The sequence below is a fragment of the Euprymna scolopes genome, chromosome 27, assembly GCF_053919585.1.
Source record: "Euprymna scolopes isolate OS-2025 chromosome 27, ASM5391958v1, whole genome shotgun sequence".
NCBI lineage: Eukaryota > Metazoa > Mollusca > Cephalopoda > Sepiida > Sepiolidae > Euprymna > Euprymna scolopes.
This window is the reverse complement of record NC_136508.1, coordinates 58,880,794-58,952,882: the sequence shown is the minus strand read 5'-3', so window position 1 is coordinate 58,952,882 and position 72,089 is coordinate 58,880,794.

Below are 72,089 nucleotides of genomic sequence, written 5' to 3'. Positions count from 1 at the left end.
CTTAAGTACGCACAATATATATACAGAGTTAGCAAAAAGTAAGTAAAATGGCTAGGGTTATGGGTATAACAAAGAATTGCATTCGTATAACTGATACAGAAACCTATTCAAAATTGTGTCCACCTTCTTTTGGCTATATATATATATATATATATATATACATATATATATATATATATATATATATATATATAAGCGAGATAATACACTGATAGAATTCAGATGAACAATCCTGGTACATATTACTTAAAGTAATAATTTCAAGGAGATCCTAGCCAAGAAGGAAAAGCTCAACATTGTAGAATAGAGCAATATATAAATTTCGTGGTTCAATTTTCGATTCTGAAAAAACACATATAGAGACATATATTCAATTTAAGATTTTATTGTTCGACAAAGGAATATATAGAAAGGGTTATTATAATTTACTTAATCCATGGACTTTCAACAATGGCACGTATCATCAGAGGAAATGAAATGCAGTTAGAAAAATGTTCAGCTGCGAATAGACGCTATTTTGCTTTTCAGCACAAATATTGAAAATAGTTTTTGGAGTGGTTGTGGATAATTATATGGAGAAAATTATACGAAAAGAGAAGTTGATACAACCTGTATAGTCCATTGTCGGAAGGAGTCCAATGTCATTCGGGGTTATAAATCCGGGTGGGCAGAAAATAGGCCCATGGGAGAAAGTGATATTCCCATATAGCGAAAGCGTACTGCTCCTTCTTGATATTTTGAAAAGTATACCGGGCAGCCTTACTCGTTGTTGCGTTGATTGTGTTATTTGCTGTGGTCCAAATGCTTTCTCGGTGTTGACAATGTATATTCGAAATTTGATGGATATATCATTCAATTGTAATTATCCCCATGTGTAATAGTTATTTGAGCATTGAATTAAGTGTGCAATGGACCTCTGAATCAATAGTGTAGATATCAAAATACCAAAGATGGTAAAATAATCCTGGTGATGATAGTCGGAAGAGTACGCTGGAACGGCTTGCTTGAGGTATGAGTCTATTATAAAGATAGTTCGTTTATATTGGACGAAGGAAGCTTTTTAGATGGCGGAAAGAGGAAGTGATGTGAAGTAGAGAGGGTAAAGACAGAGGGGGAGGGTTAAAGTTGGGCGAGCATACAGGTTCTTAATGGAGTATTTTCGGCGGGTGAAGGAGTAATTGCGCTTTAGTATTCTTTAATAGGGTTGACCTCTTGATTTTAAGTTTTAGTGGGAAATGGATATTCTTGTGATTTTCAATGTGGGGTGTGCGTGAGAGGGGGTGGCTGTGTTGTTTTTGCTGAGGGGATGGGTGAGCTGATGAGGTGGAGATAGAGACGCGTCATGGTGTAAAAATCTAGAATGTTTCGAGGGTTACTTAAATAAGTGAGTTTACGGTTGGCTTATTTTAATTTTGAGTGTATATTTTAAAGGTGACTTGGTTAGTTTAGATAAGTCAGTTAAATAGGTTGTTTGTCGTAGTTTGATCTAGTTTAAATGTTTGTTTAAATTTTATTTAAAATACATATATATATATCTGTTTGGATGCGATCTATGGATGAGTTTGGTTAGTTGTTCGTTGAGTTGGAATTGATGTTTAAGTGAGTGCTTTATACGCTGTGGTTAACTATATATATTTTTTTTATAAAGGCGAGAATAGATTTAAGTGTGGGGCTGGGTATGTGGTCGCCCATGCGTGGTTAATTTTGACTATTTGTATATTGATTACTTGTATATCCATTTATCAAACTAAAATATACGTGTAAATATAAGCACATATATATCCACAGATATTCATACATACGTACATATACACATACAGATATACAAACATACATACAGATAGCATACACTTACGTACAAACACTGATACATACCATGCTTACATAAATACATACCTATATATATATATATATATATATATATATATATATATATATATATACGCACCGCTATACTAATGTATATGTGCACCCAATTACATATATATATATATATATATATATATATTTATATATCAAAGAGAAAGAGAACTGAACTTCTCCTCTTTCGCATGTGATATATGACCGTCTTCCTGTACATCCTCGCCTAGAAATCCATATGATGTTCCCTGAAATAGGGACGAAACGTTGATTTTATTCTTGTTTTTACTCTTTTAGGTTTTTCCTTTTTATTCACATAACGTCTAAAGCATCGTTTATATCTTGCTTTATTTTATTCATATATGTATCATAACACAAACACGCATATTAGAGAAGGGAACTACTTATACAGCCGGGCGAATATGAATCAACGCGTACTCAGTGTACGACTGAACATCGATATAATCAAGTGCAAGGATGCAATTCATACTCCTAACAGCAAATATACAACAACATAGAGGTTATGTCTTGAAAGAGATAAAGGTGCGCACACTGATGCATAACATACGAATACAGAGAGCGTGCACGTAAGTTTAAAGATATATATAATCACCAAATGATCGGGTTTATTTAGTGATTCTATTTTAGAGAAGAGTGTATTGACCAATTGCCAACAACATTTTCATGGTCTTGGGAGATATAAGTACTTAGAGTGTACTTATATACGGCTAAAGTGTGTAACTCTGTTAAATTCCCATGCTCACATAAACACGCGCATATATATATATATATATATATATATATATATATATACACACACAAAACGAACGTCTACAAGCTCACATATATATACATACTCATATATAAGGAAATGAAGTTAATGGAAACAGGAACAAGCACATATATATATATATATATATATACATACATGCACACATATACACTTATATATACATATACACACATACACACATATATACACATATATATACAGCCCAGCATTTATAGACACGTACAAACATATACTTACTCAAGCATGTATATGTATAAGAAACACATAGACATATTAACATTGTTACAGCGCATACAACATCCATCCTCTCATGCATGCATACATATACACTCAGACAAGCTTGAACCCATGCTTATAGGGCAGTGTTCCAAAACTAGTTCACGTATGGTGACTTAAGTGGCTTTGAGCTGGCTATATTTGAATTTTTTCCTGTGTTTGCATAACGAAATAAGCTCATTTTTGGTGTTTATCGTGGCTTTAGGATATGTTATTATTATTACTACTGCTTCTGAAGTTCAAAGGTTGAAGAGTTTTGATTTAGGCGTGTATGAATTGAATTTTTTCAATAAATCCCATTTTAGCGAGTACGGAATATTCCCATATTGGAGGTCTTTAACCAGAGTTGTTAGGGAGGTGCCTCTATTAATATTTGGATTTTCATTGTTAAAAAAGCTTATATGGTTGGAAATTCTCAATGTAATTAGATTTGCAGTTGCGTGTAGCATTAATGGTGTTTAAGCTGTCGGAGGTTCTACTACGGGTGTGGGATGAATTGATAGAGGGGGACGGGAGTATTAGGTTCGAATCGTTTTCATGATGTGGTTCCTGAGTGATTATGTGTTATCATGTGTCTTATTTATAAGGTTGGCATAGTTGGAGTTAGTGGAGCTCTCTAATGCTGTTGGTTCAGTAGTTAATGTGTTTTAAGAACGATATTTTAGTGTTCCATCCGTTGCACTTGCTTTTGTGGTTGGGAGTTCAGTGACTGTACATGAATAGATTACGTCCTTGTGGATGCACTCGTTTCCTAAGGGGCAAGATTGTTTGTTTCGGCAATTACAATTCTGTGTGGGTGGACTCTGTGGGGGATGGGCTTGGGATTTTCTTATTTTAGTGTTGTTTGATGTTATTATCGTTTGTGCTATGTTTGGCATTGTGGAGTAAGAGCTTTTTTTATTGAATTTTTATTTAATATAATGCTGTATCTATGAGGTTGTTGAAAGCATTGTTCAATAATTTTTAAAAATTCCTTAGGTATATTAGTTTTTACGTTGGAGCTGTATGGCGGGTTGGACCATATGGATTTCTTCGCCTTAATTTATTGTTATTCTTTTTGTTTTGTTTGCTATTGGATTTAGTCTTAGACTTTGTGTGCTCTGGATTAGGCTTATGCTTGTTCGAGGAGTTACGGATGGGATTATTATCATGTTATGTTATGTTATGTTATGTTAGGTCATGTTATGCGTAATTATTGATTTATTTTTTATTGCTTTCCAATTTTTTACCTATGTATTATATCTTATCCGTATACCCTGAATTGCGTAAGTCATTATTGTAAAAGGTTGCTGCTTTGCTAACTGTTTTCTTATCGGCTGATAGGCTTGATATTTTTTGAGACGAAATGCATTATAGAGTTGATAAGAGATCTGGGATGATTCGATTGTTTATGCACATAGAACTGGTTCAAATTAGGCTTATGGTAGGGGGAGTGTGTTTCCGAATTTAGATTTAAGAATATGTCCAAGAAATTAGATGTCTTCTTATTGGGATCTACTTCAATAAAAAGGCCATAGTTTCTAAAGAACTCATGTAATTTCTTTATGGTATTATTGTATTGCCTGGGCCTGTCTTTTGTGATGAGAATGGCATCATCTCTATATAGGCCTCCCTGCAAGTTTTTGAATTATAAACTGAGCTTCTTTAACAGGTAGAGATCGACTAAATAAATAACTTGTGCGGAGTTGGTCTATCCCATTAAAATGTCAAAATTAGATGGGACATCTTTCCTGGTCCAGTACTTCCCGTCAAATTAAATCAGAGAACCTCTAGCCAGGAGGATAAGTTTCCTTTCTAGATCTGTTATATTGGAATTGTTCTTAGCGAAAATCAGGGCTTTATTAAGAAGTATTGGATATATAGATTGGTAATAATTACATATATCGAAAGTGTTAAAGTTAAGTATTTTTTCTCTTGGAGTTGAATAAACCAATTGAGGACAGTTTGGGAGCATTGCCAGAGGGGGAATTTTATTTTCTCTTTTATCAGCAGTATAATTCTGTCTAAGATTTTCTTACTAACTAGTTCTAAATGTGAGCTAGAGTGGCAGATTAATCTTAACGAGGGGTTGTCCTGGAAATTTTCTTTATGGTCCTTCATTGTAAATCTTGGGGTTTCTGAGGTAACGATTTCGGTGAAATTGTGAAGCGCATATCAAGATGATATGCCTTCCCTCTAATATTAATGAGGAATTTATTGATAGCCTGTGTAAGCTTGTGGATGAAGGATCAATTAGAGGGAATGTGGATATTTTTAGGTATATGGGAATATCACTTTCTCCCATGAGCCTATTTTCTGCCTACCCGGATTTACAACCCCGAATAAATTTGGGCTCTTTCCGAGAATGGACTACCCAGGTTGGATCAACTGCTCTTTTTGTATAATTTTCTCCATATAATTATCCACAACCACTCAAAAAACTATTTTCAATAATTGTGCTGTAAAGCAAAATAGCGTCCATTTGCAGCTGAACATTTTGCTAACTGCATTTCATTTCCTCTGATGAAATGGGCCATTGTGGAAAATCCATGGATTAAGGAAATTATAATAACCCCTTTTATATATTCCTTTGTCAAACAATAAATTCTTAAATCGAATATATGTCTCAATATGTTGTTTTTTTTTCATAATTTCAAATTGGACCACGAAACTTATATATGTTATATTTTGTTTCATTGAGAGAGTCTTATTATAAGAGAGTCTTAGAAGGAGTCTTATTAGAGTGTTTGTCGTTGAGAGAGAAAGTCTTATTACAAGTGATGCTGTTGAGAGAGATGTTGTTGTAGAGAGATTCACAGAGGGATGTTGTGAGAGAGATTGTCCGTTTTATGATGATTCATATATATTAAAATATGTTCATTCTTAGGTTAATAGATGTGTTGCTATGTGAAGCTCTTAGAGTAAGGAGATAGTGTTCAGACAGTCTTAATGTAGATATGTTATGTAGATTTACATTGTGGATATGAGATGTGTATGTCACGACATTTTATAACACAGACATATAATAACAATTCAATTTACCTTTTTGTAAGAACACAAACACAAATACGAGCTTTATCAGTTGCACATGATGGTTTTATTTCTTCACGACCGGCCGTGGTTTTCATCATCAAGAATTCAAAGCTTCACATTTTAGTTTCAAAGTGATCGTCTCGCTTCCTAGACGTTCGAATTCCCAGACCCTCTCTGAGTTTCTCAGTGACTGTCTCTCTAACTAACTAACTCTCACTTCCTACATTGAGAAATCCATGCATGTCGGGCCACGTGAGCAAAATTCACGTGTTTCAACATGCGCGACTTTGCACGTTTCCGACATTATGATTTCCTTATAACCTATTTTTTCTTTGATGTTTTTACAAAGGATTTCAGCCTACATATCTAATTTATGTAACCCATGTTTTATTATCCACATTCTTTCTAACAATTGAATAGTTTAATTATTATTTATTTCATCAGAATTAACAATTTACTGGACATTTCATTAAAACCTATTGTTCTTTAAAACTTATATCCAAGGTTCGATTTTTGCTTTCTCACATTTTATTTTCATTTTAAGTAATCTCTCTATTTTTATACTTGCATGAAAAGGGGACAACCCTTATCATGTAACATATATATATATATGTATATATATATATATATATATATATATATATATATATATATATATATAATTTTCAGAATGTGATAGATTATATAATTCCAAAGCAAACACGTCCCAGCTCACAAAAATTATGACAGTCAACAAACCGGAAGTCCGAGACTAAAGTTTCGCCCTCATTTGGGTTCATCAGTTTTACATATTCGAACTCGGGAATAGAAAATCGAGCCTCTTGCATGCGAGGTAAGCACTCAGCCAACTGCTCGACCGCCCCGCGCACAAGAAAGTCTATTAATTAACACAGATCAAGAAAACAGTGGCGAAATCCGACTGCGGAATGAACCTATTTCGTCTAAGACAAGGAACGCGGAATCTAACCAGCTATAACTCAAGCCGATGTCTCACAAGTAGGGATTTAAAATTCCCTATGACGATACCATCCAACAATGCTAACCTAGTGAGAAATTGATAATAGAATTTTCAAAACGTGAAAGAAAACATAATGATTTCCCCCTCCAAACAGTTGCGACGTTGTTTAGTTGTGGATATATATATATATATATATATATATATATATATATATATATATATATATATATATATATATATATATATACTAGAAAAGTACCCGTCGATGACTGGGTTCAAAAACAGCCTACAGAAAATGGACTCTGATTTATGAAAGTATGATAGGTTATTAAAAGGAAGGGTTGAAAAGAGATAGCTTCGAATTTGGGGGTATCAAAACCAAAGCAAAATATGATGAAAGTAAAAATAAAATAGATAAACCACATAATTTATTATACCATACCTGTTCACACTGAAACACTTATCACACTATACTGTGGATCTATATTAAAAAAACCTTGTTAAACTTTGTGACACATTTCCATTCTATGGAGGTCAGGTTCGAACGAACACCCCATAATTTTATTATAGTATATTTCTTCAAACAGAAACATAATTATCAAAGTATATTTACGCAGATAGATATGAAAAGTTTTTATTAAAGTTTGTGCCTATTTCCATTCTATGGAGGCCAGGCGCGAACGCACACCCTACAATTTTATTATACCATCCCTATTTAAGTTAAACCATATTTATAAAATATTATTATGCACATCTATATCAAAAACACTTGTAAACATTTTTTTATTTTTTTATTTCCATACTTTGTGGACCAGGCGCGAACACAGGCCCCACAATTTTAATGAATCATCAATATGACAGATATAACATACACATTCCTGTGTCTCGATAAATCTTCTATCATTATATGTGATCAGTTTTATATAATAGTCAACCATATAGGAGCCTGTTCGTGACAAGACACACACATAGTCGTTCAGCTTTATATTATATATATAATACATTTTGTTTGTGTGTGAGTGTTCGTTTCTTATGGAATCGAAAACTGGTCGCCCGATTTTCATGAGAATTTACGCGAAAGTACATTATCTTCCTAGCAGTGTTCTTAGATAGTTTTTTTTTTATCGGAATGTCTTTAATATGTATCAATAATCGATATACGAAATAAGTTGATCAATAAAGAAACGGGCGATTTTGACAAAAGTTAACGCCTTACACAGCCTTACATCCCAAATGAATTTGAGAAGTTTTATTATCACACGAGCAGAAACGCGCAGCATAAAAATCTATAATAGGTTTCTTTAAAATAACAGGGTGGCGTTCGAAATAGATACTTCTGTCTAGAGGTATGACACCTGACTTTGCATTTTAAACTTTTATTCAAGCCATTACACATAAAAACGAATTTATAAAATCAACAGAAGGTTCTCTACAGTGCAATGTAAACTACAATGTATTGTGAACTATATGTCTGCGAAGGACATGCGAGCTTCCTCCCGGTGCCCCGTGATGGGTCCCCAACTAGAACAGGTTTGACTGAAATATGAGCGATTTTATTGATCACGGTGACAATAAAAATATGAAAGTATTGAACGTTCGTTAAGCATTATTCAATTCCAGGAAACATCGGGTCACCTTGCTTATATATATATATATATATATATATATATATATATATATATATATATATATATACTAGCATTTAAGCCCGACGTTGCCCGGGTGTTTGGAGGTGTATGTTAAGGAAAAAAAAGTGGTAGTAGGAAGACAGGCTCGAACCCGTACCGCGAAGAAGGAAAAGAACGGGGGAAAATCCTGACGTCTATGCTGTTACGACCATCGCGACACCGGAAGTGAAATTTTTTAAAATGAAGGCTAGACAATCGAAAGGAGAGATGACTTTCAAAGATATTGGCGAAAAAAGCGACCCTCACCCTGTAGAATGGTTCTCAGTTGAAGGTGAAGATATTAATGTTTTTAGCCAATTTTTCGATATTTGTCGTATGAAAGGTCGGACTTTAAAACGATACTGATCTTGGTAAAATCCGTCGCCTCTGTCTAAAGTTTTAGGCAGACATGCAACATACATACATACATGCATACATACATACATACATACAATTCTATATTGGCAACTAAAAATTTTCTACCCAAACTGATAAAAAGCTTTCCCTATCTCTGAATACCCTTTATGTCAAATTTCAAATGTTTAGACCAGAAATTGTTTGAGTAATTTGGTAGAGATCGCAAAAGTCAATTTTTTAAAACTTTGCCCCCTATTATGACCCCTTAACATTTATTGTTTTGGGCTCCAATCAAGTTATTTAGTGAGATTAATGTCCAAGGAACCTATATCTAAAATTTCAAGTGTTTAGATCCAAAATTGTCGGAGGAGTTTGGTAGATTCTCATAGGTAAAATCGTTGAACTTTGGTCCCTTAGCAGCCACATTTCTGGCCGAAAACTGATTACAAAGATTTTCCCAAATCTCAGTACCCTATATATCAAATTTCGAGTCTGTAGACTTAAAATTGAGAGACTTATTGCGTAGGGAAATGTACACAGACACACACACACATATACACAGACACGTTCATATATATATATATATATATATATATGTATGTATTTATATATATATATGTATGTATCTATATATATATATATATATATGTATGTATCTATATATATATATATATATATATATATATATATATATATATATATATATATATATATAAATTAGTTTTTTATTTTCTTTAGTGCCGTAATAGTCATATTAAAAAAGCCTTTTTGCTATTCATATTGAAAACAAAACGTTGTTATATATGGGTCGGGGAATTGCATTCCGCTGCAAAAAAATCTAATTCGTATAATCTTTTAGACATTCATCTTAATTAATTCCCTGTTAGTTTTTTTTTCGGTTTTATTTATGCGATACTCATCTTTAGTTTACTATTACGTGTAATTATATTCATGGAGATATTCTACATGATTTATACTTACGCAATGTATGCGTAAAAAGATGATAGTAAAAAACAAACATCTGTCTATATATATTTCTGTATGCGTATATTTGTCTACAATTTGTTTAACAACATTTGCCTACCAAACTCCTCTCTCAATTTTTGGTCTACACATATGTAACTTAATATATAGGGTAATCCACTCCATGCGAAACTTTATATATGTGTTTTATCCCAGAAATATCGGTGCAAGAGTGTGAACATTAAAACAATGGAATGTACGTTATGATGAATGCATATTTTTGAGATGAGGATTTATAATCATTTATTGTATTATTTGGACTATAATTCTCATCTTGGTTGTTTTTTTTTTTTACATTTTTTTAAATTTTTGTATTCCCCCAACCAGTATAAATAAAGAGAGAATACTTTCTGCCTTTGAAGTTTTTTTCTCCCAACTTAGACACAATTATCCAAATTCCCTGGAAAATATTTCTGGGATGAAATCTAGTTCAATTGCCTTAGTTTACCGATATAGTAACACTCCTATTGATCATAGCGACTTTGTCCGGAATATAACGCAATTTAAATCTATGAAAGCGTTAAAGTCCAATGCCGATATTTACATGTGCAAACCAAAAGTGCAGGAGTGGTAATTTAGGATACATTGGACCACGTTGAGAAAATGGCAGTTATTATCAACGATGTTTCGAAATTCCGGAAACGCGGTCCTGTTGAGTTGACGAATACTACTTGTAAGAACGAGGCCAAAATGCAAAGGCGTCTACTTGCACTATTTAAAAATGATATTTTTGCAAGGACATCTATGACAGGATTAGATCCTCTGTTGGATTAGATATAAGTATATGTACCGACGCGCTCTATGCTGGTCGCCTGGCCGCTCATCGGTTTTCTAAAGAGATTTTATTGAACTTGTTTTAATGTGTACAAAATGTGTGGAGTTTAGTTTTTGTGACATCATGTATTGTCAGGTCGACGGGGTTTCAATGTGGATATTTTTGTCGGATACTATGAATCTGTTCTGTTTAACTTGACAACAAAACCTACTACATATTTCAGATATGTTGAGGACACTTTTGCTATTTTTCTAAAGCGTCAACATTTTTTAATAGGTTGAATTCTTTGCACGGGGCTCTAAAGTAATTGTCTGTATTTTTTAGATGAGGTGTTTTCATTGATTGAAATTGTCGGACTGACTTCCTCATCTTGGTTGTTATAGTCACAACCTTTCGGCCGTTTTGCCCTCCGGCCTTCATCAGGTATTTTGTATCGAACTGGAAAACCGTTTGTTAGGAGTCTCGAACCCAACCCTTTATTATTATTACGGGGGTACCGTGTTCGGACTCCAGCGAGGCTTGGGACATAGTTGCCGATTCTCTGTTTTGAATCACGATTGAACTCAGCACCTTTGGGCAACTGTAAACTTTGATACAACGTCTAGAACCACTCGGCCATATGTTACTGGGGCAATTCTTAGTTGGTTTTTTGTTAATGTTAAACCTATGTTGTTATTCAAGGTTTTCTCTCTCTATCAGAGGTGTCCAAATTGCATTCAGCTCTATGCTTGGTTTGCTCAGTAGGTTGTTATGTCCGAGCATGTGAGCTGTTTCTTCAAGTTTTCTCACTTTCCAGTGGGTCTCTCTGTTTATTATTTTTACTTCATCCCATAGGGGCGATGATCCCCCCTCTCCATCCAGACATGGTTGGCTATACCCGATTTTTCCGTCTCCCCTTTAGTTACCGCTTTTCGGTGTTCTTCCCCCTTACATTAAGGGGCGGCAGGTTTCACCCTTGTAAACCTTTCTGCAACTGCATGGGATGGAATATATGCAGTTCTTGGTCATGTTCTCCTCCATGAGGGGCTTCACTCGTACCAGGTGTCGTCTGAGTGTTGACTCGCTCTTGAATACCGTCCTGATGTTGTAGGGGGCACATATTCTCTGAATCTTTTTGGAGATGCCTCGTATGTATGGTAGGCAGACCGTTGGAGGTTTTTGGGTTTCATTCCCCTCTCTTATACTATTAACACGTCTGGTGGATAGTATGCTATCGGGGTAGTTGTTACGACGGAGGGTATTCTTCAACCTGACCATTTCGTGGTGGTATGTAATGGTGTCTACTTATTGTCTCTGCTCGATGTTGTAAGCAGCGTGCGATTCCATGTTTGATACTGTATGGGTGATGGGAGTTGAAGTTAAGGTATTGCCCGGTGAAGGTAGGTTTGCGAAATACGGATGTTTTAAACCCTTGCTCTGTGCGTAATATGAGTATATCAAGGAAGGCCAGTTGGTTAGCTCTTTCTTTCTCCATTGTGAATTATATCGATGGTCTTATTGAGTTCACATGGTCTAGGAGAGCCTGGATGTCTTTCTGATGGGGCCAGAGTATGAACGTGTCATCAACGTATCTTAGCCACGTGGTTGGCTTTAAGGGAGCTGGACCTAAGGCCATGTTTTCGAAGTATTCCATGTATATGTTCGCCATCACTGGTGATAATGGCGAGCCCATAGCCAGTCTCTCCTCTTGTCCATATAAGTGATGAAGGCCGGAGGGCAAAACGACCCAAACGTTGTGACTATAACAACCAAGATGAGGAAGTCAGTCCGACAATCTCAATCAATGGGCCTCAAAAGTTCAATATGGAGAGTGAGAAGGACAATTCACTTCCCTTCTTGTATGTTTTTGTCGAACATTCAAGGGGTGGTTTCCTCACTACAATTTATAGGAAGCCGACATTTACTGGTCTATATGTGAACTGGTTGTCTTTTGTACCAAAATCACGCAAGGTCGGCTTAATTAATACTTTGGTACATAGATCCCTCATTATTTGTTCACCTAATAGATTAGATGCCGAACTCGATAAGATCAGGGAAATATTCATCAATAATGGTTATCCTGTTGACCTTACTGCTGACTGTATTTTCCAAAAAGGTTGCGGATTTTAAATCCCCTAAAAAGTTTGGATCCTTAAAATGCCCGGTTTATTTACAACTACCGTGGATTAGGGATAAGAGAAATAGACTTTCCAAACAGATTCGCACAAGTATTTATGACTGCTTCTATTCTGTGTCCTTGCGTTTGGTATATACTACGAGACCTGATTTTCCTTCTTTTCGGAAGGATAGTTTGGCTTACATCCAAAATAGTAATATTGTGTATAAATTTAAATGCCAGTGCAATGCTGGTTATGTTCGGCGAACATCCTTGCATCTTTTGACTCGTATAAACCAGCACGTTCCATCTAAAATCAGACAAGGGAGGATGGGATCTAGTAGTCTTCCTCCTTCTGCAGCTTAGACTCTGCTATTAGTCAGCATTTATTTGACAATCCATGCTGTGCCGATAGATATAAAATAGAATGGTTCGAGGTGCTGCATAGAGCGGACTCCAGAAACGATTTAAAGATTTTGGAGTCTGTCTTTATCGCGGTGCGTAAACCTTCTTTGTGCCGACAAAAAGAAACAGCGAACGCATTGTCTCTCTTTGGGGAACTTTGAATCTTTTCACCCGCTTTTTTTTCTCCCCTCGTTGTGCCTATATTTTAATTGTTTTAAAATTTAATTTTAATTTGCCCTCGTCCTTTTGACACATTAAATAGTTCTCTAATAGAACTCTTTAAACTTTCGAGATAATATTATTTTGTAACGCTATCGATTTTCCTCCTGACGAGATGATAGCCAAAAGAGCTCTAGAGAAACTTCCGCGTATTTTATTTAAAGCTTTATACAAATTTTGTACCTCCAAACATTTATATATATATATATATATATATATATATGTGTGTGTGTGTGTGTGTGTGTGTGTGTGTGTGTGCTAGGTGGATATTTGGATTTGCTATCGTTTCGAAAAATTCGCTGCTGTAGATAATTAAACCATTAATAAAAATAAAACATTTCATTCCTCCAAATCGAACCATTTCCATTTTCTCAAATAGATGAATTTTCGGTAGACGTTTGCGGTAATTTCGACACAACCATATTTATTATAGAAATGTGTTCGAAAAGAAAATAGCAGAAAAAAGTCAATTACCATTTTAACTTAAAATTTAAATAAATCGGCAAACATTGATAATCAAGTCGATCTATCGAAAGAAAGGAACATTAGAACACAAATACTAAATGGATAATAAAATGAGTGGCGTCCTGTACCAGGATAGTTGAACATTATATTATTGGCCTGCCGTGAATACATTTATATTTACATAATTGGTTTTGTGTACCAAAGTAATTTCACATTACATAACTGGTTTTCCAGAACTAGCTTTATATTGGTACCAGCAGTTCAGCCCGACTTTGCTCGAACCTATGTTCTGTTCATAACTTTATGTGCATATATATATATATATATATATATATATATATATATATATATATAAATATATATATATGTATATATATATATATATATTAAATAGTTTGACTCATATCAGGGTGAGTTGCATCTAAAATTTCAAGTGTTAAGACCCAAAATTGGCGAAGGAGTTTGGTAGAGTCTGCAAATGTTATCTCTTTCATCTTTGACTTCTTGGCAGCCAAATTCTTTCCCCAAAACTGATCCAAAAGCATGTCCGAATACCCTTAATGTAAAATTTCAAATGTTTAGACACAGTATTAGCTGAATAGTTTGTTAGAGACCTCAAACGTAAAATCTTTTGAACTTGGACCCTTTGGGACACAAATCTGCGGTCAAAAACCTATGTCTGATTACACTTTATGTAAAATTTCAAATGTGAAGTGATGGCCACATCATGCCACCTCACATCTTCAAAGTCGGCCTGAAAGTACGTACCAAAGCGTATCTGGATGTGCTGAAGAGTGGGTGTGGCAGTACGCTTCGACACCGGCACACCCTCCAAAAGACTCAGGTCTGGCTTCAGAAGCAGCGCTACGATAGTGTACACTTCTCTAACTTTCCGTCTCCTTCCTTGACCTGAACAGGCTGGACTAGTCCGTTTGGTCATACATCGAGAATATCCCACAACACTAAAGCCAGTATGATCGCCGCTATCTGCCAAGTATTCGCCGAGCTTCCGCCGGAGCTTGTAAAAAAAAGCATACTTCCAATTCCAAATCCGTATCGAGGCAGTCATTGAGGTTGAAGGCGGCTACATTGAATAGATTTCATCTCTACTACGTACCCAAGTTACCTGACGATGTTTTCAATAAAAGTTTAAAAATAAATTTGTCCTATTGTTTTTATTAAGGTCGACAAATTTAGCGTTGCACATTACATTTTGTACTGTGACCAACTTCATAGTTACAGTATTGATGCCGTGTACCATAGCAGTTGTACATTACATTATTAGTGTGCCATTACAAACTTCATTATTACATTATTGGTGCCCCGCACAGGAGTAGTTATACATTAGATTATTAATGTGCCGTGTCCAATTTTATAGTTACATTATTGGTGTCGTGTATCACGTTAGTTGTACATTACATTATTGGTGTGCCGTGACCCGCTTCATAGTTATATTATTGGTACCATGTACATGATTCTTGTCCATTATATTAATAGTGTGCTCTGACCAGCTTCATAATTACATTATTAATGCCGTATACCATGGTTGCTGTACATTTATTAATAGCGTGCCGTGACCAGCATCATAGTTACGTTATTAGTGCCGTGTACAAGAGCAGTTGAACATTACATTATTAACGTGCTATGACCAGCTTCCCAGTGGCATTATGTGTGCCGGGTACTATTATCGCTCCGCTTTACATTATTCTTGTGCTGTGACCAGCTTTATATTTACATCATCAAGATCCTGTACTAGGGTAGATGTGCATTATATTATTGGTGTACCGTGATTAGTTTCATAGTTAGATCATTGGTTTCGTCTACCAGGGTAGTTGTACATTACATTATTGGTGTGCTGTGCACAGCTTTCTGCTACAAACTAACTGACAGATAAATAATTATATATAGAAGCAAGGATGTTTTTAAAAACAGATAAAAAAAAAGAAATATTAAAAACAAACCAATTTTCTCAGAAATAAAAATAATTATAGGAAATGAAAACATTTCCCCTGATAACTGTCTCTTTTATTGATATTTTCAAGCAGTTGGAAGATTTTTTGGAAAGATACAAACAAACATGGCGGCTCGAGAAGTGTTTAATTTGTCTCTGTAAATAGACTTGTTTCTATTTGTATAATGTTTAGGAGTTATTTTATTAAGCGAATGATAACGGAGAGCAAGCAAATATAATTATCTCGCTAGAACTATGATACAAGAATCATTGATTTAACCAATTAGCTTGCGCATTAAATTAATACCAATAAAGATAAATGGTAAAAGATGTCACCTATGTCGATCGCGATATGAAATTATTGTCAAATAAAAATGGGAGTGAAACATTAGATGTTTTCTACGTGATTATTAAACCTTGAAGGGCATCATTTATGAGTTGCGTTGATGATTGACTCACTTGATGTGCTACCCTGTAAAGGACTATGTGTGGTCATTCATCTTTAGGGTCGAATGCACAAGGGAAGTGTTTGTTTTCATCTTTGTTTAATCGCGATATAAAACAGAGCGTAGACTAAAATAGACTATTTCCATATTAATCACCCATTTCCACTACTTTTACTGATTTAATAATTTATTTATTGCCGACTATTATCCACATCTTTTTTTTTATTATTGTTTTACGACATTTCGGCGAACTATTTCTTTGGCCTTCGTCAGGTGGTAACCGCGACGGGATAGGAACTCCGAATTTCCTAACTGTATTCTCAGCAATTACTTCCTTACATAGTTGTTGTCATCTAACCACGTTTTTACCAAGTAAGCTGCTTTTGATAGGATTGAAACTGCTATCTTCAGACAATGAACCGTGGAGATTCAACGTCTCTATCCACTGAGCCACGGGCCCCGGAACGATGTTTCGGCCAACTATTCCTCTGGCTTTTGTTAGATGGTAACTGCGATTTACAGATTGTCAATTTTCACTAACAAAAATGCAGAATCGTAAAGGTAAAGAGTTGCTATAATGTGATCGTTTCAATAGTCTTTGAGGTAGACAGAAAAGATAAGTTGTTTTATCTCTAAAGAGGGTCTGTGGAGACAGGTTCGTTTTGGGTGCCATCATGTGCTTGCACGTATAGTAGTGTGTTTAAACGGCGTAGGCATTAGAAATGTCCTATTATGTTAGCGGGCCTGTTTGTTAGTGAGTGATTTTGTGTAATAACTCTAAACAAGTATTCGGTTAGCAATGTTTATATGTGTAAAGTTGTAGTTTGTTCTTCTCCTTGCGTCTCTCGAGGACAATCGATTCCAAGAGCTTTAGGTAAACTTGTGTCGTTCGTACATGTGGTTTTTTGGGACGAAAAATCAAAGAAAGAAAAACGGAAATAGAGAAACGTTGCGTTTGGGTTTTTATATAATGCGGGAATACTTCGGCGGCGAATATCGTCGCAGATGTGATTGCCGGAAACAGATTGCAAATTGGGGATTTTCTCCAGTAGAAATTCGATACATAAAGTTTACATTCGCTGGCTGCTCCTACTTCTTTCAAGTCTATAAACGATAGATTTTGATTAAATCCATAGATCAGACACTGGGAAATATACCACTCGTTATCAAAAGAGACTTGCGGGTAATAGGAACGAACGGGGAATCCGAAATTGAGATCATATACTCGGTTTTATTTTAAAGTCATATCCATATTGTTGAAGTAGATAAAATTTGAGTACTTTATTCGATTTAGAAGTAGGTTGGACAGAAGAGTATTTATTTCAAACTGAAGAAGTGAAATTGTACAGGAAATATAAATTTTCAGTGGTGAATGGCCAGTGGAGTAAATGTGGTGCAAATATCTTGCATAAGTAAGCCTAAAGCAAAATAGTGTATGGGTAAGTAACAAACATATATAGTAAGAAATATATATATATATATATATATACATATATATATATATATATATATATATATATATATATATATATATATATATATATATATATATATATAAACATTGTTATTGATTCAGTCGTCCTGAAACTCCGCTTGCCAGTGCAACTCTTGCCACAAAAGTTTCACGCGCAGGCACCCTTAAACAGTATTTGAAACTGAAGGAAGCATATATATATATATATATATATATATATATATATATATATATATATATATATATTTTACACAGTGATCACCACTTATCAAGGCCCGGAAGCCACTCAGGGATAAGGGTTATTGCAAGTACATTACGTAAGTGAGGAGATTTGCTGAAATGTTTACTTAAGGGGGCGGTTCATTAGGAATTTGTTAACATTGGACTTGAATACATCCAAGTTGTAGTCCGGAGGGAAGCAGGCAGACGGAACAGAGTTCCACAGGCGTGCAGTTCTAAGAAAGAAGCTTTGTTCATGGAATCTGCGTTTTGATTTAGGCACAGGTATAGAGTGGGGGAAATTTTTCACAGTGGATTCAGCTAGACGGGTGTTTTTCGTGAAATATTGGCGAGGGTGGACCAGAGATTGGAGTTCAGACGAGCATCTGCCATCGAAATAACGATAATACAAGGACAGGCTCGCAACGTCTCTTCTGTGGGAGAGAGGTTGCAGGGTAGAGAAAAGGGCATCCCCCACTAAGTCACGAAGTCTATTTTGTACTCTGTCAAGGCAGGATAGGCTGTTTTTAGCAGCTCCTGCCCAGATATGGCAACAGTATTCCATCCTTGGACGTACTTGGCTTTTATATAGATAGAGAATTGCATCCGTAGTGAGATATCTTCTGGAGCGGTAGAAGGATCCCACCATCTTTCCAGCGACCTTGGCAACAGACTTGATGTACGTGTTCCATTTCAGATCAGGAGTAAAGGTCAAACCCAGAAGCTTGTCAAAACACGGGGCCTCACCCAGACGAGAGCCATCCATCACAATTGATGCCAGATGGGGATCAGAGCGTTGATGATGTAAGGATAGCAGTTTGGTTTTGGATGCATTAAAGGTAACCAGCCACATCTTCCCCCACTGAACCACGCGCTCGAGATCAGAGGAGAGAGAATCAGAGAGAACTTTGTCATTTACAGCCTTTGATGTGTTGCCGTAGATGGTCGTGTCATCAGCATAGATGTCAACGAATGATTTAAGTATGTGTTTAGGGAGGTCATTGATGTAGATCAGGAAGAGAGTTGGGCCCAGGTTTGACCCCTGAGGGACTCCAGCATTTATATTGCAGGCCTCCGATTTTTGTCCATCTACCACTACTCTTATGAGCCTATCAGAGAGAAATGATTTAATGATTGAGAAAACATTTCCAGTTATACCGTAGCTGGAAATCTTGTGAAGTAGACCCTTATGCCATACCTTGTCGAAGGCCTTTGATATGTCGAGAGCAATTGCCCTAGAAAGGAAGCCTTTGTCAAGAGATTCACTAATCCTGTGGGATATAACCGTCAGCACATCTGCGGTAGATCTTGCAGAGCGGAAACCATATTGCATGTCACTAAAAAGGTTATTCCTGCTGAGGTGGTTGACTATTTCTCTATTTAATATGGATTCCAGCAACTTACTCATAACACACAGGAGACTTATTGGTCTGTATTGAGAGGGAGATGACTTATCACCTGAATTCTTAAATACAGGGCAAACTGATGAGGTCTTCCAGGGAGTCGGAAAGCACTTCTCCTTAAGGCAGCGCTTAAATAGTTTCGTAAGTATGGGAGCAAGTTCTGGTTGAAGCTTTTTTAACACTATAATTGGGATGCCATCAGGGCCAGTTGCTTTACTGGAATCTAGGTTCTTTATTAGCTTGGCGACCTCATGCACGGATATTTGTATGTTACCTAGCTTGTTCTGTGTTATAGGAGGAAATATGGGGAGTTGATGGCCTATATATGGGGGGTGCGCGCGTGCGTGTGGGTGTGTATAATTATTTCCAGTCAAGCAACGTCGCAGCCCACCAGAGCTATGAAACCCAAAGACTGGAAGTCCAACACTCGAGTTTCACCTTCATTTGGGCGCATCGGTTGAATCCATTCGGATTTGGTATTCGAAACCTTAGTGACGCGAGTACTCTGCTACTTAACAAGCCGCGTCACACAAAAAACGTTTATTAACTGACACAGCTCAAACAAACAGCGGCGAAATCCGACTAGAGAATGTAGCGTCTCCCTCCCAAACACCGGGTGTGGTCATCCAACTAATGAGAATACAAGCCGATGTCTCACAAGTAGGAGTTTTACACTCGCTAGAATGATGTCATTCGGACAAGCTAACCTAGCGAGCAAATTAATATATGGATTTTCAGAATGTGATCGATAATATAATTATGCCCGTAGTCTTATAAGCTGAGACGTTGCTGGACTCTGGAAATAATTATATTATCTCTCACATTTTGAATATATATATATATATATATATATATATATATTCAAAATGTGAGAGATGATATAATTATATATATATATGTGTGTGTGTGTGTGTGTGCGTGTGTACATATAAATGCACACACGTATGTATATATGCATAACACACATACATATATATATATATATATGTATATATATACTAGCTGTACCCGGCCACACGTTGCTGTTGCTCAGTTTGTTAAAATGGAACACATGTGAAAGTAGAGAAAAGTTTGATTCTTTTTTTCAAGAGAATGTCCAAATTATTTATTTTTTTAACAGATGTTAAGAAAATAAACAGAAAAATACTTCCATCATTAATTATGCAAAAAAATAAATAAAATGTTGATTTAGTGTTTCAATATGCTTATAAATTACGATAAAACTTGCTGAGTATGCACTGTTTTACGGTTGTTGTAAACATGGAACGGAAACTTAAATTTCTCTTCATTTTAATCTTTCTTAATTTTTTAATTGTGCCCCCAAACGAATATAATCAAAACAGTAACATTCAACAATTGTACTTTATGTATATAAAACACAAAATGTGTGTTTGTATTACTGTACACATAGATTCGAAAACGTTGTCAAAAAACAAATATATAACAAATAAATGTTATCAAAGGCAAGATAAGTTACTTTTCTGCCAAACTGGATATATTTTTGTGCTTTTATTCAATGTAACATATTTATTCAGCTCGAAAAACATACAGTGTTTACCGATGTATGCGAAAATTCAAGATGGCGTCTCACACCCTCTTTAACACCGTAAGTATGGAAAAAGGTGTTATAAATAAAAAAACTATACAAAATACTATTAAAAACCCGCCGAATATATGTCAACCTATGTCACGGTAACATATTTTGAGCGGGTTTTTAACAGTATTTTATCCGGTTTTTTATTTATAACATCTTTTCCCACACTTACCGTGTTAAAGAGAGAATCAGACGCCATCTTGAATGTTCCAATACATCGGTAAACACTGTATGGTTTTCGAGCTGAATAAACATGTTACATTGAATAAAAACACGAAAAATATATCCAGTTTGGTAGAAAAGTAACTTATCTTGCCTTTGATAACATTTATTTGTTATATATTTGTTTTTTGACAACTTTTTCGAATCTATGTGTACAGTAATACAAACCCCACAAAATATTTATTAAAAAAAAAAAAGTTAATAGCGAAAGGGAAATAATTCCATTTTTAAACGAAAAAGTCAGTTTACCTAACTTACTGTATTAATGCTATTTTTTAAGCAAGAAAAAAAAAGGTAAATATCCAGATACGCTACTACAGAACACCGACCACTCTAATTTGTTTTTTATAGGTAATTGAGGTCGCTGACAACGAATCTGATAGTCAAACTTGGGGTAAATTTACCGTTTGCATGGTATTTACCCCTGAACCCACGAACTTCTTTCCACCATTTTGCAGCATCCGTTTATGCTACGCGCATGCACGCTGTAGCATAAACGACGGCTTCACCAAGCAAACTATATTGGGGGGAGGGGATTTTTGTTCCAGGACATAGAATTTTCTAATTTTCAAAAATACATTATAGCGCTTTTTGGGTGGAAAATTTAAAATTAGCTGAAAAAGAAATAAAATAAGAAAAGGAAAGCACACCAAGTTGGAGTAGGGGGGGTAATTTATCTGTTTTTTTTTACCTGGAACATCGAATTTTCAAATTTTCCATAAGTAGCGCACCGACATTTACCAATTAGAACACCATTTAACATTTTCCGAAGATTTTACTTTGTACATTGGGGGCGCGAGCGGGGGTGGGTGGAGCGGACATGATGTTGGCGCGCTTGCCCCAACAAACAAATTAGAGTGGTCGGTGTTCTGTAGTAGCGTACCAAAAAAATATTTAGGTTTGGCTATAAATTCCTAAACTCATTTCACCTTAAATAATTTAGGTGACTGAAATAGGAATCTAATTGAATCTTTAATTTCCTGAATAGTATCCGATAATTCATTTTTCTTCGAGTTATATCGAATACATTAATACGGACTTTAGGGGCTTTTTTCGTAATGTTACTGTAAAAATTAATTTTTATTGTTACAAATTACGATGCTTTAAAAAAAGCAAAAATAAATTCTTGCGTTTTTATTTACTACTGAAAACCATAACTTTAGTAAAGGTATTTTTTGTTTAAACAAAATAAAAATTTTCATCAAGAGTTAAGTAAAAATAATTAGTTCATTATATTCTGCGATCATTATTTGAAAAATACTACAATTTTCATTAAAATTCGTTAATTTTCTGATTTTTGGTGAATTTTTAAGTAAAGGGAGGAATCAAAATGTGTATACACTTTGAGCTTCGGCATTCATTTTTCGACCACGTGTGGTTAATTTAAATTAAAGTTCAATCACGTGGTTACATTATCAATAAACCCATTGAAAATTTACCACATTGTAAACACATTCTGTTTACATTAAGCCTGTGGTGTTTTTTTAGTGATGCAATGTTGTCAACTGAGATTTAAAAAAAAAAACCGCGAGATCAGGAGAAAGAAATGTCCAGAAAATCGCTAGACAGTTTGGCAGAAAAGTAACTTATCTTGCCTTTGATAACATTTATTTGTTATATATTTGTTTTTTTGACAACTTTTTCGAATCTACGTGTACAGTAATACACACCCGTGTACAGTAATACAAACCCCTTCGGGGAGATTGGAATGCCCCCTCCACCTAAAATGTACTTGAAAAATCGATTTTATAGTGAGATTTAAGAATGGTTAGTCGAAAAAAAGGTGAAAAACAAAACAAATAATCAATAAATAATTGTTACCAAAGGCAATAAATGCTACTTTTTTTTACTTACATGAATGAGTTTATTTTATGTTTTAAAGTATTTTCAAGCAATCTAATGCGGGTGTCTCTGGGTGCCAAATACCTCCAGATTTTCTAGAATTTCCCGCTAGATTGTAAACAAAATCTCCAGATCTAGCAGGAAAACCGCTAAATTGTAACACTGGCCACGTGACAGGAAGCGGTAATAAATAATTGTCCCTAAATAAAAAAAATCGCCTCTCGGTAAAAAGAAATCCACCTATTTATCATAGAAAAATTAAGTATAATGTTATAATTATAAGGAATATATAAAAACACACATGGATATAGTAAACATATTATACCAAAACGTGGAAGCCATCCGTCCAGTGGTTTTTTAGACAATTAACTCCGAACGAACCAACATTTACATTTATATATATATATATATATATATATATATATATATATATATATATATATATATATATATATATATAGAGAGAGAGAGAGAGAGAGAGAGAGAGAGAGAGAGAGAGAGATAGGGTGGAGAGAGATAAACATCGGAATAGAGAAATATGAATACAAACAAAAATAAAGAGAAACGTACAACAGGAGAGAAAAATAGATAGATGGAAAGAGGGAGAGAGACGGAGATAAGAAGGGAAAGGTAGAGAAGGCGAGGAGGAGAAATAGCAATGGATAAATAGACACTGCGAGACTTAGAAGTGTAGAGAGATAAATCGACATAGAGAAACGAGGAAATAAAGTAAGAAATAGAGAGATAAGGGGGGAGATATTTTGGAATAGAAAGAAAGAAATAGAGAGAGAAATACAAAAGCAGACAGAGAAATAAATAAAAACAAACTTTGATAAGCGTAATACACTTGTGCCCACAAAGTCTATTAACATAGACATTTTATAATGGTCAAGCATCGACCATTTTGTTTGCAGTCCAGAAGGGAATGCATGGATGTTTGTGTCTGTTTCTATATATTTTGAAAGTTAAAAAAAATGATTAATGTTTTATTATAATTATATTATTATACTATATATATTATTATAATTATATTATTATACTATATATATTATTATACTATTATATTAACTAAATAATAATTTACTTCTCTTTACTTCCAAGGTCACAAAATTACAGTCATCATTGCAAACAATTATCAATGAGAAACAGATTATCTCCCTTTATAATCTCTCTTCATCAGTTAAAATCATTGAAACCATTCCTTTTCCTAAAATTAAAAAAAAATTGACTGTCTGTTTACGGTTTCAAATTGGCTATTAGATTTTATAATTAAAAAGCCATTTTTTATTATAGTTTCTTTTAAAACAATTTAAATGTGGAAGTGAATTGAAGTGTTTGTCTATATTAAATATATTTCATTACTTATTCACTAAGAGTAGTCACACAGGGGAGTAGTCATACAGGCCCTCATCAAAGATTTCTCAATGAGAATAACTTCTGGCATAGACTGGAGCCTTAGTGACAACAAATCTCCCCAGATTTCGAACACTCTCCACCTAATCCAACAGCGTTTGCAAATTAATTAGCGTTATCGCAATAGTCATCTGCCAATGAGTTCTCATTGGTAGCGACCATTAGTCTTCACTGAGATATGGGTGGCGATAAACCTCCCCAAGGTCCCAGTCGTTTTCGTACTCATCCAGCGGAGGTCTGGTTAATGTTTTCTGGCTTCGGTGTTTTCATCTTTTTACCCCCCCCCCCCGTTTTATTTTGTGTGGCATAAGTTTGTGGTGACGAGAAAAATTAATATATATATATATATATATATATATAAGGAAAATGGGGACTAACTTACAATTATGTAATTACTCTATTTCTAAGTGGTGTTTCTTTGTGTTTTAGATATTTCGTAATTGCTGTATCTCCGGCTAGCGGCCGCGGGTCATATATATTAGTCTCCGCACTCAAGGGGTTTCCTTAATTTTTCAGCCATTTTCATTATTGTTATCCGTTGTATTGCACCGCTGATACCAATCTCTCCAATTCTTTTTTCAAAGTTTTTTCGGCATTTTTCTTACTACTATTATTGGTGTGATCTTAAATTCTACATTGTCTATATCACTTTGGGTTCTCTGGCAAGTTCTGTGTATTTTCACCGCGTCTCTGTCTCCTTGATCCTTACTCTGTGGGTTTTTGGCGCGGTAAAATCTATAATCTGGCAGAATTTTTCCTTTTTGTTAACTATTATGATATTCGGTCTTTTTGTTTCTATGGGCTCCGCTTTATGTACATCCATACCCCATGGTATTTTGTGACATTCATTTTCTTGTACTGCGGTCGGCTTGTGCTTGTACCATTTGTCAGTGTTTTCAAGATGCAGTCATTCGCATAAATGCCAATGTACTGCCTTGATCGTGTCAATTTTTATATTTTGGGGCTAGTTTGCAACATTCGCTTATTATATTGTTTATTATTTCGTCATCTTCTCCACAGAGACTGCATTTGTTGCTTTCCTGTGTTTTTCCGATCCTTGGTTTGATGTGGTTTGTTCTGAAAGCGTCATATTCTGCGGCTAATATGAGGGATTCAGTTTTCCTGTTTAGGTTTCTTTTTGTAGCCATGTTCAAGTGTTTTCATTAGTCTTGGCATTTTTGGTTTTCATGAATCGTCCTTGTTGATGGTTCTCTTCCCATTTTTCTTTTCTCGTCGTCTCCCTTCTCTTGCATTTTATGTTCTTTCTTTCAGTCTCTCTTGCTTCGGTAATAATTATTTTAGTGTTCTGCATTATATATCTTCCTAATTCTTTTTTCGAGTCATTTACATTCTTCTGTACAAACTAGTCTTCTTTCTCTGTCTTTCCTTTTCTAGTAGAGCCGGCCAGTATAATCCTTTGAGTGTAGTACCTTGTGCATAATCATGAGTTTCCTGGTCTTTTTGATAAAGTTGCCTCAGTTTTTCTTTGGTGCATCTAATAAACGGTCTGGAGTATCTTACTAGTGATATTGAACATGTGTTTATACTTTTATAAGGGTTTTACTATATAGTCTGGTTTCGAAAAGTTTTTTGTCTTTCTTATGTATTGTTATCAAATTTTCTTTGTCATTTCTTTTGTTTTAACAGTGCCTGCTTCAAGGACCACCAGATATTTGTCGCTATTATGCCCACCTAGTGATTTCCTCTTATTTGGTTGGGTAGTTCTATGCCTTCTGTTATGTTACGCTCAGTTTTTCTCTTCTCATGATCAACAGCGCGCACTTTTTCATGCCAAATTCTATTCGGATGTCCTAGCTGAAGATTCCGGCTGTGTTTATTAGCATCAGTTTCAGATCGTCCATGTACATTAAGTATTTTATTCTTTCATCTGTATTAGTGAACAGGTATCCGGCTTGGCATTTTCTTATTACATTGTTCAGGTGCACCCTAGCCATGATGAACAGTAGTGGTGATAGAGAATCATATGGGAAGAATTTTCTTGGTATTTTAATTTCAGTTATGTGTTGTCCATCAGCTGTCAGTTCAAGTATTCGTGTTCTCATTGCATTTTCAATCAAATTGATAATCTTGCTTAGCATTTTACGCATTTGCAGGCATTATATTTGTCATTCCCAAGGGATTCTATCACACTATTTCTTGCAGTCGATCCATGCCATAGCTATGTTCTTTTATCCACTTTTTTATTCCTTCAAAATTTTATGGCCCATGTATAATAAATCATGTTCCCCTTTTCCCATTTTGACATCCTTTCTGTTCTTCTAGTAGTCAGCAACTATGGAGGAAGTTGTAAGTTTCTTCCCGTAGTTGTAATGGTAGTATTTTCCCCATTGCAGTTAAACATGATATAGGACTGTAGTTGTAAGGCGTGCTCCTTTTGTTGTCTTTGTGTACGAATTATTATCATTGGCTTACAAGGAGCTTTCACACAAGTCACCAAAGATCTCTACTTTCATGGAAGTTGAATGACAACAAGTTTCCCCAAACTTCCAGTACTCTCCACCTCTTTCGATAACATTTGCAAATGAATTTGTGTTATCGACCCAGCCAATTACCATTGATTTCTGGCTGGCAGCGGCCATTCGTCTCCACTTGAATTTGAGTGGCAATAAGCCTCCCCTACGTCCCAGTTTACTTCGCACGTCCAGGGGAGGTCTGGTCAGCGCTCTCTCCTCGGTCTTTCCATCCTCCTTGGCACTTCTCGGCTATTTGGCCTCACTATTTAGAGGGCGGCGATATGGAAAGGGGAGGGGATGGAGAAGGGGATAGAGAACTTATAGATATGCAGCTCCAATGTTTAATATTCTTGGTTCCATGTAACGTTTCTTCATGTTTTGCCTCTGCAGGAGTTTGTCTGACCCACGCATGTGGCTCATGTGTATTAGTCTCTGCATTTAAGAGGTTTCCTTAATATTTCAGCTGTTTTAATTATTATTATTATTCGATGTATCTTTCCAGCCATTCCTTTAATTCCAATTTCTCCCATTCTTTTTTCAAAGTGTTTCGGAATTGTTTGGAGTGCTCCTACTATTTTACGTATTGTTTTCGTTTTCTTCGTCATCTAAATCCCTTTCCGCTCTCTGGCTAGCTCTGTGTATTTTCTCCGTTTCCCTATTTTTTTTATATTCAACCTGTGGTCACATAGACAGGATTTTTCTGTCTTGTTTATTATTACGACACTCGGTCTTCTTGCTTGGATGGGTTCATCTGTTTGTATGTCCATGTCCCATAGGATTCAGTGATTCTCATTTTCAAGTACTGTTGCCGGCTTATGCTTGTACGTGCGTCTGTGCGTTCGAGATGCAGTTGTTTGCATAATTCCCAACGTACTGTCCTTCGCACTTGGTCGAGCCGGTTCTTGTATTCCTTTTGGACCAGTTTGATTTATCGTCCCGTCTCTTTGTCCACATCGTCTGCATTTGCTGTTTTCTTGTGTTTGTTGATCTTTGCTGTAATGTGCTTTGTTCTTATAGAGTTACTTTTTGCTGTAGTTATGAAGGATTAATTTCTCGATTTACGTGCCCTTTTCGCATCATTTTCCAAGTTTTATCGTTATTCTCATCTCGCGTTATCCTTATGAATCTTCCGTGTAGTTGTTTCTCTTCCCATTTTTCTTTTCTCGTTTTATCCTTTGCCTCTGCGTTTTCTGTTTTCTTGATTTTTCCAGTGTCTCTTGCTGACATAATTATCCTGTCAGTGTTCTGCATAATGTATTTTTCTAGTTCGTTTTTGTGTCATCCGTACACTTTTCTATACAAACTAGTTATCCCCCGCCGTCTTTCCTTTTAACGTAGACATCATTCTTTGGGTGTAGTGCATTGTGCATGGTCATGGGTTTCATAGTCTTTTGATTGAACTATACCAGTTCTTTATCCCATCGTATGAACGGTCCAAAGTATCTTATTATGATACTGCCCATGTATTTAAAGCTTTTACTAAGTTTCTGGTATATAATTTAGTTTGTTCGAGTTCGTTTTTACGATTTTCTCCTTCATTTCTGTTACTTCGATGGAGTCTGATTTCAGAACTCCTTAGTAATTAAAGTCAAGTTGCTCCCCAAGTGCTCTCATCTCCGTTTGGTTGGGTAGTTCCATGCCTTCTGCCATCTCCAGTTTTCACTTTCTTACAAGCGCACTTTTCCATACCAAACTCCATTTTGGAATCCTAGCTGAAGAACCTTGTAGTGTTTATTAGTGTCTCTAGTTATTTTTCAGTCGTTTCAAATAGTTTCAGATCATTCATGTACATCAGGTGGTTCACTATTATTATTATTATTATTATTATTATTATTATTATTATATTATTATTATTATTATTATTATTATTATTATTTTTATTTATTACTCATTAGAAGTTTTCACACAGGTTATCTATAAACATTTCTTTTAGAAAAAAGCTTGTGGTGTCCGTATCTACCCGTATTTCTAGTATTCTCCACCTCTTTTGATACAATTGCAAATTAATTTTCATTAATGCAACAACCGTTTATATTGATTTTGCGATGGCAACGGCTATTGGTCTTTACTGGAATTTGGGTGTCAGTAAGCCTCCCCAATGGGGGCAGTCCTCTTTACACTCATCCAGTGGAGGACTGGTTAGTGCTTTCTCTCCTCGATCTTCACTCTTTGAATATTTGGTGCGGTGCCAATCGTGCTGACGCCAGGTTTTTCGCGGAAAGGAAGAAGGGAAAAGAGGAGAAGATAAGGAGAGGGTGGAAGATAGGGATAGGGGTGTTCCAGTCTTCGTGATTATGTCATTTTGTTTCGCTTCTGTTCCAGTTCATATTGGATTTGTTGTTGTTGTTGTTGTTGTTGTTATTATTATTATTATTATTATTATTATTATTATTATTATTATTATTATTGTAGTAGTAGTCTCAACCTTTGGATAATTTTAGTTTAATTTTATTTCTTAATCATCAGATCAATTCCTTTGACTTTAGGCAATCAAGCTTTGTTAAAACTATCGCCGTTCCTAACGGGCAAACCTTTTGCGAAATTGTAAAAGAAATCGCTTGCCAATTTGATTAAACCATTTATGGTGGCTTTTTTTGTCGTGATCCCAAGCTTTTCAATTATAATAGGATTCACCTTGACTGCCACACAGTTCGAGGTGTTGGTATATCATTATTGTTTCATAACATTCTTAACTTTATGACGTTTTTATTTATTTTTTTATATTTTAATCATTCAAGCTATACCTAAACACTTTCGCGGTTCCCAACAGGTAAGCTTTTTGTAAGATTGTAAAAGAAATGGTCTTGTCAATCTGATTAAGCTAATTGTGGTGGCTCTTTGTTATGGTCCCAAGCGTTCCAATCACAATGGGAATCACCTTGACTTCTTTATATTTCCAGAGTCTAATTCCCATTTTAGATCTTGGTATTTTTTTTTCTTGTTCTTTCTCTCGCACTCTGGTATCGAAAGGGCAGGCTACGTCAATAATTGAGCAAATTTGCTTGTTTTTATTTAGTAAAATTATAGCAGTTATTATTATTATTATTATTATTATTATTATTATTATTATTATTATTATTTACTTAATTACTTACTTACTCCTGCAACTAAGTACCAACCCTTTGTGCCATCTCCATAAGCTTGCATCCTTGTGCTTTTTTGAGGAGTACGTAAATAGAATGTGCTCCGACAAACTATTAGAACTGGTGCCCCTCGATGTAGATACATTTCACTAATCCGACATGCAGCTAAATCGCGTCCCTTCGTTGTAGATGTCCTTTGATGCCGGAGACGTTTCTATTCTAACGGTTTCTCCCATCAAACTTCTAAACTTTGGAATTGCCTCCAGTTTTCCTGCTTCCTCGACAGTGCTAATACACAAAAATTTACATATAAGATGAACAGATATATTGTTGCTCAACTCCCTACTTAGAATACTAATTCATGTGTCAGTCGCTCGTTGGTAGTGTGTGTATAAGTAAAAATATTAATTTATATCTATATATAATATACATCTCACCTGTCTGTTTAAATGTATGTATGTATGCATATATGTGTATATGTATGCATATATGTGTGTATGTATGTATACATATCTGCCGAAAACTTTCGACAAAGGTGGCGGAGTTTCACGACATGGGAATCATTTTGAAGCTCGACACTGCGGAAATATCTAAAAATTGGCTCGAAACATTAATATCTTCACCCTCAACTGAGCACTTTTCTAGGGTGAGGGGTCGCTTTTGTCGCCAATATTTTCGAAAGTCATCCACTCTTTTTAATTGTCTAGCCTTCATTCAAATCTACGCCCGGTTTGCCGATGGACGAAACAGCAAAGACGTCACTTTTTTCACGTTCTTTTCCTCTTTCGCGGTACGGGTCCGAGCCTGCCTACCTACTACCACCCATGCTAGTTTATATATAAACGACATTTTGTTTGTGTGTGGGGGTGAGTAAGAGAGAGAGAGAGAGAGAGAGAGAAAGAAAGAGAGAAAAGGGGAGAAAGAGAGAGAGAGAGAGTTTTCTATGAACTCGTAAACGGTTGGGACGATTTTTTTCAAATATCACACCAATATACCTTATGTATCTGAGAGTGTTCTTAGATAGACTTTGTATAAAAATACCTTCGATAAGTATTACAAAAATAATCGAAAATATCCGATTAAAGAAAGAACAGTCCGATTTCGACTACAGTTAACACCCTTATACAACCTAACATCACAAGTGCATTTTAGAAGTATTATCACCTCACAGGCAAAAAGGCGTAAGATTGACAGGAGGTATTATGATAAGATAGGGGCGCATTCGAAATTAATATTTATGTTTAAGGCACAACTAAATCATAATACTTGACCTTTTGCTTTTCAAACTTTAATTCAAGCCATTATATAAAGAAAATTTAAAAAAAATCAACAGTGTGTTCTCAACAGTGAAATGTAGACTAAAATGTATTGGGGACTAAGTCACTACACTGAGGCATGTGTAGCTTGTGTCCAGTGCACTGTGGTGGGTACTCGACTATAGCAGGAAATCAATCGATTTTCTTGAGAGATGAGCAATTTAATCGATTATAATAACAATAAAAGTCTGAAACATTCGTTGTTATTAATTAAATCCGGCGCAACATCGCGTTTCCCTGAGAGTCATCTATATTCAACATGTTTTCACATGGCCCACTTACTACTTAAAGTTTACATGGCCTTTTAGCCAACATCAAAGTGTAGCATCTGTTCCGGCAGATACTGCAAGCAAAGACCATATGTGAGGGCAACTCCACATATAAGACCTTGGTCAATGTAGGGGCAACCCTTCATACCAATTGTCACTATCCAGCTCCCCTACTCCTCGGGGAGTTGGTCCCCATTTCCCCTTCACTCCTCACTTTAAAAATCGGCCTTGTGCCTAATTTGCTCGGTGGGGGAGCAAATAAATACCATCTGTTCCGGCAGATACTGCAAGCAAAGACCAGATGTGGGGGCAACCCCACATACCTGCCCTTTAACCAGCTCCCATTTCCCACCTCTCGGGAGCTGGTCCCCTTTTTCCCTTCTCCTTCCCTTCACTCCTCACATTAAAAATCGGCCTTGTGCCTAATTTGTTCGGTGGGGGAGCAAATAAATACCATCTGTTCCGGCAGATACTGCAAGCAAAGACCCTATGTGGGGGCAACACCACATATAAGACCTTGGTCAATGGAGGGGCAACCCTTCATACCAATTGTCACTATCCAGCTCCACCGGGGAGTTGGTCCCCATTTCCCCTTTACTCCTCACATTACAAATCGGCCTTGTGCCTAATTTGCTCGGTGGGGGGGGCAAATAAATACCATCTGTTCTTCAGATGCTGCACTTCCATTTCTTGTTCTCTTTCGGTGGAGGAGCAGGAGCAGTCCTTCACGACTGAGACATTTTTTTATTTTTGTACCTATTCTCCACGTTAAAAAACGACCCTGGTGTCTGACTCTATCCCGTGGGGAGGCATTGTAAACAGGTACTACTTAAAGTTTCTGTTGACCGCGATTGGTAAACCTTGATATATGGCTTGGATTAATTGCATTCCCATCAAAACAGTATTATTGTGTAAGAAACAAGTATGTGCCCGATGCAATCTGAACACGTTTCTCTTTGTTTAAAAAATTATGGTCGGTTAGTGGCTTACATCACAAAAAGGTTTGCCCGCTCGTTGCCCTTGGAGACAGTGCAATGGATAACGAAAAATGATTTGATAGGGTTTATGTGTATCCTGGGAATTGGAGAGTGAAGAAGTTGTATTCTTGTGCGTGAGAGATGGTAAGAAAGAGAGAGAGAGATAAAGAGAGAGATGGCAAAGCGAGAGAGATATATATAGAGAAAGAAAAGAGGGGTAAGGTTTTCTTCTCTTGGCGTTGTTCTTCTCGATTGCAGGTCAAAGGGGATTGATTTAGCCCACACAGAATGACAATGACAGAAATCCGGTGTCCTGGGTGGAAGTTAATCTCGGTTTTTTCTTTCACCTCGTCACCATCAATGTCAGCCGTCACTGTAAACAGATCTTGAAGAACGGGGAAAGGAATACAGAAAGGAGGCAGCTCAAGGAGGGCGGGAGGTTGGCGGGTTGCGTGTTGAATATTATGGAGAGAGGTAATAAGAAAGAGGCGAGATAGATACAAAGAAGCGGAAAGGTGGAGGTAAAGGTAGTGAAATAGACATGGAGAAAGAATATATATATATATACATATATATATATATATATATATATACATACACACACGCACATATATATATATATTTCTGAGACAGAAATATATATATATATATATATATATATATATATATATATATATATATATATATACATATATATATTTCTGAGACGGATATATATATATATATATATATATATATATATATCTGTCTCTCTCTCTCTCTATATATATATATATATAAAGAGAGAGAGAGAGTGAGAGTGAAAGACAGATAGATAGAAAGAGAGATAAAGAGAGCGGAATGAAAGTAAAGCGTCAAAAAGTGACAAAACTATATATAATGCATATGCACGTATATGTGTATGTATTCATGTGTCTGTCTATGCATGTGTGTGTGTGTGCATGTATGCATATGTATGTATATGTGTACAAGTGCGTATATGCAAATATACATTTTTTTGCATTTTCTTTCTTTTAAAATTGTAATGCTGCCAACATTCAGCTGATTTTTATTGAAACAACCGAGAGCACTTTTTAGTATCCTCGTTGTTCCCTTAACTGCAAGTGTCTGGATTTCTCCTGCATTTGGTTCACCAGGAATATTAGTTTGGTAGGACTCCAGGTTCTTCTTCACAGGCCTGTAGCACCTATAATAAATGGTATGATTGGTATATTCCTAAGATAATATGCGTGCATATGATTATTTATATGTACGCGTGTATGCGTGGGAATGCATGTGCAACGTATATATGTACGTTATATATAGATGTATAATATATGGGTACATGTGGATGTCATATGGAGATGTATGCATACATATCTGTATATGTATGCACAAATAATTTTGGATACGCTTTAACATTGAACCGTGGTTAAAATATTATTATTATTATTATTATTATTATTATTATTATTATTATTATTATTATTATTATTATTATTATTATATATTGGGAGATCTGTAAGAAGGTTGGGGTGAAGTGTGCTGGAAAATGGTTTGAGGAGGTACCTTATGAAGTGAGAACAAGTGAGGATGGCAAGGTAGAGGTATGTTGGAACAAAAATATCATAACGACCAAGCAATTGGAGCATAATCGTCCGGATTTGGTCGTCATTTACAAGGTCAGAAAAACTGGCAGATATTAGACTTCTCAGTACCCTGGGACAGGAATATGGGAGAGAAGGAGAAGTGGAAGTGAAGCAGTTATGCTCCATTGGCCTTGGAGATAAGGCGCATACACGTGGTTAAAACACAAATAATCCCGATCATAATAGGTACGCTAGGAGTAGTATCAAGTCGTCTAGAAGGACAATTGGAAAAACTACGAATCACCGATGTTTTAGGCGGCCTTCAGACTTCTGCTATTGTAGGTACCACAAACATCCTTAGAAAACCTCTTGATCTTTGAAGCTCCTGGTTTGGAGCCGGAATTTAGGGAAATCCTCTGGAAATGAATCCCATCCCTTTCCAGGGAGACGTTGATAAACGCAATCAAAATTATTATTATTAATAGCAAAATATTATTAGAAATATCATCATTATAGCTATCATCATTGTTACTATTACTTCCCTATATTTATTTATAATTATTTTTGCTTCAACTGTTACTATTATTATGAAAACTATATATATAGGATAGCGTGTGCGTTATTAATTTTGTGTGTCACGCTTACGTCCAAATGATGGTCGTTAAATTGTTATGGACTTCCATTTCTTGTAATAGATAATTATACCAATAATTTTTCATATAATAAGGTTTCGGTTTAGATTATAGCTGATGCCACTCCAGTAATCTAATTTTTATAAATAACATTTTCATAAGTTTTGGTTTCGGTTTCAATTACAGCTGCAGGAACTCACGTTATATATATATATATATATATATATATATATATATATATATATATATATATATATATGTGTGTGTGTATGTATGTATCGTCAAGCGTATGAGTTCCATATAGAAAACTTGAGTTTAGCCCCAAATATATTTATGTTATGAATTTAAAACATAAAATATTTGTTTATTTTTCTAATATTACAATTACAGAGGACCGCTTGAAATATAAAAAATAAAATATTAGATACATAAAAAAAAGCAACAACACCGTTTTCATACTTAAAAAAAGAACGCTCATAATCTTTAACAATTAGAATGCTCGGTAACTGTGATTTCTTAGTAATTGGGTTATGAGACGTAGATAATAGATAAAAAAGAAGAAAAAACTTAGTGAGAGAAGGAATATATCAGCACGAAATTTACATCAAATCGCAAGAAAAGAAAGAGTAATGCGTTAAATAATGGTAAAATAAATAAAAAAAGATTGGTGTTTAAGAAAGGTTACAAAGATTAAAGACTAAAATTAAAGACAGCCAAAGATGAAGTTTCTTATATACTAATACCTATGTCGGTCTGCCTGATTTCTACATCTATTTAAGTGTCCGTTAACGTAGCTTAGGATATTCGATATAAGAATTTTACATGCAATGATCCGTGGTAGAGTGGATAAAGTACTTGGCAAAATTCATTTTTCTAACAGGTGAAGGTTTAAACCTCGGTGCGGGCGACATACAAAATATAATTGCGAAGTATTTACGACTTCTAACCGATTCATGGCTAACGAAACGAGAGCATGCTAAATTCAATAAATGGTTATGTTCGAAATTCTCAGCAGATTCCCGGATGTATATATATATATATATATATATATATATATATATATATATATATATATATATATATATATATATATATATATATATACTATGACAATGCACTTATATATCTGGTAGCTTTTCGTTTGTACCACTTTTTATCGAAAACTACTGGTCTGATCAGGCTGAAATCTTGTATAGACCAGTATTATGATATGATATAGCGATGTGGCATCTGTTAGATGAACAGTTGAAGATTAATAGGGATCAACAGGGATTATTCTTCGCAATACTATATAAGTTCTATCGGAAAATAATGGACCGATCTGGCCTAAATTTTGAATGTAACTTTGTTATAATATAGTGCATTGAATTAATTATTATAGTATCGTGTGATGCACACGTAGAGAGTAACATTAGTAAGTAATGATTAGTAAATAATGCATATATTTAATCATATTCAACCATCAATATGGCATGAAGCACTCATCCTAAATTAACGGATTAAATCGTTTACCATATATATAACTGGGAAACGCTGGGCCTCTCTGCTACACCACACACATACACAAGCGCGAGCGCGCACACACACACATATTCCTAAATGAAGCGCCCGGCGTTGTTCGATCCTACAATACGCTTGAATATGATGTTGTATCTTGCGCAGATTTCGTATTTATTAATTTAAAGTCAATTATTTCATATTATGTTGTATCCAATATATAATTATGATTTCCAAAGTTGAAAAGCTGAATGTCTGTGTGTGTGCGTCTGGTCAGAAATAGACTCCTATATGCTTAACTATTTTTAAAACCTGATTACATATAATGATAGAAGATGTATCGAGACAAAGGAATGGGTATGTTTGATCCGGCAGAACAGTGGTTCACTAAAATTGTGGGGTCTGCGTTCGCGCCTGGTCCACAAAGTATGGAAATAAACAATTAAAAATTAAAAAAAAAAAACGTTTGCAAGTGTTTTTGATATAGATGTACATAATTATACTTTGATAAGCGTGTTTTTACTTAAATAGGGATGGTATAATAAAATTGTGCGGTCTGCGTTCGCGCCTGACCTCCATGGAATGGAAATAGGCACAAGTATTAAGAAAAACTTTTCATATCTATCTGTGTAAGTATACTTTGATAATTATGTTTCAGTTTGAAGAAATATGGTATAATAAAATTATGGGGTGTTCGTTCGCACCTGACCTCCATGGAATGGAAATATGTCACAAAGTTTAACAAGGGTTTTTAATAAAGATCCACAGAATATTGTGATAAGTGTTTCAGTGTGAACAGGTATGGTATAATAAATTATGGGGTTTATCTATTTTATTTTTACTTTCCTGGTATTTTGCTTTGGTTTTGATACCCCAAAATTCAAGCCAAATTCACCACCCTTCCTTTTCATAACCTATCATACTTTCATAAATAAGAGTCCATTTTCTGTAGGCTGTTTTTGAACCCAGTCAACGACGGGTACTTTTCCTAGTATATGTATATATATATATATATATATATATATATATATATATATATATATATATATATATATATATATATATAATACCGAAACCAAAACATAACAAAACATAATTTCATGTTTAAAATTATGCTTACATGTTAAGCTAAAATTGAATTTTTTTGTACATAAGTGTGGATTTTATAGAATGAAGATGGGTTTCTATGACAACAATGTTTTTTATAGAAAAGATGCAAGCAAGGTCAGTCTCTCTCTCACTTTCTCTCTCTCTCTCTCTATATATATATATATATATATATATATGTGTGTGTGTGTGTGTGTGTGTGTGTGTGTGTGCTTTAATTAATAAAAATAGGCTGAAACAATTGTAAAAAAGGTGTTTTGATTGAATCATTATTTTTGGCGCTCTAGTAAAATACAAACTAATCGAAGACAGCATAGGCGAAGTGCAATACCAGAAAAGATAGTGCACTTTGCCTCTACGTGGCACGTCCACATCATTGTATGCATCTGGGATAACCTCCCAGCTCTGGTGAATAAGTTCCACGATGTCTACGCGTTCGCATGTCGACGTTGATCAAGATAAAACTAGTAGATTTTCATGACGGAGTATTTTATGAACTTATTACGAGAAGAAGTGACAGAAGTGGAAGACGGCAGGAATAAGAACAGGGAAAAGAAAATGCTAAAAGAATCCTAGAGAAAAGAAAAAAGGAGATGATGTAAAAGTTGGAGGATAGGGGCGAGTACAGAAATATAAAACAGAAGTGCAGCTAAAAAATAATAGGTAAAATAAAAGAATCAAAAATAAAAGAGGAAGCTTATGTGCGCCTGCATCCCAATCCATTATATTTTATAATTTACTTGTGAATAAAATGCTAATTGTTATTCATGGCGGATCTGGATTTGCGGTCGCCACTGGAATTCCTCTTTAATTCATTCGGATCGTCATTATTCATTCCTTTTGTCTTTTTTTCTGCTTTCAGCTTTCAATCACAGATTTTATCATTGTTATTTCGCATGGTCCTTTCTTCAGGCGCCACTTTTTATTCGTCTGTCTTTTTTCCAGGCGTTTCTTGCTTTTTTTTTTTTTTGTATCTCATATCGCCTCTGATTAATTCACATTTTTTATCCGAGCGGTTCTACTCTCTTTAATTATTTCATTTTTAACAATGTTTAAGGAAAATTTATTTCACAACGAAATAAATAACGAATGGAATGTTCTTTTTCAAACCTAATATGCAAATATTGCAAATAGTCTTTCTCAAACCCAATATGCAAATATCGTGGGAAAGATTTGTTTACTTCTGGAGCGATCTAGATGGGGGTAAATATATAATTCCTGACTTCTGATAACAGTTGGAGTTGATCTTGCAAGGGGCTTAGAAAGTAAGTGGTGCGTCACGCCACACTTAGGAGTCATGGTGCGTCGAGACACTTATCTATCTATCTATCTATCTATCTATCTATCTATCTATATATATATATATATATATATATATATATATATATATATATATATGATGAGGATGAGAATAATTGAAATAATATTTAGAATTCCGACAAAATAGGAGGAAAAACAAAAATGCGAGTTAGGTGTTCATCAACGTTTCGTCTTTATTTCGAGACTTTCTCTGGATATCTCGAAATAAAGACGAAACGTTGATGAACACATAACTCGGTTTGTTACTTTTTATTTCTCTCTCTCTCTCTAATATATATATATATATTTATATATATATATATATATATATTTATATATATATATATATATATATATATATATATATATATATATATACTAGCAAAAGTACCTGTCGTTGACTGGGTAAAAAAAAACAGCCTACAGAAAATGGACTCTGATTTATGAAAGTATGATAGGTTATGAAAAGGAAGGGTTGTAAATTTGGGTTGAATTTTGGGGTATCAAAACCAAAGCAAAATATCATGAAAGTAAAAATAAAATAGATAAACCCATATACCATACCTGCTCACACTGAAACACTTATCACAATATTTTGTGGATCTATATTAAAAAAACTTGTTAAACTTAGTGACATATTTCCATTCTCTGGAGGTTAGGTTCGAACGAACACCCCATAATTTTATCATACCATATTTCTTCAAATTGAAACATGATTATCAAAGTATACTTACGCAGATAGATATGAAAAGTCTTTATTAAAGTTTGTGTCTATTTCCATTCTATAGAGGCCAGGCGCGAACGCAGACCGCACAATTTTATTATACCATCCCTATTTATGTTAAAACATACTTATAAAAGTATTATTATGTACATCTATATCAAAAACACTTGTAAACATTTTTTTTTAATTTTTCTTATTTCCATACTTTGCAGACCCCACAATTTTAATGAACCACCGTTCTGCCAGATCAAACATACCCATTCCTGTTTCTTGATACATCTTCTATCATCATATGTAATCAGTTTTTTTTTTAAATAGTCAACCATATAGGATCCTATTCGTGACCACACACACACATACACACATCCAGCTTTACATTATATATATATATATATATATATATATATATATATATATATATATATATATATAATTACACTCATTAAAGTAGGTTTTACAAAAATTATTATTCAACAAAGAAACACATTAACATTTAACAAAATTCCTTAATACGCGGAGTTTCAAATAATTTCTTCTTCTCTTCAGAGGAAAGATATTAGCAAAATACTATTGAAAGTAAAACTATGATTGTGTTATTAAGTGCATGAATTGAACTTTATATTTGCATAAAAGACAATGAAAGAAAGATTCTGAGACTGCGAAAATACGTAATTGGAATCCAGATAAATCGAGAAATCGTGATCGGGTACGTAAGAATCTGTGGAAAAACTTCAAGTTGTAAAGCCTTTTATATAAATTTGAAATTTGGATCATTGGAAAAGTCAAATCCAAGCCGTATTAGGTTTTCTTATTTGCTGATATAGAAGGTTTTTAAAACAAAAAAATGGTTCAATCAAAAAGTATATATGACCCAATGCACAACTGAGGCGAATATACAAATGTAATTAATTCCCAAAAAGAAGACTTAACGTATTCAATCTACTTTTACAGCAAGAAGAACCAGTGTAAATAAACTACATTCTAAGATGACCCAGGCAGTTGTAGACATCAAGGAAAGGTTTATCTATCATGAAGATTGAAATAACCTGGGGGCAAGATCAATATTGATTATTCAGATTAGTTGGATTCTTCGAACTATAGTTCTCATATGGAGTGTTATTTAAATAACGTTTCTGTAGAGATAACCTGCGACCTTCTTCAGGTGTATATTTTCAACCTTGGAAATGTTTCTATCGAACTTGTAAATCCTTTTGTCGAACTCTGGAATCCAGACGGGATTTCAAACGAAACCCTTTATATTATCCATGGGAGGAGGGTAACATGCTGTCGTTTGGTCAGCCACTGAACAAAGACATCAATCATGTTATGTTTTAAGGACATTGTTTAATTAATTTTCAAAATCATTTTAGCACGTCTTGTTTAAAACCAGGTTTCCACTAAGTCTCACTATATAGAACTCATCAGTCTTTCTTAAATAAGATTCGTCAATATAATTCACGCCTATGGTATTTGAAATGTTTTTATTTTGCAAACAGAAGCGTGACAAATAAGCGACGGATGGAGGATACCTCCGACGGAGATTCAAGCATGCATATAAGACGCAAGAACGAATTTTCTTAAGATGCGTCCATTTAATCTATGCATCGAGTAATGAAAATTAAAGCGTGACAAAAATATTAAAATGCGATTTTAAGCTTTAGCGTTACAGACTGACGAAAAAGCTATTTCAACAAAACTGTGATACAGATAAAGAAAAAATGCTTCGGCCTGACAAAGCGACGAAGGTGCTATTTCGAATCATGAGTGTGGCAGACTAATGAAAATGCTATTAAAAACTAATGAGTAACAGACCATTAATTTTTTCCCTTAAATTACAGAATGACAGCTTGAAAACTACTTCTGTTTAACGCGTAAATGAAAGAGAAACGTAAATTCTATTTTAAACTAAACAATGACTAACATACGAAAATTTTATTTTAAACTAAAAATGACAGACAGATGAAAATGATATTTTACATTCAGTAATGATAGACCGACGAAAATGCTATCTGAAGCAAAATAATGAAAGACAGACGAAAATAATATTTCACATTCAGGAATAACAGACCTATGTAAATACTATTTCAAACGAAAGTGTTACGAAATCAATAATTGTATTGGAATTGGAAATTTAAAATAAATTGGTCACTGTATCGGAATCGGGAAAATATTGAAATCGTCGCATCACTAATGAATTTATAAATGCTATTTAAAATGAAAACGTGACAGACTGACGAACACTGCAAAGTATTTAGTAACTCGGGGTAAGTTTTAACTCATCGTTACAGCGTTTCACTCCGTCTTGGGATTCATCATCGGGCAGTATTTGAGGCATCCCTCAGGTTCATATCAGAGCACGTCTCGCTAAGGGTTCGTAAGAATGTGTCGGATTATCTGCACGTCGATGCCGCAGGGACACCAAGCGTCTATTACATAGTTTCGCTTGTGCAAGTTATCCCATGTTTTGACAATCTTTGCTCAGGCCCGGTTGAATGGTATCCACTTTTGCCGGGAGAGTTAGGAGTCTTTCGGGAGGTCTTCTTTAAGTGCTAGAAGAAGTTCGTTGTCGTCGACAGACTTATCCCAACCAACGCAGCTCAAGGAACGCTGCTGTTGTTTTTCTACGGTGTGTGACCATGGTGAAGATTTGCAGAATGGTAGTCACTCTGGCATCCCTTGATGTTCAGATAAATAGGGGACAACGATTGTCTGTCACACTCTGCCTTCGTTATCGCCTGGCAACGAATCTTCGACGGGGCGATTCTAGGCAGCCTGTAGACAGATGTCAGTTGGAACTAACATGTTCATAGTTTATTTATTTATTTTTCGACTATTATCCCGATCTTCATAGTTGTTGCTGTTTTCCCATGTTTGGGCCAACTATGTTTCTGACCTTCTGCAGGTGGTTAACCGTGACGAGATAGACATGCTGAGTCTTTTAACTGTATCCTACATAATTACTGCTTTCCATAGTTGTTGTCTCACCATGTTTGTACCAACAAATCCTCTGACCTAATTTAGATAGGATTGGAACGGTTATCTTCAGACAATGCTTACCTGGAACCACCTGAAAAAAGGCCAGAAGAATAGTTGGCCGAAAAATAGTGAAAAACAACCATGAAGATGAGAATAGCAGTCCGCAAATAAATAAATATACAAATTACTCATGCCAAAGGATTTCAATAAAAAATAAGTGAACCATGCATGACCCCCTCTGAGTGCAAAATGAACGAGGCATAAAAATATGTTCAGTATTTGCCCCACCCCATTTAATCCTAAAAGTTCCCAAGGTACGTCAAATCCTGGTGAAAATGTAAAAAACGGTGCAGTTTTAGGCCTTAACAGATTTGAATTAGAATTCTGCACCTTGCAAAAAAAAAAAAAAGAAATGACTAAGTCCATCATTTGCCTCACCCCATTTAGCTCCAGAAGTCTCCAAGGCTTTAACATGTTTAAATTCGAGGTCAGCACCATGCCAAACTGCTAAATCAACAGACACAGAATATTTTGGACAAAAATGGTAAAATAGTCCCAAAAATGGACTGTTTATTTTTATTAGCACTAAAAGAGCCCCTGGGACACACACAAGAGTTATCGCGAAGTATAGACAAACAAAATTATATAGAAATAAGTTGGTTACAATTTTCAGAAAGTTTTATAAAAATCCAAAGCATCCATTTTTTTTTAATAAGCATAAAAGTGTCAATTTCAGCCATTTTAAACCCAATCGCACCCTTAAGAGGGGGGCAACCGGAGTTTTCCCGGAAAGTCTGTTCTGTTACTGTTTTTATTCATATCATGTTCAATATTTGTGCAAACTTTCAAAACATTCCAGTGCGGGCAGACGAACAGACAAACGGACGAAAAAGCGAACGGACAAGTGTGAATGTACAGGTGCACCCACCTTGTGTTGGGGGACCAAATATAATGTATACCGTTCATAGTTGACGCATCTTATGAAATCGCTATTGTTTTCGTTTCGTCCCCGCTTTTTTTTCTAAACAACCTCTTTTTGTAAAGTAATTTATTTTGTTCACAAGCTTCATTTCAAGTCGACTTTCTCAAATCCAAGTCAAACAAAAAAGCATTTTTATTTTCTCCATTTACACATTCATGCTGAAAACATTTGTCTCTACTTTATTTTTTTTTGCGTCTTTTCATTTATTTCACTAACATTAGTCATTCATTCGGGGCTTTTTTTAATCGCCATTTTTGTTTCAGTAAAACAACAACAACAACAACAACAATAATAATAATAATAATAATAATAATAATAATGATAATAATAATAATAATAATAATAATAATAACAATAACAATAACAATAACATTAATAATAATAATAATAATAATAATAATAATAATAATAATAATAATAATAAGTAGAAGAAGAAGAAGAAGAGGAAGAAGAAAGTAAGAAAGAAGAAAAAATAAGAAGAAAAGCAGCAATAACAAAATCATGAAAGATGATTTTTTGTAACAACAGCAATAGTAGTAGTAGTAGTAGTAGTAATAATAATAATAATAATAATAATAATAAAATTAATAATAGAATTAATAATAATAATAATTATAATCATAATAATGATAATTTTTATAATCATAGTAATAATGATTATGATAATAATCATAATAATAATGATAATTATAATAATTATTATTATTATTATGATTATTATAATCATAATAATAATAATAATTATTATTATTATTATTATAATCATAATAATAATATTGATAATATAACTACTACTAATAATAATAATTCTAATCATAACATAATGATAATAATAATAATTATTATTATCTTAGTACTATTACTATTACTACTGCTACTACTGCTACTACTAATAATAATATAAACAAGCACATAGAACAAGAACAAAAATACTTACATAGAAGAAGATGATTAAAAAGACGAAAAAGATGGGATCAAAAGAAAATAGATAATAATAATAATAATAATAATAATAATAATAATAATGATAATAATAATAATAATAATAATAATAATAATAATAAGTAGAAGAAGAAGAAGAGGAAGAAGAAAGTAAGAAAGAAGAAAAAGTAAGAAGAAAAGCAGCAATAACAAAACCATGGAAGATGATTTTTTGTAACAACAGCAATAGTAGTAGTAGTAATAATAATAATAATAATAATAATAATAATAATAATAAAAATAATAAAATTAATAATAAAATTAATAATAATAATAATTATAATCATAATAATGATAATTTTTATAATCATAGTAATAATGATTATGATAATAATCATAATAATAATGATAATTATAATAATTATTATTATTATTATGATTATTATAATCATAATAATAATAATAATAATTATTATTATAATCATAATAATAATAATGATAATATTACTACTACTACTAATAATAATTCTAATAATAATTATCATAATAATAATCATAACATAATGATAATAATAATAATTATTATTATCTTAGTACTATTACTATTACTACTGCTACTACTGCTACTACTAATAATAATATAAACAAGCACATAGAACAAGAACAAAAATACTTACATAGAAGAAGATGATTAAAAAGACGAAAAAGATGGGATCAAAAGAAAATAGATAATAATAATAATAATAATAATAATAATAATAATAATAATAATAATAATAATAATAAATACAACAACAATAACAATAATAATAATTAACACTCTACTGGAGTAACATATGGGAGGGGCGACGAGAACACAAAAGAAATGCCGAATGGCTGAAAGACATGAAAGAAGAATTACAAGAAATCGAAAAAAGAACAGTGAATGAAATCAGCAAGGAAATACTAAAAAAAACCATAGGAAAAATGGCAAAATAGAGAGCACCAGGGCACGAAGGTATACATGCACACTTGTTCAAGAAAATTCACAACCTTACACGAAAGATTAGCCCAAAACCTGAAAAGTTGTATACAGGAAACAAGCGTACAAGACTGGATGACACAAGGTACAACCACACTGCTACAGAAGGATTTACAGCAATTATAGGCCAATCACGTCCCTACCGACCATGTGGAAGATACTGACAGCATAACTGAGGGAAAAAATCTACCACTCACTGGATAACCCTGGACTCATCCCCGAGGAAGATAAAGTATGCTAAAAAGGGGAAAGAGGAACACATGATCTGCTATATGTTGATCAAAAGATCCTAAAGGAGGTAAAAAGGAGGAGGAACATTTTTGCCATGACATGGATCGACTACAAAAACAGTACGACAGGATCCCCCAAGCATGGATAATAAAATGCCTAAAAATGTATAAAATACCAAGCGGGATCACCAATGTAATAGAAAATGCAATGAAAACATGGAGACTTGAACTGACAGCTGATGGACAACACATAACAGAAATTAACATACAAAGAGGCATCTGTCAAGGAGACTCATTATCACCATTACTGTTCATCATACCTATGATGCCCTTGAATAGTATTCTGAAAAAGTGCCAAGCCGGATACAAGTTCCCCAATACAGAGGAAAAAATGAAACATCTGATGTACATGGACGATCTGAAATTATTTGCAAGGACCGAAAAGGAGCTAGAGGCACTCATTAACACTACAAGGACCTTCAGCCAAGATATCCAAATGGAATTTGGAATGGAAAAGTGCGCACTACTAGTTGTAAAAAAGGGAAAACTGGAAACGACAGAAGACATGGGATTATCCAACCAAACAGAAAAGAGGGCACAAGAGGAGCAAGACGACTATAACTACTTGGGAATTCTGGAAGCGGACACCATCAGAGCAACAGACATAAAAGAGAAAATTGGAAAGGAATACCTCAGGAGAACAAGAAAACTCCTGGCAGAAACCTAATGAAATATATAAATACATGGGCAGTATCACTAGTAAGATACTCTGGACCGTTTATAGGATGGACAAAAGAATAACTGAGACAGCTCGACCGGAAAACCAGAAAACTCATGACCATACATTGATTCGAGTAAAGCAACTCGCCCTGACAGTATTCCAATTATAGTACTCAAAAAACTTCAACCTGAACTAGCGCCCATACTTACAAAACTGTTTAAACGTTTTCTTAAGGAGAATAGTTTCCCATCTCCCTGGAAAATCTCATCAGTATGCCATGTATTTAAGAATTCAGGTGATCGCTCATCCCCCTCTCAGTACAGGTCAATAAGTCTCCTGTGCGTCATGAGTAAGTTGCTAGAATCTGTGTTAAATACAGAAGTAATCAACCATCTCAACAAAAATAACCTTCTTAGTGACACTCAATATGGTTTCCGTTCTGCTAGATCTACAGCAGATGTCCTTACAGTTATATCGCATAGGATTAGCAAATCTCTCGACGGTGGCAATCTTTCTAGGGCAATTGCTCTTGACATATCTAAAGCCTTTGATAGGGTATGGCATAAAGGTTTACTTCATAAGATCGCTAGCTATGGTATAGCTGGAAAAGTCTTCTCAATTATTAAATCATTTCTTTCTGATAGGTTCATAAGAGTATTAGTTGAGGGGCAAAAATCAGAAGCTCGCAGTATCAATGCCGGTGTCCCTCAGGGATCCATCCTGGGCCCAACTCTTTTCCTAATCTACATTAATGATCTTCCAAATCATATCCTTACATCATTTGTAGACATTTATGCTGACGACACTACCATTTATGGTACCACATCTAAGACAGAAAACGACCAAGTTCTCTCCAATTCTCTCTCCTCTGATCTTGAGCAAGTAGTACAATGGGGAAAGGAGTGGCTGGTTACTTTTAATGCATCTAAAACCAATCTTCTCTCTTTACATCATCAACATTCTAATCCACATTTGTCATCAATATAAATGAATTGCTCTCGTCTTCAGGAGGCCTCAAGTTTTGACAGGCTCTGGGCTTGACCATTACTCCTGATCTTAAATGGAACACGTATATCAAATCTGTTGCCAAGGCCGCTGGAAAAATGGTGGGATCTTTCTATCGATCCGGTAGATATCTCACTGCTGATGCTATTCTCTATCTATATAAGAGCCAGGTACGTCCAAGGATGGAATACTGTTGCCACATCTGAGCAGGAGCTGCTAGAAAGGACTTGTCCTGCCTTGATAGAGTTCAAAATAGACTTCGTAGCCTCGTAGGAGATGTCCTTTTCTCCTCCTTGCAACCTCTATCTCACAGAAGAGATGTTGCGAGTTTGTCTCTGATGTATCGTTATTTTCATGGAAAGTGTTCAACTGAGCTTCAATCTATGGTCCCCCCTCGCCAAACTTTCACAAGAAACACTCGTCTAGCTGTAAACACTATCAATAATTTCCCCCACTCTTTATCTGTGCCTAAACCTAAACGTAGATTCCATGAACAAAGCTTCTTTCTTTTTCCTGCTTTCCGGCTGACTACAATATGGTTGTGTTCAAGTCTAAAGTTAATAAGTTCTTGATGAGCCGTTCCATATAAGTTATCAAATTTACCAAATTTTCCTTACTAATGATTACTATATTGACCAATTTCTACTGTACACTCTTTAACCCTTATCCTTGAGTAGCCTCTGGGCCTTGAAAATGTGGTGATGCCTATGTAAAAAAAAAGGCACTACACCCAAACGACAATATTGACAGGCTCTACGTGAAAAGGAAATATGGCGGGAGAGGACTGATCTGTATAGAAAACGGTGTGAAGGACACAAATAAGAACTAGAAAAATACATAATGCAAAACACTGAAAGGACAATTATGGCAGCGAGAGATACGGAGAAAACCAACAAAACAGAAAAGAGAGAGACAAACGACAAAACGAGAAAAGAGAAATGGGAAGGGAAACAACTCCACGGAAGATTCATAAGAATGACAGAAGATGAGAATAACGAAAGCACCTGGACATGGATGTGAAAAGGACATATAAACCGAGAAACTGAATCTCTAATAACTGCAGCACAAGATAACTACATAAGAACTAACCATATCAAAGCAAATGCAGACTCTGTGGACAAGAGACGAAACGATAAACCATATAGTAAGTGAATGCAACAAACTGGCCCAAAAGGAATACAAAAACAGGCATGGCTAAGTGGAAAGAGCGGTGCACTGGGAATTGTGCAAACGATTGCATTTTGAGCGTACAGACAAATGGCACAAGCATAAACCTGCAACAGCACTCGAAAGCGAGAACCACAAAATCCTATAGGGCATGGACATACAGACGGACAAACCCATCCAAACCCATCCAAGCAAGAAGACCGGATGTCGTAATAATTAATAAGAAAGAGAAATCCTGTCAAATCGTAGACTTTGCTGTCCCAGCTGAACACAGGGTGAGTATAAAAGAAAAGGAGAAACGAAGCAAATACACAGAGCTTGCCAGAGAGTTAAAAGGGATTTGGATGATGAAGACTATCAAAATAATACCGATAATAGTAGGAGCACTAGGAACAATTCCGAAAAATCTGGAAAAAAGAATGTCAGAAATTGGAATCAGAGGAATAACTGCAAAAATACAACGCCTAACGATAAGGAAAACGGCTGCGATATTAAAGAATACCCTTGAATGCGGAGACTAACACAAGACAATATAACGAAGAAGCGTTACAGCGAATGAAGAACACCGAAGCTGCAGATCTACATGCTCTACACTCCCATCATGCATCCCTCCATTGTTTCACCACCGTTCCCCCCCAATAGAAAAATGATTGATACAAAAAAAGCCGAGAAGGTTCAAGGAGGATGGAAAGACCGAGGAGGGAGCACTGGCCAGACCTCCGCTGGACAATTGCGAAGAGAAATGGGATCTTGGGGAGGCTTAGTGCCAATCAAATTCCAGTATAAACCAATGCCCACTGCTAGGGAGACATCAATGGTAAGTGGCTGTTGCCATGATCAAATTTATTTGCAAATGCAATCGAAGGAATAGAAGAGAGTCGGACGTCTGGTGAGACTTGTTGTCACTCAGCTTCCAGAGAACACCACAGGTCTCCAATCCGATAGTTTGCTGACTTGTGTGAACGCTCCATGTGAGCCAATACTACTACTACTACTACTACTACTACTACTACTACTAATAATAATAATAATAATTGTTTCCTTCAATAACTACAAGAAACATTCTCTACCACCAATAGCAATGGCCAAGAACACATTGCCTGAAAGTACTTCTTTTAAACTCCTCGGCCTAACGTTTACAGGGAATATGAACTGGAATACATACATTGAGAGCATTGCCAAGGCTGCTGCAAGGAAGTTGGCTCCCTCTACTGTGCTAGAAAACTACTTACGCCTGCCAGTATCCTATACCTCTATAAAGCAACCATTCGCCCATGTATGGAGTACTGTTGTCACATCTGGGCTGGTGCATCAGCTGCTTGTCTCTCGCTCCTGGACAGGGTTCAAAAAAGAGTCGCCAACCTGATAGGTCCTGAACTGTCATCTAGGCTTCAACCCCTGTCCCATCGACGAGATGTTGCATCCCTCTGCCTGTTCTACAAATACTTTAATGGTGAATGCTCTGACGAACTGCAAACACTTGTACCTCCTCGACGTAACTACCCCCGACAAACTCGACAAGCTACTAAGTCTAATCCCCTTACAGTAGAGATCCCTAGGTGCAAGAAAGCCTTTTACTCCAATAGTTTCTTCCCCAGAACTGCGGGTCTTTGGAACTCCCTTCTGGGATTCTGCTTTCCCAACTGCAATGATATGCAGAAGTTCAAGTGTAATGTTAACAAACATCTTTCTACTCTTCTCCCTTCATAATGACCCGCTAATTAATTCCCTAACAGTAGTCCCCTGCTTCAAAGTGGCACTGTGCCTTGTTTGGGGTGAAAATTGAATAAAAAAATAAAAGGAAAATAATAATAATGCAGATTCATTTGCGAATGTTATCGAAAAAGGTTGACAATACTAGAAATCTGAGAAGACTTGTTGTCACCCAAACTCCAGGGAACAGCACCAGTTAATATCAGTGTATAATATCTGTTAATGTTCTATGTGACAACGTCTACTGAATACCTCCCCTACTACTGCTGCTGCGACTACTACTACTACTACTACTACTACTACTACTACTAATAATAATAATAATTATAATTATAATTATAATAATAATACCGTACGTAAGGTAATTGCGCCAAATAAAAAAGTGGTCTTTATATGCGTGCTTACCAAAAGAACACTTTTAGCTAGTTGGCGCAATTACTCCAAAGTACGGTAGTTGTAGTAGTAGTAGTAGTGGTGGTGGTAATAATAATAATAATAATAATAATAATAATAATAACAATATTGATTATTATATTAATAATAATCATTAAATTAATAGGATAGTGTGTGGGTTATTTATTTTGTGTGTCACGCTTACATCCATTATTTAATTGTTCTGGACTTCCATTTCTTGTCTCTTCTCTTCTCTTCTCTTCTCTATATAAATAAAATGAACTCATTTTTTCCCGTCTGATTTTGACATTAATAGGATTAAAAATCAAGATATTTCATGCAAATATAATATGCACAAACGGCAGAACAATATCTGAGGTGTGTTATAGGCTTATTATTTCTCAAATTCCTCGATAATCTTAGATTTCTATACTTTTTCTCCTGAGAAGTCACGGCCAAAGTCGGTTAAGATCAATGGAAGTGGTAAAATATTTTATCTCTAATAAATTCCTCCTCCCCCTGCCACCACTTAACACCGTTGGGGGATCGTTCACAAGGAACAGTTGAGAAGAGAACAGCGGTTTTGCTTCGTAGTTTTTTCATGTCAAGTTATTTAAAATCACTAAACTAAGCTGCAGTGCTCTGTGGCGTAGTGGTTAGCGTGCTGGACAATTCACATTATATTTTCACATTCGCGCCGACCTACCGTAGTCGTTTTTTTTTTCCTAAACAACTGGAATGGACTTTTCTTGGTGCCCGAACTGTTAACGTTGCAGATGTTTTTTTGTTTTTTTTTTCACACTTTATTTTCCTACTTTTACTCATGACTCCGGGTTTGATCCTTCCTACTTACCTACCATAACATTTTTTAAAACTCCCCCCCCGTCCCGGAAACAAACACTCGGGCAACGCCGGGTACCCCCGCTAGTAATAAATAATTTTACTAAAAGTTCTTCATAAGTTTTCCTTTCGCTTTTGATTATAGCTGATGATATTCAAGTCATTTTTTGTTTATAAACAAGCTTACCAAGAATTCGTCATAAGCTTTTGGATTCGGTTTCGATTATAGTTGAAGGAACACAAGTTATACATATATACATATATTTTTTTTCATAAGTTTCGGTTTCGGTCTCGATTCCACCTGATGCACCCAAGTCCTATGGATAAATTAAAAAAAAATTAAATCACAACTTTATATTATGTAAAAATCGATAGAACATTAACTCGATAATAATATACACCGAATCTGTATAAATCAAAATATCATATTTAAGCGTACTTTACGACTTGGTTAGCTGAGGTAAATACTTTTGCAGTTAAAAAAAAAAGAGCTACAAACATGATCAAAGCGTCTCCATTTGCGCTGAACATCTACAGAATGCCAACATCAATATATTACATATTAATGTGTCCTCCTGTGGAATTTCCATAGGCCCGCTAATAATAATAATAATAAGAAGAAGAAGAAGAAGAAGAAGACGAAGAAGAAGACAGTTACGAAAGATGCATTGGCTTTTTTGCTACACCATTTTGTTTTGTCTTGGTGTGTCGAGGTTTATGACTATCGTCGTCGTACGCATTGATGCTGACGAGTGTTCGGCTTGTTTTTGGAGACATTTAATTAACGAGTGAACTTGGACGAAGAACAGCAGACTAGCATTTCTTGTTTATATTAGGAAACAGAGATGTGAATGGAAAAGTTTGTTTAAATTGTTTAAATCAATTGAAAATCTTCAAACACTTGAAATACATTGGTTCTAAATACTTTTTCTTTATATTTGGTGAATGACACCGCGAAATGATTTCTACTAACGCTAAAAAGCAAACGGCCTTACTTGCTTATACTTCTTCCTTCTCCGCTTGATTGGAATTTGCTTTCCTCGACACTTCCTAAATGTAAAACCTTTTCACATAATCATATAATCATATAATATTCAAACAACGAAATATTTCCGAACCAAATATTAGGGATGCGGCGATAAGCAAATTGGTCGATTATCGATTACGAATTACTTTTACCGTTTAGTTTTCTAAGTACTTATGCACTTATTGAACCGTTCTAAAATAATAACGTAATTATTTAGAAAGACGTTCTTAACATGGGGAGAGGAGGGTTTTTTTGTAACTATTCTGTACTTTCACCTAATAGTTTAATAAAAGAAAATATCGCCAAACTTTAATTTAATTTGAAAATACTATTTAAACAGGCGGTTCAGTTAGTGCACAAGCACCAGATGTGTAATACCGATTTCTCTGCAAACGTTATTGTCATAAATGGTACTAATATTAATTAAATTATATTGTAAACGAAAACAGGTTAACTCCCTTTTTCTTTTTTTTTTTTTTTTTTTTGCTTCTCCGTAAAAATTCAACAAAAGTACCTGCTTTTAATTTCATTTTAATGGGAGTTTTAACTGCAAGGGGTAAGCCACTTGTGGAGTAAGCAAAATGTACGCCCAATTGTGTTGACGGTTGTAGTAAAGTCTGAGTCTCATTTGCCTGCGTGTTTCTCGTTGTTTCAAATAGAACGAGTTTGGTTACATCTTTGACAACATTATTCCGTGAGGCGATTTAAGAAATTTGAAAACAACAGCTAATATTATAAAAGCTTTTGTTTTATTAAATGAATAAACTCATTTTTTTAATCACGTGTTACTTGCCCTATCCACGAAAGATCCTCCCTAGCGATTAATAACACCAGCAGAAAGAAAAAGGAAGAAAAGCCTTCTTTTGAAAAAGGTATATATCACAGAAGTCTCAGAACAAAAAACTAAAAAAAATAATGAAACGATTTTATTCATTTAATAAAAAGTAATCACGTAATATTATTTTATTTTCTAAAATTTCTCAAATAACATTGGAAATATGCCTTCTTTCTTTTGTCCAGTTAGGTTTTTTCATTATTGTTAGAATTCCTTATCTAATTAATGTAAGGGCATATGGAATTAATATGTAAATAATAAGGTAATTATGTCTACAGTTTTTTTCACAAAGGAATCACTACTTATTAAGGCCCAGAGGCCACTCGAGGATAAGGGGTAAAGAGTGTACGGTGGTCAAAAGGACAATATCATAGTAATCGTTAGAAGTGTAAATTTGGTAAATTGGATTACTTAAGGGGAACGGTTCATCAAGAACTTGTTTACATTGGACTTGAAGACGGTTATATTGTAGTCAGCTGGAAGCAGACAAACGGGAGAGAGTTCCACAGGTGTGCAGTTCGTAGAAAGAAGCTTTGTTCGTGGAATCTATGTTTAGGTTTAGGCACAGATAAAGAGTGGGGGAAATTATTGATAGTGTTTTCAGCCAAACGAATGTTTTCGTAAATGTTTGGCTAGGGGAGGAGCATAAATTGGAGCTCAGACGAGCACTTGCCATGAAAATAATGATAAAACAGAGACAGGTTCGCAAAGTCTCTTCTGTGAGAAAGAGGGTGCAGGGAAGTACTTTCAGGTAATGTATCTTTAGCCATAGTTATTGGTGGTTGAGAAGTTTTCTTGTAATTATTATAAGAAACAAGCTTAGTCTTGACAGCATTGAACGTTAGCATCCATTTTTGACCCCATTCCACTTAAGATTGGAGGTTTCCTTCTAGGGCTTTTGCCATTGTCTTGGGTATGGGTTTGTTCCTTTCCCTCGAGCCTGTTATAGAGCGTGTTGTCGTCAAGAAATATACGCATCTCAGAGACTATTTTATCAGGGAGGTTATTTATGGATATCAGAAATAATAAAGGTTCAAGGATTGACTCTTGAGGTACAACCGTATTTTTATCACATTGTTTAGATGCACGACCATATAGGATAATCCGGATTCTTCTGTTATTTAAGAAGGATTTAATTATGTTAAGTATTCGTCCAGTATTGCTTGTTTACTGAGCTGAAATAATGATAAATCAAACAGTAGTGCCAAAAATGAAGCCTCCTATTTTTAACATAAAAAAGTTGAGGGACTAGGAAGACGGGAGTGCTACCATTAAAACGAGCAATATTTTGTGCTCTGAAATGTATTTTTCTACATAGTAACCACCGTTCTCAATGCACTTTTAATAGGAAATCAACGACGCATATATGCTTTTGATTCGCGTCCATGATAGCGGTTGATTTCTTATAGTCTCATACCGTCACTATCTAAAACAGAGAGATGAAACTGTTAGGTCATAAATATCTTAGTTCAGTCATTACACTAGTGCAATTTGCAATTCACTCTAATTCATCTAGGCGGAAAAAAAACAGGACGCATTATTTTTGAAATGCCCTTCGTAGCTGCCGTACTTAGCTGGTTCCTCTTTCTTCCTCTGCTGAAAAGGTGTGTTTTTCTTTGCTATATCATTGCTGCAGTGTAATCCTATTTAATTCATTTTAAAATAAAACTCGTTTAACTCTGCCAGAATTACTTTCAAATGGGCGCCATTATGAAAAAAAGAAAATGACGTATCTCGGTATTCATCAATATAGTTACAATCATTTTTTCCCCACAGACGAGATAATTGGCGATTTCTTTACAATAGTTAAAAAAAAAAGAAGGGTGAAATAAAAAGAGATATGCAACAAATAAATGTTACAAGAGAAACATTTTTACTTTTCTACCTAACTAGATGAGGGTTTTTGTGTATTTAAAAATGTATTTTAGAAGGATAGTTTTTTTTTTACTTGGGAATCGCCGTTTATCAAGGCCCGAATGCCACTCGAGGATAAGGGTTAATGAATGTAAGCTGGCAGTGTAGTAATCGATTGGCTCGAATTTGATTATTGATGAGGACAGCTCAACAAAAAATGTATTTGAAGGATACAATTTTTGTATTAGGTCGGGAAGCAGGCCAGCAGAACAGTGTTTCACAGGCAGGCAGTTCAAGTTTATTTCAATCAAAAAGTCCGGTCAAATATTTGACATTAGAATGAAATAAAATGACTAACTGACGCTAATCCAGCTATCTCCGAAGTTTCATAATTTTATTTTCTTTGTACTTTTCCAAATTTAGTTAGTTATAAAAAAAAGTAAATTTCAAGGCATTTGAAATAGATATTTGACTATTTCTTGAAAATACAGTTGACAGGAAAGAAAGTTTGTCAGCAAATTCCAGAAAGGGCTTATCAGCTATTTTTGACTAAGATAAAATCCATAAAGCATTTATCAGATTAATATAATGCAATAAAAAAGGATTAAAATACTTTAAACCGCAAGGAGAATTATCCAGTTAGGTAGGAGAGGAACCTTTATTGCCTTTGGTAATCTTTATTTGTTGCTTATATGTTTTTTTTTTTTTTTTCACCCTCCGATCGTTGGATAGCTTTAGAATCAAGCTTCAGAGACACATTTATAATCAAGCTTCAGAGACACATTTATAATCAAGCTTTAGAGACACATTTATAATCAAGCTTTAGAGACACGTAAAGAATCACGCTTTAGAGACAAATTTAGAATCAGGCTTTAGAGACAAGCTAAAACAAATTACAAGTAAAAAGATTACTTTGCAACAGTGGTTAGGTACGATTAGTCTCGAAAATAATAAAGTAAGTCGATTTTTCCCTATTATATATCTCTCTTTTTCCATTTTACTTCAGTACAAATCTGAGAAATCTGGACGATTTTGGAGTTAATAGTTGATCTCTATATGAGATGCATAGATATATCAGTTTTCAACTAAGGTTCTTATTTATCTTTCAAACCTTGAATTAGTGAAGAGAATAGCAACATTAATTCCTCACATCACCTTCTCTGTTGACCAATTAACTATGCTATAGTAAATCCTTCTTGTGGTCGTTTCCTATTACATGATTCTAGGACAAGAATTACTCTAGTCTGGTGGAGTATCAATCTAGGTGTTCTTATTTGAGCAAGCATTACTAAAAGATGCACCATCTGTTGTATGTTAATGTATAGCCTTATCATATTTGTGCTTTGAATAGTGTTTATATGAATGCATGCTCAGGGTTTACTTACAGAGTGAAATATCTTTGTGTGAAAAACCCTTCTACACTTGACGGCAGTTTCAAGTAGATACTTTTTGTTTCGTTATATTTCAATCGAAGTTCTCAGAACACAAGGACTCATTACTCGGGCTAATACTTGATCTCCATATCAGATACATAGATATTCGAATATTCCCTTAAAAGTTTCCTTTACATCTCAAACACAGAGTTAGTAAAAACATTGGGAAAATAATTTTCCTTTCCCTGACTGACCATTTTGTTTTGTTGTCATATTTGGGCTGGTGCATCTGCTACTGGTCTCTCACTCTTCGATAGGGTTCAAAAGTGAGTCGCTAACCTGATACGTCCTGAACTGTCATCTAGGCGTCAGCCTCTGTCCAATCAACGAAATGTTGCATTCCTCTGCCTTTTCTGCAAGTACTTTAATAGTGAATGCTCTGACGAACTACAGCACTTGTACCCCCTCGACATGAATATTCCCGACAAACCCGACAGTAGCAAAATCCCTCCCCTTCACAATAGAGATCCCCTGGCGTAAGAAGGCTTTCTACTTCAATAGTTTCTTCCCAAGAACTGCTAGACTTTGGAACTCCCTTCCGGGATTCTGCTTTTCCAACTGTACTGGAATGCAGAAGTTCATGTGTAATGTGAACAGACATCTTGCTACTTATCTCCCTTCATAATATCCCTGCAACTTATGTCCCCGATAGTAGCCCCCTACTTCAAAATGGCACTGTTCCGTGTTTGGTATGAAAATTGAATAAAAAATACAAAAAAAAAAAACAATATTATTTCGAATATTATATATTTAGCTTCAGAAGTGTGTTTGCCATTATTTTTGTTTGATTTCGTTTGGTATCTTTAAAAGAAGTAAAGCTCTAAAGTTTAACTTGTTGGTTTTATTTGATGGCCTCTTATATTTTTTTTTGCAAAGTACAAACCATTGCTTCCGTTTTTTTTTTGTCACCATAACAGTCTGATTATTTCATGTGTGAATATACAATTAATAATGTTTATTAGAACAGATATTTTATTTAAGATACCCACACCTGCTGCCAATTGACGTTTTTTTAAGGAGAATTCAGATGAAATAATCAATGATACTTATATAAGAATTAATTATTCCATTGGCTTTTGACCAAAATTCTATTGCTTAAAATATTGGAAAGAGTTTGGAGATTAAAGTTTTGCATTAAAAAAAATGAGTTTTTCTAGATATTCTGTACTAATGGTGATTGATGAGGCATACATACACACTAATATAGAGACACGACCACATAATAGCATAAAGTCACATACGTATCCCTTAGTGTTGGGCCGATTAATCGGAATCAGATTCAGGAATCTGAAAAAAAATCAACAAATTTAGGGGTATCGGAATCTGTATCGGAATCAAGAAAATTGGTGCCTGTTTTCCGATGCCAAAACGATTCTTTTAATTGTTTTTTTTTATTTGATTTTACTAAAAAAAAGATCTTCCATTGCTGGTAATAATGAAAAAATTATAAATATTTCTTGATTTTAAAATACCAGTAAAGTTTAAATCGATAGATCATCCTCCGCAAGTGTAAATTTACGTTCAGGAAATTATCTGAATATTTAACATGGAGTTTTTTTTTTACAGAAATCAGGAAAAATAACAAATTTATAGTCAAATGTTTAGAGATTTATAAAGAATCGGAATCGGTAATTTACTCTGGAATCGGTAATAGTATCGGAATCGGGAAAGATATTGGTGATCGTCCCTCCCATCACTAGTATCGATATAATATTAATCAAAGTTCTCAATCAATGAAAGTTGTCAGAATTCAAGATGCCCATTCTTGGAGCTAAGATTTGATTTCCACATGAGATACAGTAATATTCGAGTGTTCCATTAAATTAGCCTTTGCCTCTCAAATTTTAAGTTAGTAAAGAAGTTTGTAATATTAATTTTTTTTCTAACTAGCTGACCCGTTAATTGTGTTATGATATATCTTTTGGGGGGTCTGTTGGTCTTATCGGATTTCAGGTTCATAATTCATTTAGTCTGATAGAGTATTCAGCTAAGTGTTTTTACAATCGGCAACCTCACTTAGAGAAGGTGCACAAATCCATCGTATAAGCCAGTTGTTCGGGCTGAAGTTACTATAGTATTTTGAATATTTAATCAGGTTTTACCAGGTGAAGTATTTTTAGGTTGTTATAACAAACACTTGCACAGAAGGAGCGAAGGCACTCAAGGATGATGTTAAGACGTAATTCAAACTCTTTCATAGTTGCTAGTGAGAAGGAAAAGTATTCGCCCTAAGAATAAACAATACTCCCGCTAGTTTTCAATAAAGGTAAGAAGGTTTTATGCATTTTCCCTCGTATGACAATAGTATTACATCTTAGGACGCATCTTTCTTTTATATAGGTTGTTGGTTGGTTGATTTTGTTTTATGGCATATCAACCTTTTTCAGGTTACTTTATGCCAAATCCAGTGATTTTGAAGAAAAAAATCTTTTAATGGGATATATTTGTTTTTTTTTTGTTGTTTTTGTTTTTTTTTTTCAAATCAGTTTTTATTTAACCCATAGTTGGGACCCTTAAAGGTACTACCACTCTAAGTAAAAGTGGAACTGGGAGTATGGCAATTAAGGGGTGGATCCACACTCTCCAAAGCCCGCAAGTTGGGGCCTCACCGCCGGATATAGTTTAAGGTCATATCCAGGACCTTTAATATAGATAGAAGATTATAAATGGAGTCAGATACATTTAAGAGAGATAGAATGATGCAATCTTTTTGCCCATAAACTTTAGCAGCAGACTGGATATTCAGCTTCAAATTTATGTCGTTAATGCATCTAAAAAAAACATACGTCTTTTCAAATTACATGCTAAACCCATGTGTGACAGAACGGCCGAAGCCTCTCATTGGGATATGAGGATGCACGCACCTGAACACGTAAGGAAAGATGGCGGTGCGTAGATAAGCACGAAACTTTTATCAGAGATAATTGAAAAGAAATTCCATTATAGCATCTTAATTAGAAAATTTAAAACTTTTACTTCGTGTCAGACGTAATCATTCACATGAAAGTGCGATGTTGAGAAGGAGGGAAAGGAAAAGAGTGGGTGTATCTTTTAGTGTCAACAAGACGTTACAATAGAAAGAAGCGTTTTACTTAATATCAGAACCACAACCAGTATCGCTTCAGAATGGTTGCACACATACATGCACATATTTATATATGGGCTTCATAAACAATTGTTTTCAGAAGATGAGTTGTCTCAGCAATGACAATAAGTGCAGATCCCACAACACAGTCGTGAAGAGTGTGAGCCACCTGACATCCACTTGTAAGTTTCTTATAGAGGACGGCTACTACACCATGCGGCACAATAGCGTGTAAATGGCTCCGTTGGAACATCTGTAAAAAGTTGAATATCGAATGTTGCTGCAAGTCCTGGGAACATGTACTAGAAAGAACATTTTTTAAAAGATATAATATATCATTTACTGTGACTATGTTATTTTTACAGCTATATGTCTAGAAAACATACCTATTAAAGCTGACAAAGTGATATAGATCAAGAAATAGAAAGAAGCAACCTTAGTAGAAGTTAGTATTCCCAATGATGCTGAATTAAACAGAGCAGATGAGAAAAGATGATGAAATACCAAAGTCTTATGTACGACACGAAAAGAAACTGGAATCTTAGGAAGATCTCCAAAATTCCAGCAATTATAGGAACAACCTGACTCAAAAATGGGGGGAAAAACTACCTGCCAAATATACCCGGTGAACTAAGGGCAAAAAAGATACAAACAGTTGCACTTAAAGAGACAGCTGAACTATTACAAAATATCTTTCGGTTAACATGTCTGAGATGTCTGTCATTCTCAGCTCTGGCAAAATGATGAGAAATTTGAAATAGATTATTGTTTGAATTACAAGGCAAAACGATAAAATTGTCACCCCCATAAAAGACAATATTATTCTGTTTACGTTTGATGAACACCGGTTTTCTTTTTTTTTTTGTTTTTTTTTTGTTGTAGACCATCTAGTAGTTGGCCAGTTGTGTACAAATCTCAAAAGCGATAGCAGCCTTTTTTCATATCTTAAAGTTACACAATGTGCAACGAGTGAGATCGGAGATGCTCTCTACCGATCAAAGTTATAATAACACGGCCATTGACAGCACCGTCAAAATGCATCGCTGGATTGCCAGGAATAACAGGGGCATGGCCAGAGTGATGAGAACAAAGTTTTCGGCCACGGTTATGATTTTTGGTGTGGTTTCAAGTGAGGGCCACATCATGCCATCTCACTTGAAAGTTAACACCAAAGTGTACTTGGATGGGATGAAGAATGTGGTGATACACTGGTGCAATCAGGTGGCAGCTGGTAGATTCTGAGCGTGGCAACAAGACTCGCCGCCGATCAACAAGTCCAAAAGCGACCCAGGTTTGGTTTAAGAAGGAATGCTACGACTTTGTACTTTTCTCTTACAGACTCCCTTTCCCCCGACATGAACCCGCTGGACTACTTCGCTGGATCATACATCGAGAACATAACCAACATAACCTTCCACAATACCAAAGGCAGCATAATCGCAGCTATCCGCAGAGTATTCGCCGAGCTTCCGCCGGCGCATGTGGAAAAAGAATGCTCCCAGTTTCGGGCTAATATCAAGGCGGTGATTGAGGCTGAAGGTGGCTATATTGAATAGATTTCAGCCCTACTACATAATCAAGTTACCTGAATTAGCAGAAGATGGGAATGTCAAGCCACTCTGGACACTCTGGTCTAGCAAAATTTCCTTTGTATCGCTGTTGGTATTTCCCCGTAGGAACGCTTCAGGCAACAAGCAATAAACTTGTCCCACCTAAAAGGCGGGTGGCAAGGCGTAGGAGGATGGACCGCCTAGGGAATACCAAGGGAGGCGTATCTCAGTCCGACAGGCGATGGGTGAGGAACTGTCCAACTGGTTGTCAAAAACGGATACTTGACACACACTTTCTACTCAGGTCTCCAAGCAACGGAAGCAGTAAAGACACCAACCCTACAGCATTAAAAATAATGAGGAAGTTATATGTTTCTTTATTACTTAATTGCGTTCTCATTTTTGCGATATTCCAACTTTAGATATAGAAAGTTGATTATCGTTCGTTTCTTCTTTTCCAACAGTAGAAATTCAGCTCAAAATCTCACACGTGTCCTTCGATCTCGTCTGTCTTGGATTTGGCTGAACTGATTTTGTAATCGTCGTCATGACCAGTGAACGCTCACTGATAAAAAAAAAAAACAGGTCGCGTTTAATAAGGTTTACGTGATAACGTGGCGGTGACGATGTGTACTTTCACTGTAAGACATTTCTCATAGAATCCCTATAGGAAGATTATCATCATATTTTATAATCCAAAGATTATACTGTTGGCATTGGTTTCCCCGATATTTTCCTCGTCATAATTACTTCTAGAAAGTCATTGACGATTACAGGAGGGACCCTGTGGAGGTTCTCAGTGTCGTAAGTGAAAGCGATTTTTTTGCGGAACAAACTGGATTCGAACTTGGAAAACCCAGGTCATCAGACCATGCCGTTAACCACTTAATCACCGTCATCTCCCTATAGATATGCGTTACTCTCATCGATGAGTATATTTAAGATATGTGTTGCATGATTAATGTTCATTATGCACGTGAGCTTAGAATATTAATTTTCAAAAATATATTTAATTTTTTTCTTTTTAATACAGCTTGCATGTCTAACGCAAATTAGTAATCTGGAAAACGAAACATTCAGTAAATGTAATTAATTCATTTTCTGTTTGGTGTGTTTAGATGATGAGAGAAGGATGGAAGAACGTCTAAATATCAAAGTTGAAAAGAAAAAAGTAAATTAAATAGACGCACCAATTTGAATAAAAATAAATAAACGCATATCATGATATGATTCAATGCATAACCTATGACAAGGGTGTGACTGTGGCTTAGTGTTAAACGATGCGGACTGACAATCTGAGCGTGTCAAGTTCGTTTCTAGCTCGTACCACAGAAACGTTTTTATTTAGGATGTTGGCACCTATCACGTGGTCAAGCTAGTAATTACTTGAGATCTTCCTAAAAAAAACAAAAAAAAACCTTCTAACTAGAAAGATATCTGGGAAACCAATGTCAACACTAGAATAATCGAAATGAATGAAAAATGAGTGACCCAGGAACACAGTGTAGTGTCTGTTCTGATGCTATACTGCACCTTTTCTGGTCGCGATCAGTAAAGGAAAAACCTTTCTAGACTGAGGCAACTTTTATTTTTGTTCCTATCCAGATAACCTCTTTTTGGGGAGCTGGATCTCCCCCGTATTAAAACCGACCTTGTGTCTAACTCTGTCCTCGTCGGGAGGCAATGAATAGGAACAATTTCCATAATTAATATTTTTATTCCATCACTTTTCAAATCCGCTGCTTTCTAACATCATCTCTGGAACACATTACAACGGTATTGCTTCTCTGTGGGATATAATGTGGTCACCTTTAAATTCAATATCCACAAATACCTGTTATAAATCGATTGTCTCATATTATTCTTTATTAGTTTACTAACAATATATCAGTTTCATTAACATCATAGAAGGGGATGGCAGTTTAACGACATGTACTCATAACCAGTATATGCCAAATAATTGTCTGGTTCCTTCCACAGAAACACTTTTATTTAGAACTGTCAGGGCGACCCGACGCAGCCCGCGATTGAATGGTGATCAATGAATGTTTCACACGCTCATGTTTTTAATGTCATCGAAGTCGATGAAATCACCATTTTTTAAAAAAATTAAATCGATTGATTGACTGCTCTAGTAAGGGACCCATCGCGGTGAACAAGGAAGGGGCTTTACATGCCTATCCGCAGTGACTTAGTACACAATACTTTGTAGTCTACATTGCACTGTAGAGAACATAGTGTTGATTTTATAAAATTATGTTTTCAAATAACTGCTTGCATTAAATTTTGAAATGCAAAAGACATGTATCATTCTTAATTTGTGCTCTAAACATAAATATTCATTTCAAACGCGCCTCCTTCATATAAAAGAACGTACTGATTATTTTATATACCTAGTCTTACTGGTTGTATGGTGAAAATAGTTTGAATTTAAGTTTAAAATGAAAAAAATATAATGGTGGAATTGTGCTTAAAATACAAACGTTCATTTCGAACGCGCCCCTGCCAAATCAATGAACCTGTTAATTGTATATGTCGGACGTCTTGGCTTGCTTTTTAATTTACATATTTATTAACTTTATTTTTCATTCATTTCTCTACTATTTATTTTAACTCTATTTCTTTTATTTATATATGATTGTTCACCTCTTTCTATAACTATTGCAATTAACTAAGCGTTATGGAAACGACCGCTTACCACTGATATTTTGTGTTTACTTTTTACAATTACTGGTATTATGTTGATGTTCTTTGTGTTCCATATTACTTTCAGTTCCCTGGCAATCTGTGGGTTTGTTTCAATTTTCTACCTCTTTGATCTTTATTCTATGGTCTACTCAGACGGAAAAATCTACTATTTTGTTCCTTCTTGTTAACTCTTATGTCATTCTTCTTCTTCTTCTTCTTCTTCTTCTTCTTCTTCTTCTTCTTATTGTTGTTGCTGTTACTGTTAATACTGTTATTATAGTTGTGTTTATTATTATTATTATTATTATTATTATTATTATTATTATTATTATCTATATATTAATATGCTTGTCCGTACGGTGTCACGTCATCATCATCACAAACATTAATTAATGAAACGCGTCATCATCATCGCAAACATTTATTAATGTGAATTACCTCCCTTTATTGTTCAATCTGTATAATTAAAAATCATTAAACCCTTTTATTTTCCAAAACTTCCCGAACAACCCACCCCAATATATATATATATATATATATATATATATATATATATATATATATATATATATATATATATATATATATATATATATATATATATATATATATATGAACTGTATATTTATGGTTCCGGATTATTTTAAAGACAATTATGCATAGAAGATATCGTTCCACAGTTTAAATAGTATTTTACTTACATTTTTAACGATGTCTTCTGTTTATTATTGTAGTGATAACGGAACGCTTATTCTATTTTATTCAGTAATAAATATATTTTTTTACATTTAATGTTACGAGTTCGTTTTTTTTTACTGTGCCACTGTATCTTTTTTTAAATTTTAATTTACTTTTAAGTGAGCCTTACATAACAAAAAATATGTTTCGAAATAAATGTTACAAAAGTCAAGAATGACTTCATCAAATAAATCACTAAACGTCACCATTCGCAAATACACTGAGTAACACAGAGTGAAAACATATTTTACGTCTTGTTCTGTTTTGTTTTTGTTTTATGGCATATCAATCCTTTTTCGTGTTACTTAATGCCGAATCGAGTAAGTTTGTAACATTTATACAGCTTCACGTTATTTATATAGTTATTACTTATGTTTTGTTCGGTTTATTTTGCTTCTTTTACAGGCAGTCATCATCTTCTAATGCCCACCGACAGGGCATACATATTTAAATACTATAAAAAAATGGACACAACAATTTTTTTTAACGTTTGTCTCATTACTTACGCTTTAATTTATTTAAAGAAATATTTATTTCCTATTTAAAGATTTTCAGTATATTTTATTTAACGAAATAATTTTTCCATTATTTTTATTACATTGTTAGGTGAAGTTTCAGAATAGTTAAAACCATATTAAACCATATTAAGAATGGCTTTCAGCATGATTCTTACAATAGCGGTATCAAAAAATTTTTTTCCTTATTTTAAAACAAATTATTAAAAAAAGATACAAGACTATTAATTTTTTTTCATTAAATCTCTATTTAGGTGAAGGTCCAAAACAGTTAACCCTTCTCCCCATAACCGTTTTTTATGCAGTAAAATACTTTGTTTCAATAATTATGGTTTAAATAGATATGTATTCCTTATTAAAGGATTTACAGAATATTTTATTCAACTGAATAAATATTTATTGTTTATACATATATTTTCCCTTATTTTTTTACATTTTTAAGTGTAGTTTCAGAATAGTTAACCCACCTCCCCATATTAAGAATGGCTTTCGGCATGATTCTTACAATAGTGCTATCAAAGTTTATTGAGAGCTGCTCAATATTTTGGCTTAATGGATCATTTAGCAAGGAATGAAGATGGTTATTCTGGTGTACCAGTTATTCTACCATCTACATTTACAGGAAGTCCTAGGAATCTACAACAGCTTTATCAAGATGCAATGGCAGTTTTCTGTGACCTATTCATTACTCACACGTGTAATCCAACATTTCCTGAAATATTAAACAACTTGGGGGTCATCAGAACTTTCACAAAATCGATGTCAACAATGTCACAGTTTTTTAAAATTCACAGTCTGATTCCCCAGAACCTGCTGACTGACCAGTATTCTCGCTCCAAGCAGCTGATCGACGTCCCTGTCACCGCCTCAATCATCACCAGCACATCCTGACAATATCAACAGCATCAGTTACGATCGCATTGACCTTCAATAAAAGTTTAAACTAAAGTTCTGTGTTCTACTTGCTTCCATACGTTCATTTTTGTAATATAACAATAAGGAATTTCTTACTGATGTGTTTTAAAAGATTTTAACTAACGTGGAATTTCCATGGGTCCTGCTAGTTTTTATTATTATTATTTTTATTATTATTATTATTATCATTATTATTATTATTATTATTATTATTATTATTATTATTATTATTATTATTACTATTATTATTATTATTATTAAATATGTTGGACCATTTTGTGTCTGTCTGTTATTATTGCCGATTTGATGCAAATAGACGATTCCTAAAAAAATACTGTAGGTTATCAACATCTCAGTTTGTCAGACCTCTAGTAGTTTCAGCAAGATTTTGTCAGTTTTCAACAAGGCAGGTTTCAGAAGCATTCCAACATTGCAACTGATTCCAATTTTCTCATCAACCTGTCTTGTCACACTCATCAGTACTCCCATCAGAACAGATACAATTTCAACTATCTTCGACTTTAATAATATTTTTACCTCCCTTTTCAAAACGTCGTACTTTTCCACCTTTCATTTTCCTCCCCATTCAGATCAGCTCTAAATTATGTTAATATCATTTTTACTGCGTCTCAGCCCTCTTTTATTTCATACTATATTATATATATATATATATATATATATATATATATATATATATATATATATATATAGATACTCAAATAAACGTTTCTCGCGATATTGTCATTACGCCTCTTGTTCTCCTCCTGAGCTAACCTCCCATAACTACTGCCGATTCCCACATTTTGACCCAGACAATCGATACAGAGGACTTTTCTTCTTCTTCTTCTTCTTCTTCTTTTTCTTCTTCTTCTTCTTCTTCTTCTTCTTCTTCTTCTTCTACTACTACTACTACTACTACTACTACTAGTACTACTACTACTTCTTCTTCTTCTTCTTCTTCTTCTTCTTATTATTATTATTATTATTATTATTAATAGAAGGACACGGCTAACGGCGTTACCCGGTGAAAGCCAGCCCCACAACACCTATAAAAATTTTTTTTTTCCAATCTCCTCCTGTGGAAGACCTGTATTTTCCCCCACATCTAAAACCATTAAGTAATTATTATTATTATTATTATTATTATTATTATTATTATTATTATTATTATTGCCAATAAATAACTATTTAAATTATACGAAATTGAGTTTCATTTTGGCAAAACCTCCAAAACAGACTCTCGGGTTGTATAAACGTGAAGGAAAAATAATTACACACGCAGAAGCGAGCAGACACACACTTATACAGCCGCACACACACTCACATGTACACACTCGCGTGCACACACACACATTCACACACACAAACCCACACTACCCACGCACACACACACATAGTTGTGCACACACGCGCACACACGCGTGGGTGTGTGCACGACTATATGTGTGTGTGTGTGTGTGTGTGTGTGCATGGATTGTGTCAGTTTGTGTGTGTGAGTGTGTGTGTCTGTACGCGTGTGTGTGTACGCGACTGTGTGCGCGGCTGTATATACACACACTTACAAAGACGCACACACAAAAACACACACACGGGTATAAAAAAAAACTCTGTCGTATTTGAATTAAAACTATTAAAAACTCTCACATACACACACTCGTACGCGCACACGCAAGTGCACACATAGACACATACAAAAACACAGAAACACACACGAACACGTACACACACGGGTATAAAAAAACACTGTCGTATTAAACACACACACACACGCACACACACAAAACACTATCTAAATAAAACCAAAACTCCTTTAATTAAAAAATAATAATAAAATAAGCAAAAAAGAAACAATGTCGTATTAAAAAAAATCAAAGAAAATTTCCCTAATGTGAAAAAAATAGAAATTAAAAAAGTTTTTTTTCACAGTTTATATAAATGGTTTTATTAGTATCGAAAAACAGTAATCGTTATTTATGTTTGTAACGCACCCCCACACAAACGCAACCAAAAACATAGGCGCGCGCGCACAGACACACACACACACACCGTTATATAAAAAAGCACCGTTGTATTAAAAAAATAAAAATAAAATTCCCATTGTAAGAGATTAGTTCCGTAGAGTAAGCAACATAATTGTTTTAAGATTGAAGTGTTTGGTTTTTGGAAGAATGTGGGTATTCCAGAATAGTAGAATGTTATGGTCTTAGACAATGAGAGTAGCCAGAGATCTTAGCGGGGAAAACTCATTATTTTCACATAAGAAAGTGTAAGGGTAGTTTTTTTTCTTTTTTTTTGTAACAGGAATAACAAGTTATCAAGGCCAAGTGGTCACTTGAGGATAGTGGTTAATGGACAAACAATAGTCAATGTGATTATAGCATTTTTAACATAGGTAGTGGGTTTTTTGTAAGTTGGATTACATAGGGGGCGGTTCATCAAGAACTTGTTTACATTGAACTTGAAGACAATTAGATTGTAGTCACCCGAGAAACAGGTCAACGGAAGAAAGTTCCACATGCGTGCTGCTCTAAGAAAGAAGCTCTGCTCATGGAATCTACATTTAGGTTTAGGCACAGATAAAGAGTGTGGGAAACTATTGGTAGTGGTTTTGGCTAGGCGAGTGTTTTTCGTGAAAGTTTGGCGAAGGGGGGACCAGAGATGGGAGCTCAGACGAGCATCTGCCATGGAAATAACGATAAATTAGAGACAAGCACGTAACGCTTCTTATGTGGGGAAGAGGTTACAGGAAAGAGAAAAGGGCCTTTCCCACTAAGCTACGAAGTCTATTTTGAACTCCGTCAAAGCAGGATAAGCTGCTTCTTGCAGCTCTTGCCCAGATGTGGCAACAGTACTCCATCGTTAGGCGTCACTAGCTTTTATATAGTTAGAGAATTTTATCAGAAGTGAGATGTCTACTGGAGCGGTAGAATGATCCTACTATTTTCCCAGAGACCTTGGCAACGGATTAGATATATGTGTTCCATTTCAGATCGGGAGTAAAGGTCAAGCCCAGAAGCTTATACAAAGCATGAAGCCTCCCCAAGACGAGAGTCATCCATTTCAATTGATGCCAGATGAGGATCAGAGCGTTGATGATGTGAGGATAGAAACTTGGTTTTAGATGCGTTAAAATTAACCAACCAGCTCATTCCCCATTGTACAATGCGGTCAAGATCAGAGGAGAGAGAATCAGAGAGAACTTGGTCGTTTACGGTCTTTGATGTGCTACCATAGATGGCTGTGTCGTCAGTTGAATTCTTAACCACAGGGCATGCTGATGAGATTGTCCATGGGGTTGGGAAACATTTCTCATTAAGACAACGCTTAAATAACTTTGTAATACTAACTCGGCGCTAGTTTGATTGAAATTTTTTTATCTCTATAATTGGAATGCCGCCGAGGCCAGTTGCTTTACTGGAATCAAGGCTTTCGGTTAGTTTGGCAACATTACGTACATATATTTTTTTATGTCGCATAGCGTGTTTTCAGTTACGCGAGGAAATGCTGGTGGTTTACGGCTTTGGTCGTTAAAGGTAGAATTAGCTGCAAAGTTCCTGATGCTAACGAGATTACCTCAGGTCCATTGATGATGGTTGGGATAGAGCATACGTTTCTGTTCAGGATTCTGTTTGCTATTTGCCAAATACAGATGGGAACTAAGCCGCTACTCAGCTTCTTTGGACTTGACGGACTGAGCATACGACTCTCTCGCGTTCTTTATCACTTTTGTACAGTGGTTTCTGACAGTCCTGAAAGCAGCTTTAGTTTCATTACAACTATTACATTGGAAGCAATGGAAAAAAAATGTCAGCAGCACATTCTGCAGAGAACCACTTATGACTGTAAGGTTTTTGTGGGAACTTTTGCGAGAGTATTAATTGTTCTATACCTACAATTTACCATTCTGTCAGGTCTGATACTATTGAGGACACATCCTTTTTAAACATGGGACGCAGAGGTAGATCTAATATAAATGTACGGAAGCTCTCCCAATCAGCCATAGAGAATCGATATACTGTACCATGGAGAGGTACATCAAAGGACCTATTACATATCGTTTTTATCTTAACTGATACAACAGAGTGGTCGGAAGATCCTAGTGGAGACAGAACGGAAGATGAACATAGCTTAGGGCAAGTTGTGAGCAAACGGTCTAGGAAACTTGCGTACTTGCCGTCCGTGTCGGACACACGGGTGGGTTCGTTAATAATCTGAGTGAGGTCATAGGCAATGGAGAAATCGTAACAGAACCTCCTCTCGTCGTCGGTTTTGTTTGAGTGGGTTAACATTTTCATGTTGTGAACATTGAAATCTCCACTAAGATGAATGTTTGCCGAATGATACGTAGACAGGAGGTGGTTCATTTTCTCAGATATGCTTTTAAAGATAGTAACCTCACTGTTGTGGGGGCGATAGAGTCCAAATATAAACGTAGTAGTGTGGGCTAGTCCAACGCGGAAGTACATATAGGGTAAATTTGGATCTTCTCTGGAGGTGTCCCTGTCACATAGAAAGCCGTCTAATGTAGCCCCATACTCCATTCCCATTGCGATCTTGTGGGTCGGATTTAGTGGTTAAGTTAGAGTATCCTTTAATTACGAACACATCGAGGGAAGTAGCCCCATTACTTTGCACCTTCGGATAGGACAACCTCCTTAGTGGTTAATCTAACGTTCGGGTCCCTTACTATCAGGAGGTTAACGCCAGCCCAGTTGATAAGTTTACCTCCAGCACACTTACTAGTGACATGGCCACAAGGATAGACAAAAGAAACACAATTTCCAGCATCTCTGGCGACTGTTTACACCAAATACTGAGGTGTATATGTATGAGCGTGCGTTTCGCATAATAAGGATGTCAGGGAAAGGTAGGTGTACTTGTTATATAATTACTTGGTCCCGGCTGGTAGCGGTGAGGGTACTTGTGAATTAGCGGGGAAGATATGAACTACTTTGTGTAAACAATTCGACAATCGTTATGATGGCGCTCGTGTAAAGTAATGTAGGATTTTAATATACTGAATAAATGTGTATGTAACGGTGTTCAAAACTTACATATACTAGTGTGTAATAGTTTAGGTATAATAAATTAGTATGCGGAATCTGCAAACCTCATGTAATTTTGTCCAGAGAGGAATTTCTGCAATCAAAATCTTATGTACAGGATTATTATTATTTGCTTTATACCCCCATAATGGACGATTTGTGCAACTAGATGCATTATATTATAGCTGAAAATCTCGTTTAATTATTAACGATTTGTTAGATAATTCTAAACGCGCGTTGTCTCATTGACTTTTCTAACGCAATGTCCGTCCGCTTCAACAGCATCTTGTTGTCTCAATTCATCAGGGTCAATGCGTTGGGCTCTCTGTAACCCCTTATCTCAAGCATTTCGTGTTTTCCAATATATATTTTAACTGAAAAGACAGGTTAATAGCTAATAGTAGACACATCACATCAATGTCTACTCTAATATTCGATTTTCAAATTAGTTATCTTCCAAGCGTATTGCGTTTTATAATGAAACCAACGATGTTCTGAATGCATTTACCAACCGTTGATAAAACTGATCGCAATTGGTAGTCACAGTCATTATATCCAGACCACCTCCTGCCCATCGACTACTATTTCTGTAAGATACGGTCGAAAATGCATTTCAGAATTTGTCGATTCCTCAGCAAATTGTATGTTGGTAGGCTACATAAAGTTGTTTATGTGCAACAAGATCTCTTTCATGGAAATCACTCCGGCAATGCATGAAACCACTTCGTGTAATAAGCTATCAAGAACGAAAGATGATTATTGTAAATACAGGAGATGCATATTACGTTTGTCTTGAAAAGATCGAGGCTATAGCTAGGAGAAAAAAGAGTCAATAGAAATAGAGTTCGAAAAACTTACGGTTCTTGAAACGAGGTTACTGAAACAGGATGCTGTATTTCAATTTGGCAATAAATTGACACTTCAGCAGCTTGTGACCGTTACAGGAAAAAATACTTTTTCAGTAGATAGAGATGTTGCAGAGAAGAGGAAAGCGTTGGTGAAATCAAAATAGTACCGATG